The sequence below is a fragment of the Vigna radiata genome, chromosome 11 (assembly GCF_000741045.1).
Source record: "Vigna radiata var. radiata cultivar VC1973A chromosome 11, Vradiata_ver6, whole genome shotgun sequence".
NCBI lineage: Eukaryota > Viridiplantae > Streptophyta > Magnoliopsida > Fabales > Fabaceae > Vigna > Vigna radiata.
In genome coordinates, this window is record NC_028361.1 from 4,799,284 (window position 1) to 4,869,666 (window position 70,383).

At 31.2% G+C, this 70,383-nt stretch overlaps 9 protein-coding genes and 2 non-coding genes across 15 annotated transcripts in view; 2 read left to right on the forward strand and 9 right to left on the reverse strand.

Moving 5' to 3' along the window:
* Positions 1-3,428: 3,428 nt before the first annotated feature.
* TRNAK-UUU lies at positions 3,429-3,501 on the reverse strand. Its single transcript has one exon. It is a non-coding gene; the product is annotated as a tRNA-Lys (tRNA).
* Positions 3,502-5,370: 1,869 nt separating this feature from the next.
* On the reverse strand, positions 5,371-10,051 carry LOC106776369 (upstream activation factor subunit spp27). Of its 2 annotated transcripts, none has more exons than XM_014663806.2 (6): positions 9,533-10,049; positions 8,243-8,360; positions 7,905-8,079; positions 7,408-7,467; positions 6,916-7,094; positions 5,371-5,770 (listed from the first exon to the last, which is right to left on the reverse strand). In XM_014663806.2, the coding sequence occupies exons 1-6, from the start codon at positions 9,907-9,909 to the stop codon at positions 5,645-5,647; spliced, it is 1,035 nt and encodes a 344-aa protein (XP_014519292.1). In that variant the 5' UTR covers positions 9,910-10,049; the 3' UTR covers positions 5,371-5,644. The 2 variants fall into 2 exon arrangements, with proteins under 2 accessions (XP_014519292.1, XP_014519293.1); XM_014663807.2 differs by lacking the exon at positions 5,371-5,770 and adding an exon at positions 6,045-6,511 and having other exon boundaries at positions 9,533-10,051.
* A 5,888-nt stretch (positions 10,052-15,939) lies between these two features.
* Positions 15,940-25,107, forward strand: LOC106777677 (serine/threonine-protein kinase SRK2E). The gene is made up of 9 exons (XM_014665367.2): positions 15,940-16,290; positions 17,271-17,345; positions 17,435-17,536; positions 17,642-17,695; positions 20,263-20,355; positions 22,517-22,609; positions 23,747-23,851; positions 23,939-24,037; positions 24,527-25,107. The coding sequence occupies exons 1-9, from the start codon at positions 16,120-16,122 to the stop codon at positions 24,812-24,814; spliced, it is 1,080 nt and encodes a 359-aa protein (XP_014520853.1). The 5' UTR covers positions 15,940-16,119; the 3' UTR covers positions 24,815-25,107.
* A 1,323-nt stretch (positions 25,108-26,430) lies between these two features.
* Positions 26,431-30,767, reverse strand: LOC106777819 (probable disease resistance protein At5g66900). Its single transcript, XM_014665590.2, has 5 exons — positions 29,818-30,767; positions 29,093-29,496; positions 28,578-28,945; positions 27,943-28,214; positions 26,431-27,620 (listed from the first exon to the last, which is right to left on the reverse strand). The coding sequence occupies exons 1-5, from the start codon at positions 30,443-30,445 to the stop codon at positions 26,797-26,799; spliced, it is 2,496 nt and encodes an 831-aa protein (XP_014521076.1). The 5' UTR covers positions 30,446-30,767; the 3' UTR covers positions 26,431-26,796.
* A 518-nt stretch (positions 30,768-31,285) lies between these two features.
* On the reverse strand, positions 31,286-31,357 carry TRNAW-CCA. Its single transcript has one exon. It is a non-coding gene; the product is annotated as a tRNA-Trp (tRNA).
* LOC106777448 (reticulon-like protein B13) lies at positions 31,358-32,624 on the reverse strand. The gene is made up of 4 exons (XM_014665029.2): positions 32,464-32,624; positions 32,181-32,379; positions 31,771-31,982; positions 31,358-31,701 (listed from the first exon to the last, which is right to left on the reverse strand). The coding sequence occupies exons 1-4, from the start codon at positions 32,519-32,521 to the stop codon at positions 31,532-31,534; spliced, it is 639 nt and encodes a 212-aa protein (XP_014520515.1). The 5' UTR covers positions 32,522-32,624; the 3' UTR covers positions 31,358-31,531.
* Positions 32,625-37,962: 5,338 nt separating this feature from the next.
* LOC106777623 (L-ascorbate oxidase homolog) lies at positions 37,963-41,175 on the forward strand. The gene is made up of 9 exons (XM_014665279.2): positions 37,963-38,161; positions 38,308-38,459; positions 38,546-38,655; positions 39,031-39,301; positions 39,420-39,516; positions 39,627-39,978; positions 40,069-40,434; positions 40,552-40,630; positions 40,752-41,175. The coding sequence occupies exons 2-9, from the start codon at positions 38,316-38,318 to the stop codon at positions 40,953-40,955; spliced, it is 1,623 nt and encodes a 540-aa protein (XP_014520765.1). The 5' UTR covers positions 37,963-38,161; positions 38,308-38,315; the 3' UTR covers positions 40,956-41,175.
* Positions 41,176-45,612: 4,437 nt separating this feature from the next.
* On the reverse strand, positions 45,613-47,928 carry LOC106777624 (dof zinc finger protein DOF2.2). Of its 3 annotated transcripts, none has more exons than XM_014665281.2 (2): positions 46,584-47,928; positions 45,613-46,134 (listed from the first exon to the last, which is right to left on the reverse strand). In XM_014665281.2, exon 1 carries the CDS (start codon positions 47,625-47,627, stop codon positions 46,593-46,595), a length of 1,035 nt encoding a protein of 344 aa, XP_014520767.1. In that variant the 5' UTR covers positions 47,628-47,928; the 3' UTR covers positions 45,613-46,134; positions 46,584-46,592. The 3 variants fall into 3 exon arrangements, with proteins under 3 accessions (XP_014520767.1, XP_014520766.1, XP_014520768.1); XM_014665280.2 differs by having other exon boundaries at positions 45,613-46,200; XM_014665282.2 differs by having other exon boundaries at positions 45,613-46,203.
* A 14,139-nt stretch (positions 47,929-62,067) lies between these two features.
* On the reverse strand, positions 62,068-63,344 carry LOC106777159 (methylesterase 3). Its single transcript, XM_014664688.2, has 3 exons — positions 62,921-63,344; positions 62,684-62,824; positions 62,068-62,529 (listed from the first exon to the last, which is right to left on the reverse strand). Exons 1-3 carry the CDS (start codon positions 63,287-63,289, stop codon positions 62,245-62,247), a joined length of 795 nt encoding a protein of 264 aa, XP_014520174.1. The 5' UTR covers positions 63,290-63,344; the 3' UTR covers positions 62,068-62,244.
* A 2,605-nt stretch (positions 63,345-65,949) lies between these two features.
* LOC106777338 (methylesterase 3) lies at positions 65,950-67,199 on the reverse strand. Its single transcript, XM_014664914.2, has 3 exons — positions 66,790-67,199; positions 66,583-66,723; positions 65,950-66,481 (listed from the first exon to the last, which is right to left on the reverse strand). Exons 1-3 carry the CDS (start codon positions 67,156-67,158, stop codon positions 66,197-66,199), a joined length of 795 nt encoding a protein of 264 aa, XP_014520400.1. The 5' UTR covers positions 67,159-67,199; the 3' UTR covers positions 65,950-66,196.
* A 2,733-nt stretch (positions 67,200-69,932) lies between these two features.
* The window catches only part of LOC106777344 (probable esterase PIR7A), a 2,458-nt gene continuing 2,007 nt past the window's right edge, over positions 69,933-70,383 (reverse strand). For both annotated transcript variants that reach the window (XM_022775670.1, XM_014664922.2), the window contains exon 3: positions 69,933-70,383. This exon is cut by the window's right edge. In XM_022775670.1, the coding sequence (XP_022631391.1) occupies positions 70,381-70,383 (3 nt within the window). In that variant the 3' untranslated portion in view covers positions 69,933-70,380.

A 70,383-nucleotide genomic window follows, 5' to 3' on the forward strand; every position in this document is an offset into this window, starting at 1 on the left:
TAAATGAATTTTTTGATGTTATTTAAATTTTAAGATATTAAATAATGTAAATAATTCAAATATTATTTTAAAATATGTGATATATGAAAAAATTTAATACAGTTAAATTAAAATGTGTTTATATATTTTTAAAATTTAAAATAGAAATAACTTTAATTTTAAAATTTAGAAATTAAAAGAAAGATAAAATTAAAAGATTGGAAAACCGTGCGAAATGTTAGAGATAAGGATTGAAGAATGATGGAGTTTGGTTGGTGTAGTTGATGTTGTGTAAGGACAAAACACAATGAAGACAATGTGACCTTTCCTTTTTGCTCTCATATTCATTTCACCATATTCGTATTCACAGATGACAGAGGGGACGATGAAGGGGAGCCATTGCTTCTGCCTTCACTTTCTCCTATTTATATTATATTATTATCTTTTACTCGCGTGTTGATATTTGGAATTGTCTTATTAGGAAATAAAAATCTTGATAATTTGAATCGTTGGGATTGGCATCGGTGAACGGTGATAAGACAGATTCTTTGTCCTGTGAAATAGATCCGGATAGATATGATGCTAAATCTGATTTCATGTAAGACAGAGAGACTAGGGATATACATCATCATACCATGTAATCCACGATCCTTTCTATATAAGTGAAAACATTATCTTATACAACAATATTACACTAGCTGTCAAAACATAGTTCGATCCGATTCGGTCTATTACGGATTAGTCATTTAATAAGTCAATTCAAACTAGTTTATTTATTAGTAAGTTAAAAAAATATGAGTTTGACTGGACCCACCACAAATTGGTGGGTAAAAGGGTTAGTTCACTAGTCTATTTAATTACAATTTCTTTTAAATAAAAAAAATTACAAACTTTCTATATTCAAATTTAAACAAATTTCACTCTCGAAAAATGATCTTAAACTAAAGATAATTCAAAATAATAATAATAAGTACAATATAATCCAAATGTCATCTAAAAGCAAACCCAAAAAACATACAAATAAGTTTCTTATATACCATAAGTTTCATAAATAACAGAATAAAATTAGGTAGGTGGGTTGGCAGGCCAACCCGGTCCACCACAAGTTCAACCCGTATGAGCCAGATTTAAATGAGTCGGGTTAAAATCTAACCCGCATAAAAAAAATCAATTTTTTCAAATCCAATCTGACTCAAATCCGTGGTAGACCGGATTGACTCGCGGGTTATGACCCATTTTGACGACTCTATATTACACACCCTTCAAACTCAATTTTCATATTACTTTGTTTCTTTTTTCGCTCTAAATATTTAATTTAGTTTCAGTTAAAAAGTTAGAATAATAATAAGTTGTTTACCTTTTATAATCAAACACTAACATGTGACTTTTATTAACTCTTAAGGAAATATTTTACGTATATAAAATATAATTTCCACAAAAATTTAGAATTCACTTACATATTTGTAACTTATACTAAAATCTAAAAAGTTACATGCATATCTTTAATCTTCACAAACATTTGAAGATACGCATTCATATTTTTTTATCTTGCAAATGTCTAAAGAATTAAAACATTTTTTTAAATATTCATATGGAGTAAGACTCGTTACAAATTAATACTTTACTACTCTTGTGTTGGTCTATAATGATAATAATTTGATGTAGTCAAAATAGTTTAGCCCATCTATCTCATAAAACCTAACGTAAAAACTTTATTTTAACGTCATCTTCCTCTTGAATGTTTATTATTGCTCCAAAAACTATAGTTGGTAATTAAGTACAAAAATTTTCTTATTTAAAATATCTCTTTAATAATAGTTTTATTATAAAATGTACTTTTTTTATTGTTATTTGTTTTATTCGTTACATGATAAGTGTGTAACTTATAATAATATTTTCTTAGATAATTATTTCATTTGATATTTATTCTAATATCAACTTTTAGATTGAATATATTGTTTCAAATTGTAGGGTTGAGAATCATTCCACAATTTAGGTTACTTTATTTCATTATGAATATTGTTCTTTTTGTAAAACTCTGTTGTTTTTTGATTTTTCAAAGTCTGAACAGAAGAATATGTACATGTTAAATACACCTCGATGTTCGAGTCAGATTTAGTTATACCAATCGGTTATTGCAGTCAAGTCTTAAATGTTCAATTAATATAATCACTTACCTCCTTACCTTACATATGTATTTATATATTTCGAAGTAGACTTTTGGTTAATGTTAGTTTAATTAGGACCCAATGTCTTATAAGTATGTTTTGTCTTGTTAATCATGTTAAATTTGTGTTGATATCCTTAATATGTAAAGAACCGAATAGTTACCAATAGGGATAACAATTGATCGGTCCATGTTATTCTGATAATTTCTAAAAAACCGTGGTTATAGTTAACCGACTGATCACTTAAAAAAAATATTTGACCGAACAGTCTATATAGTACAAGTATTATCGAGTAAAAAAACTATAATTAATATTTAAAATGACACTATTTCTACTTAATGATAAATACATATACTTAGTTTTTTTTTTTATCACAAGCTTCTATTACCATCTTGTTATATTCATAACTTCACATAATTTGTCATAAAAAATCAAATCAAATAACATAAATGCCATGACATTGTCCGTTTAAATTTTTTTACGAGATTGTAAAGGTCTCACAAAAATTCTAGATCCCATAGTATAAAATTGTATATTTAGATTATATATCAATCACAATTTGTTAACCTTTAATAAATCTACAATTCTTTAAACTCATATAACCTTTTAGAGTCTAAATATAAAGAGTTTTATCAATCGTGTAAAGTTGATTCTCATAATGATTGAAAGCTGATATAATTACCAATTGAGAAGTAATACATTTGTAACGTTACTAATGCAACAAAAAATAATTGATTGCATCAATTTTTTTCATAATTTAAGTGGTATATAAAAACCTAATTTAGATTTTCTAATAAAAATGAGTACAAAAACATAATTTAACCTATATATATCATAACATAATAAAATATTATCCTCCATTTATCTTATTTTTTCAGTTAAGCTAATCAAACCAGATTAATATTCTGAACGGAAACTATTCTTTTAAGAATCTTTTATATTTAACCGGATTAGTATATGACATGTAAAGAGGATCTCTTAAGGAATAAATTAATATTTATTCTTTTTCTTGTTCATGTGTTTGTGCTGTACCACACAAAGTTATTCTTCATACAAGTTGAAATTACCGAATTTCATGAAAAGGAAAAGCTTTTAAATTATTCATTTGTTTTACAAAATTAGATAACACTTTTACTATGTTTTTCAACGTTATCTTGGCATCATGCTTTGGTAATTACAAATTAGCACACCTTTTATTCTCTAGATGAATATTAGCACAAGAAAAAATAAAATCTACAATAATTGTTTTTTTAAGAGATTTACGAAAAATAAATTGCTCTTCGCCGTCTGTGGGAATCGAACCCACGACCACGTGGTTAAAAGCCACGCGCTCTACCAGCTGAGCTAAGACGGCTTCTATTGTCAATAATAGTTGTATTATAAATATATTATAAAAGTACTTATAACTTTTACCATAAAGTCCTTATTATATTTTCTGTCTTATTTATCTCTTCACTTAAAACTAAATCTTGTATTAATTTTATTTCTGAAAGCATATTAGTTACTTCCTAAATCTTTTCAAAAGCAAGAATGTGTAATAAATTCTAAAGAATTTGTTGATAAAAAAAATTAATCAAGTTTAAAGATTTTGACAAATTTAGGTATTTATAACTTTCTTATAATTTATTAATCTATTAAATATATAAAACTTTTATATTTATTAATTCAGTCTTTCTTGTTAAATTTTTCTGTTGATTGAATAATATGTCTTTCATTATTTTTTTTCATATTGTTTGTTTATCTTCGTGTCATATATCTAACAAATGTGATGTTTTTTAATTAATATAAAAATAATATTTTAGTTAATGTATAAAAATAACCAATATTTATTGTTTTAATTGAAAATATATTAATAACAAGATATGCATGTATTTTTATAACTTTAAAAATATCATTATCTATGATCAAAATACTATTTTTTTACCATTAATAAAAATGAAATTATTTTTATTAACATATTTTTATTCGAAATAGTAAAAATTATTTATCATTTTATATTAACTGTAATATTATTTTATATTAATAAAAAATTTATATTAACCTTCTTAATAAGTAGAAACAAGATAATGGAGTAAAATACTAACTAAACAACAACCGTTTAAGTCAGTTAACTAAAAATAACTAAAACTTAATTGAGAATTCTATTACTGATAAAAAAATATTCTTCCACTTCATACAAAATTGCAAGCAACGCAAAGCAATTTCTTTATTATTTAATACTTATGTTGATTTTTTTTTTGAAAAAAGATTAATTAATTAAACTGAATGAGTAAAGAAAATGATGAACAATATAACTTTAATAATCTGTCATACTTAATTGCTTTCGAAAAAAAAATTATAAAATAAATCAATACGTTTTCGAAAATACCAAAACAAAGGACTTCGTTTTTAATAAAAAGAGAAGAATATACATATTTGACTTAATGGTAAAAATAGAAAACATGATGGATTGGTCGTGAATGTGAATTATTACTGAAATAATCTAGTAAGATAAATTTAAGTATTTTTTTATTAATTTAAAAAATATAAGATCATGAGATTAATATAAAATATATTACAATTAATATAGTTTCACCAATAGTGATGACTAGAGAATTCGTTATTTATCATAGGTAATCATGTGAAAGTCATTAAAAAACATAAATACCTTATTATAAAAAATGTTTTCAATGAGAGTCATAAAAAGTTATTCATTCTTTTACATGTAATAAAAATCTAATTGAAAATGTCCAAATTTATCATAAACTTAAAATTTAATTAAGTCTTATGATGATGGTTAAATATGTAATAAGAATTTAAAATAATCCCCACGTGTCGATTATGAAAATAACATTTTACATATCTTTCATCGCTTTTAAAGATAAAATAGTTTATAATTTATTTTAAAAACAAAACACAATTTTTTATATTAATTTAAAAACAAAAACATATTTAACTCTTATAATACCAATTCATCAAAAAGTAAATCATATTAAACTGTGAGTAGTTTTTTTTTTTGGAAAATTTTCCTTTTACGAAAGTAATCATAACATTAGTCATTCAGAAACAAAAACACGGGACTAAAATCATAGTTCAGTGGACTAAACCTTCCCTAGCTTGTTGAATTTGAGTGGTTGAGTAAACAAAACCAAAATCCAGATTTTAGCTCGATAGAATTGCAATTACTTTTGCTATCTTCATATAAAATTAGTATTGTTTCTTAATATTTGCCAAAATTGTCAAGTAGAATATGATGCCAACATTCTCCTTGCATCTTCAGGAACCAAATATACAAAAAATTTCAACTGCCAAAGTAGCAAAACTAGGATAATTTAAAACAAAAAGGTCACAACATGAAAATCTTCGAGAAAAAATTACTGAAAATCTGTCATTTTACAAATTTCTATCCCTTCTGCTGGCATGCCAACAGGACACAAAGGAAACCTTCTTAAGAAACTAACATGATAAACAAAATTCCCCAATCATCCCATGCTTGACTGTAACAATGTACAAGCAACTCACTGCTGTGTCTTTATAAAATGTGGTGCCAGCAGTTTTGTAACTGTGAAGCCATTGAAGGAGTCAACGTCAAAGAGTTCTTTCAGCTTCTCGTCACATATTATTTGCCTCTTGTTAGAAGGATCCTTGACAAAACAATCAGAATTCAGAAATTTAACTGGTGTTCAGCAAATGAGAACAACACATAACACAGCCACACATAAAGTTCAGAAACAAAGCTTAAGGGTAGCCAGTATTGTCCCTGCTTTAAGCTCAAACACATGGGGCTCTTGCATGAAGGGTGAACAGTAACAACGAGTTTTCACCAATTAGCAGTGTAAGCCTATTAGGAGGTTTGATGACGGATAAACTCATTAAAAAATGAACTCAATTTATAATTAAGAAAAATAATCACAAAAATTAAAAAAACGTGAACAATCTTTTCATCAATTTCAATTTTTAGCCTCTTACAATTTCTGTTCGTACATTAGATGATAATAAATGACTGTCTATGGAAGGTTGAAAATCTAATACGAGACACATCGTATTAGAGGATCAAAAATAAGTTTAGAGGAAACATGTGAAGATTCACAAAACATTTAAACATTATGCTGATTTGTGGTCCACTAAATTCCATCCGTTCCATTTTCACTCCAAGCATGCCCATCAAACAAATTATGTTCTACAACTTTCAGCATATACAATGGGAATGTATTTTAAGCCGGTAGACAAAATATACTGTGAAAAAGGATATATTGGTTAATAATGAGGAAGTTACATAAGAAGAGTAGTAATAAAGTTAGATAGCACCAATTTTCTCGGTCAAGAGGGGTTGGAAGCTAACTTCAAAAGTTGGTGCGGTCAGCAGATATGGAAAGAGAACCCATCTGTCAGTAAAGTCAAAGGTTGGTGTGGTCAAAGAACCAATGGATGTGCTTGTGGGGAGTTAGGATATTTTATGACTGCGTTTAAAGCTAACTTCAAACAGAACTGCATACATCAGAAAATACGACCACATACAAAAAAAACCCATTTATAATCTGAATGGTGCATTCCTTGAGGTGCACTATCTAAAATTGCTATAATAAGAGCTGTAACGTAGTTGATAGATATTTTTCTTATTTGAGCAAAAAGTATAGTAGGTTGAATTGAACACAACTTCTCAAGCTTTACACGTAGCTATTATCACCAATGTAGGGAAACAATTCAGAGCTTTATTCAAGCAATATACATATACACGTGCATGCATAAATATGGCACTGGCACAGGACAAATTAGAACAATGACAAACCTGAAGGTTGTTTCCTTTAATGTAATCCCACATTCTTTTTATAACATCAGTTCTTGATAACTCACTTTCTCCGGTACCAAGGAAGTTTACAAGGGCATCTGATAGCTGAAGAGGGGCAAGAAAACCTGATTTCCCTGCTCCCTTCTGCCGTTTTTCCTTTCTTTTTGGCTCATCCGAATCTGTCATGGAGGTAGGTTATACAGGGAGTATATTGTAAGTAAAAACTATTACCACATTTTGTGAATTGCCCTAAGACAAATTCATTTCAACCCGTTATCGTTGGCTCAAATGATTTCTAATATAGATACTTTAGCAAATTATTTCTCTCTCTTTTTTTCAATAAATTAAAAAGGAATATTATGAACAATGAAAATATAAATAAAAACATGTAAACAGAGATAAAATATGCAGGGGAAACAGTTTATAAATGCCAAGAGACTGTGATGGGATTGACAAATAATATAGAACATTAACAGAGTTAATTATTTATACCATCATCTCTCTCTTGCTTCTTATTCTTCTTCTCCTTTGGTGTGGACTTCACCTGGACAACTATATCAAGAGAAGCAATTTAAACAATATCTTTTCAGGTAATATACAAAATATTGACCAAACGAATGAAACAGGGAAGCAAAAGTCTGGAGTATCATCAAATACAAGTTAACAATCAGCACAGTGGATAAAGGTTTTCTTTCAGAATAAAAACATGCAAAGGGATTTGGTGCACAAAACAGTCGTTTGATTTTATATGCCTAATAACGGGTACCCAAAAATATATATATTTGACAATAAACCATATAGAAGAAAACTTGGACAATATCAAGGCGTTAGAATCCCAAGTCACAATAAGGTCACGTGGAGGAACTAAAAGAAGATTGAGTTTTTGGTCTAAAAAATACGATGAAAAACAACAATCTAAAAGAGTATTCAACATCCTATTTGGAAATAACATAATTATAATAAGAAAAGGTAAGGTTGTAGGAGCATACCATCATCGGAGTCCAACGGCCAGATATGCTTCGACAATGCTTTATTCATTTGGAACATGTTGATGGAGTTGACATTAAAAAGGGCCCGCATTCTATCATCGCAAATTATATTCCGTCTATTATTTGGGTCTTGCAAATTTCTCTCCCTAATATAGGCCCATATTTGCTTAACAACCTAAGGGCAACATAATAAATAGACGCTATAAGGCCAGAAACAGAATAACATCATAAACGCACTTTTAAAGAAATTGTAGCTAACCTTGATCTGTAGTAGTAGAGTAGTCTATCTTAACTACCAATTTTTTTCACCAAAAACTGAGAAGAAAGAGAATATATACCTCAGTCCTGGCCATTTCTGGAGCACCCATGAATTCCTGAAGTTGTGGAGACAGGCTACACAATTTGCAAAATCCACCACCTCTTTTCTTTGCTACCTCATCACCTAACTTGTTAGATCTGAAACAAAAGATGAAAAGAAGCTGTTAAATTAAGGGCATTGTCCACAGAAAATATTAAAATTTAGGTAGTATCACATATTTTATGTAGCCATACCAACGGTATTTGTATAATGTAGCATCATAATTAGAATCAAAATCTCGATACTTGTATGAAACTTTTTTTTTTAAATGGTTTGTTGTTGTGGCTTCAGTACTGCACAAATTAGTCGTTGCTTGCAGATAATACTCCAAAAAACACACAACTGCATTTTGAGTGTGCATTTTTTACTTTTGGATATAGTGACACCAGCATTCAATCACATTTGTTCAAAAAAAAATTGGTGGACAGGAAATGTGTTAATATAATAAATAAATAATAAAGCTTTTATGATTTGTTTTTAATTCATAGATTAGGGAAGGGAAAGAATTTGACTAGAGATTGTACAACTTTTAAGGCCACCTTTGGATCCATTATACTGCCAGCAATCATTCAATTGTAAGAGTATCGGCATTTCACTCCAAAGATCCAATCATAGTAACGATAAACAAAAGTGACTAACTACACATTAAGTAAGTGTGGAACATGCATTGTGTAATCACAAGTTTTCGTTGCTAAATCAACTGTCTAGATTCAACGAAACGAGTCAGATGACAGAAAACTTCTCTTAAAAAATGCAGAGAGACAAAAAAAAATTAAAATTTGATCAGTCATCAGCCACTGACATTACCGCACAAGAAAGCATGCTTAAGGAAACTAAATTGCTAGGTAAAGCAAAGAATCAGATGCATATAAGTGCATAAAAAAACTAAAACTGGACACTTTTTATTCATTTTAAACATGCAAGGCAAGTAACCTAGTCACTGACTTGAAAAACACACAAATTTTATAGAGAGCAACGTAGCATAGTCTGGGAGTGGACCCCAATTGTTCAAAATAACTGAAAGCCATGTGCCTGTGACTATGTGACATCACAAAATAATCAAATTTCATAAAGAAAAAAAAATGGGGGGGGGGGGGGGGGGGGCAAACACCCCAAAAAAATTAACATCCAGCAGTGACGCCATTGATTGCAAATAGCAGGAAATCTACGCTCCCAATCAAATTCGATGTATCGTCACACGGATAATCAGAAGAATTGAAAGAAAAACACACGCAATGTTTGTTTTTAATCGGAGGCAAAACAGACTAACCGTCCTTTATTCTTCTTGGCATTTTTGGCATGCTTAGGTTTATCTCGTTCCTCTTCGTCGTTATCGTCGTCTTCTTCCGATTCTTCCTTGGAATCGGATGATTCACTTTGCTCGGGATTATTAAGGGCATCTTCCTCTTCTTCCTCTCCCTCGTCTTTTGGTACGTCGTCGTCTTGTTGTTGTTGCTGTTGCGGTTGGTTGTGCTCAGTCTGGAGGAACAAGTCGACTTGTTCCCTGATGAATGCCTTGCGGTGGGATAAATCAATACCGAAATCAGCCTCCAACTGGCGGCGGACGGTGGCGGTGGTGGTGGTGTTGAGGTCGGAACTCCGGAGGAACTCGCGGAGGCGGCCGATGAGTTCGGATTCGGAGACCATGGATGGAAGTTTACCAAACCAAAACCAACCCTTCTTCGAATGCACGAGTTGGGTTGCAGCGGGTCACTCACCTTAAGACTCAGTCTCTGCATAAAAGAAAAGGGAAATACCTCACCCGGAGACACAAGTGGAAATAAGAAATATATGAAGAATAAAAATAAAAATAAAAATATAAAATACAAAATCTCTATTTCTCGTTACTCGTTAAGAAATACGGTGGAAGCAGTTGCGACTTGCCAGCGCCACACGTGCCCCGTCGTCCTTACTATTTATTAAATTATTAAATTAAATTTATTACAAGCACCAAATAAAAATTAAGTAACATCTAACATTTAAGAAATAAATATAAAAATATTACTAATGATAGATACTTTCTTCACACATAACCGTAAATAACAAAAGATCTAAATTCAAATGTAAATTAGTTTAACTAGTTTCACCTTAATTAATAAATGTGTTTTAAATTTAAATTTTACTCCGATTATCCTTTCTTTCTTATATTTCGTGATGTCAAAATGATCTCTAGTCAATTTGAATTGGAAAAAAAATTATATATGAATTAATTGAATCGGTTGATATTTTTATATTTACATTTTCAATTATTAAATTTATAATAGTATCTAAAAAATAAATAATTATTTTGATTATATTGTTGATGAGTGAATTGGGTTATAAAATTTTTAACATTTTTTAATTTAATGCGTGTTAGGTCCAGTTTTGACACCCAGCTTACAGAATAAAATGGAATTTAGGTTGGGCCTCTAAAATGAACCACTGGAGTCAAAGTCACCCATGTTAAAGAAACAAACAAATATTAGAAATATATGTAACGGTTAAATTGTTTAAAGAGAAAATATAATGTCTTTAATCTACTGAAAGGCGCAGTGTGACGTGAGGGAAGAAAAAGGTTTTGAAAAAAAAATGAAAAAGAAAAGTATAAGATACAGAAGCACGAGGAGGATGGTAGAAAAAGAATTTTGTTTAAATTTTTTTATTTTTCATCTCTTATATTTTTTAAATTCTAAATTAATTAAAAAGAAAAAATGGAAGTTATAAATGAGGTTCCAAATAATTTTTCAAATTTTTAAAGACTTTTTCTTTCTCATGTTAAATTTTAGGAAGCCATAAGTTCGTATAAGAATAAATAAATTCATGTTAAATATATTTGATAATCTATGCTGATATTTTAAATATTATTAATCATTTAAATTTTTATTAAATCAAATACAAATAATAATAAAAATATGAAGTTTATTATTAATGTTGTATGATTTGATTATTTCGAGGAGACAAGATCGATCACCTAAAAAAAAGGTAAGCTTAAGAAAAATAAATAGAGAGTAACAGAGATCAAAGTGAATAAGATGTGAGAGATAGGTTTCATCAAGAAAATGAAATACACTATATGGCTTGCCAATGTAGTGTTGATGAAAAAAATCAAGCGGTTAATAAAGAATATGTACAAATTTCACCAATCTAAATAAGGTATGCCTAAAAGACGTGTATCCACTTCTCAATATCGATCAGCTAGTTGACCGTGTATCCGACCATTAGATGTTTAACTTCTTGAATGCATAATCAGGATATGACCAAATATCAATGCATGATAATTTTTTGGCAAATATACCAAATCGTTATAAGTAATACAGTGGTAAAATCCAATATCGTTCTCCTAAGGGAATTTGAGTTAAGTTGTTCAATTAAAATTATTTATCAAGATCAATTTAAAATCAAGTGATTCAGTGAATTAACAGTAAGAAATTAACAGAATGTTAAAAATTTGAAAATTAAAGTTGGAAGAAAGCTTTGTTGGAATTGACTTAATGGCTACCATTACAGTAACTTATCTGAACAATATAATTTGCGTTCAAACATTAACATCACAGTATATTGGTTTAATCCCTTAAAACAAGTTCTAAAGAATTATGCTCAATTATTAATTCCTTAAGTAATTAAACATAACCTTTGCATTAAGATCTGATGTTTATAAATGACCAGAAGAATTGAAACCATTCCTAGCATCGTTCCTTCTGGTTGCTTTTCTTACGTTCATACTCAATTTTACTTCCCAGTACAATTTGAATATATCAAATATATTATACCTCCGTGTAATTACAAGTAAAACAAAAAAAGCATATGAACAGATAGGAACAATTACATCAAGTGTCAGCCATTACAATCAATTCCAATGAACAAAAATTTAGCCTATCCTAGACATCACAAACGTACTCATTTCAGCAATTCCTTGCATTATGTGCAGTCTTGATGTCTTCAGAGAGTCTTCTGATGGTCTTCTGATGGTATTCAGAGCAGTTCTCTATTTTTTTGGTATGTCAGAAGATGCCCTCTGCCTGTCTCTCACGTCTCTTTAAGAACCAGTTAATTTTCATTAACTTTCACCATTTGCTCGGCGCACAGAGGCAGATTCGCTGTGCGAATGTCATTTTCTAGTTGCTCTTCAACTGCTGTCATTCACTTAGCGCACATAGTCTGGTGTGCTCTGCGAATTTTAAATTTGTATTCGGGAGCAATTCGCTAAGCGCACATTATTTGGTGCGCTCTGCGAATATTAAATTTCTGCCATCTTTTCTGAAATAATTCGCTCAGCGCACAGTATGGGTGCGCTCTGCGAATTTTGTTTTCTTGGCTCTTCTGATTTGCTTGCGCTCTGCAAGAATTGGCTGACAGCTTCCCATTTATACATCTTTTCCTGAACAATAATTTCTGTAACAATCTACTTCCTATTACAACTTTTCACTGAGTAAAAACATAAAAATTACAAGATTGAGATAATTTATAAATGTAAAAACAACTGTTTTTCACACTTTTACAGATAATGGAAAAGAATTGAAATTGATAAACAATGAATTGAAATAACAAAACAATCAAATTCCCCGGCAACGGCGCCAAAAACTAGTTAACTTTTTGGCAAGTATACCAAATCGTTACAAGTAATACAGTGGATAAGTAAAGTATCGTTCTCCCAAGGGACTTGTGCAACACCTGACAATTTTTCCTTTTATAACTCAATTAGACATCAAAATACACAAAACAATACAAGAAACACAGTTGGTGTACCAGGAATTGGTCTTTGACTAACATTACAGTAACATCCTAGATAAAATACGTTCTCTGTTCAAGCATTCACATAAGCGTATCTTGATTTAATTCCTTAAAGCAAGTTCTAAAATTATCTATTAAATTATTAATTCCTTAATTAATTCAACAGATAATTTTGCATTAAAATCAGATGTTTAGAATGACCAAAAGTACAGAAGCTATTCCTAACATCGTTCCTTTTAGTTTCTTTTCTTACGTTTTTGGTTCTAAAAATACTTCCCAGTACAAAAGAACCTTTAAAAAGAATTATACTTCCGTATAATCTAAAGCAAGTCAAGAAAAGAACAAGAACAAAGACATATATTGCACAGGAAATTTACATTAATGTATCGTCATACAACCAATTCCAATGAACAGAAAAACTAGCCTCTCCTAGACATCTAAAACGTACTCTTTACAGCAATTCCTTGCAGAAAGTGAAGTCTTGATGTCTTGAAGGGTCTCCTGATGGTCTTCTCCAGTTCTCCAGAGTGTTCTTCTATTTTTCGTGTCAGGAGATAACGTTTCTGCCTCTCTGTCACGTCTTTAAAGANCAGTTAATTATTTTAATTCGCTCAGCGCACAAGAGTGTATTCGCTGTGCGAATTAATTTTAATTATACACTCAACTGCTATAATTCGCTAAGTGCACAGTCTCTGGTGCGCTATGCGAATTTTCAAAATACTGCCCTTTTTTTAATTTTCATTATTCGCTCAGCGCACAGATATGTGTGCGCTATGCGAATTAATTTTGTTGGCTCTGCGAATTTGCTTGCGCTTTGCGAGAATTGGGTGACAGCTTCCACTTTGTACAATTTTTTCCTGAACAATAATTTACGTAATAATCTACTTCCTATTACAACTTTTCACTGAGTAAAAACATAAATAATTACAAGATTAAGATCATTTATAAGTGTAAAAACATCTATTTTTCACACTTATCAATGTACCATCCAGACAAAGATAATACTACTTTCATCACTTAACTCTCAAGGAATAAAAGCAAATTTGATGTTGCAACGAGTTTAGGTTATTATGTATGCAGTAGTGTTGTATAAACTAACGGATATATTTTACTTTTACCAAAAAGTCTAATAGAAATTTATTAAGTTTTAAGGAAATTTGTTTAAATGGATATCATATTAAGACAAAATGAAGGAGATATGGAATATCTTTATATCATTGGAATTGAGTTGAATAAAAAATGTGCATCGGAGAGATTATTAGTTTTTTCTCATGGTTTTGTACTGCACATATATTAGTACAATTGAATAACATGTCATTGTAAGTTAGAAACTTACGATGAATTTCTTGTTTGACATGATCAGTTGGGTCATCATGGATCTGTGATGATGTGAAAAATAGTTAAAAGTTCATGTGAACATCCACTTAAGAGTCAAAAACTGCTTGAGTCCAATGATTTCTTATGTATTGCATGTTCAAAAGGAAAGTTGATAATTAAACCGTAACAAAAAAATGAAAATAGAAATAAGTTAATCTAATTTTTAGAACGAATACAGGGTAATATGTGTGGTCCAATACACTCGTCATGTGGATCATTTAGATAATTTATGATTTTAATTGATGCATCAATTAGATGATCACATATTTGTTTATTATCAACTCGCGATAAAATATTTGTAAAGTTATTAGCACAATTAAAGTTAAGAGATCACTTCCCATGTTGAGAAAATTCATCTTGATAATGTTGGTGAATTTACATCTCGTTTTTTTTAATGAATATTGTGTATCAATTGGAATTCAAGTTGAACATCCATATCACATCTTCATACTCAAAATAGACTTGCAAAATTGCTAGTAAAACATCTAAAACTAGTTGCAAGACCATTACTTATGAGAATTAATTTTTCAATGACTACTCATGAATATGCAATTTTGCATGCTACAACATTGGTTCACGTTAAACCAACAAGTTATCATAAATACTCTATTATATAGTTGGTTTTTGGTTAGTTGCCTAATATTTTTCATTTAAGAATTTTTTGTGTGTTGTATGTGTTCAAATTTTTTCACCAAAAGAAACTATGATTGGTCCTCAGAGACAATTATGATTGAGAATATATGTTGGATATGATCTCCATTAATAATAAAATATTTTGAACCATCAATAAAAGACTTATTTATAGTTAAATTTGTCAATTGTTGATGAATAAGTTTTTCAAACACTAAGTGGAGAAGGAAAACAATTGGAAGAATATATTGATTTAAATGAATTATTATCCTTGTAAAAAATATGTGATCTGAAAATTCAAAGAATGGTTCATTTATAAAATTAGTCGATCAATTATTGGATTTTTTTACTAACAATAAAAATGTAACTAAATCCCATATATTAGTTACTAAGGCTTCAAATAGAATTGATACTAATACATAACATGCCTGAAGCGTGGTTGGCCTCTTGGTTCTAAGGACACACTTGAAGCGTGATATATCCGTTGCTTCCAAAGATAAAAATCTTCCAAAAAAATTATTTTCATTTATCCACGGTTTTCCCAAACCACGGACCCATATCTTATTTTTACATGCGGTAATCTCTATTTATATTGTGTTTTCTTAAATAAAATTCATTCTTAATATATATTTTTTCTTGCACCTTTGGATCAAAAAATTCATTTCATCATTTTTAAATTGTAGATTATGAAATTACTTTCAAATTATATTATAAAAAAACTTTTAAATTATACAATTAAAAAATTAAAAATTACTTTTAAATTATATAATTTAATTTTTTCTAAAAGAAGACTTTACCATTTAATTTAAAAATTAAAGAGTATTTTTTAAACTGTGTAATCCAAAAATCAAATGACTCGTGCATTATATATTCAATAAATAGTATTTTTAGTTTTTAAATTATACAATTAAAAATTCTTTTCCATTTTTTTTATAATTCAAAAATAAACAGTAAAACGAAGGAAATCAAACATATTTTATGCGGGGGCGCAAGAAGAAACTTGTGTAAGTGCGGCATCCACAAAACGTCGTCGTCACTGTGCCACCTTCCCACTGGCACTTTTTCACTCTGTTAGTGCCCACTTGCAGAATCTTTCTGGGCATCCCTCATTGCCGACGTATCCGTCTCTGTTTTCAACCGATGGATCGGCCGGCGACCGGAATTGGATTGGACATGCCGATCATGCACGATAGCGACCGTTACGATTTCGTTCGCGATATTGGGTCTGGGAATTTCGGCGTTGCTAGACTTATGAGGGACAAGCAAACGCAAGAGCTTGTTGCCGTCAAGTATATAGAACGCGGAGAAAAGGTTTGTGTTAACTCACCATTTCTTTCTGAAGAAGGAGTCGGTTGTACGTTGACGCTGACGACTTTTTCAATTGAGCTTTTAAATTTTTTCCTGCCGTTAACTTTTGTCGAGTTGTTTAGTTAATTTTGGTAACATGGTGGCTGAATATGGAAAGTTTAGGATTGCTCAGCCACTTAAATGCTAATCAAGTAATCGTGTACTTTTTTATTGGTTGTACTATAGTAGTAGTGATTAAATTATCATTAATATGACAATTCAATTTGTCTCCATAGCTTCTTTTTAATTGAACTTTTTGCTTTTGTCACCATCTCTTGACAAAAGTAAAATGACTTAATTGTTGATAGATAAGTTTGATTAATGAATAGGGGTCGCTGCACGAAATAAGGTGACTTGATCGATGACATTTTGCCTTGATGATGAAATGATGCCATAAAGTTTAAGTTATAAGTGGGGATCTGGCGCATACGATTTGTCTGGCTTGTTTTTGGTTGTTCTGATAGTGCACTAGACAGGAATGGAGTTTACGGAATGAGATATAAAATATAAAATCATTCACGTGTGAACTTATCTGCTTTCACCTAATAGTTTGAGCTTTAGGAATACTTGGTTCAGGATTTAGCCTTGAAGCTTATACAATCACGTGGTCTGTAGTTCTGTCTTTATTACCCCATTTTTCTGGATAAATGATAAATTTCAGCACAAGGTAAAGTGGGCTTCTTCCGTGCCAGGGAGGGTTTATACATGAGGTGTGTAGTCCAATGTTGGATTGATACAAGCGGTGAATCCAGATCATGTGGTTTAATTAAATTTTAGGCTAACACATTTACAGAAGAAATAGTGAAAAAATGAATTTATTTTTGGTGGTCTAGCTTACACTTTTTGATTAAAAAATAATGTGAGATGTTTTTTGCCTCTTTCATTCCGATACTTATTGACAAGGCGCTAGACTGATATTTTTCCTATCATTTACTATGTTGCAGATTGATCAAAATGTTAAAAGAGAAATAATTAATCACAGGTCTCTAAGACATCCTAACATTATTGGGTTTAAGGAGGTTTGTTTAACTATTACATTTCTATATTTTTATGGTCAGAGAAAGGAATAATCATACCTATGGAAAATGTTCAATAAAATTTCACTCAGGTCATTTTAACACCTACCCATCTTGCCATTGTAATGGAATTTGCATCTGGAGGAGAATTATTTGCCCGAATCTGCAATGCAGGGCGTTTTACTGAGGATGAGGTTCTTTAAGAATTCTGTTTACTTTTGCTATACTTTTTCAGTCGCCACAAAGTTGTGCTAGTTTTCTATTTCCTGTGCAGCTATTAACCTATTGTTATGCCACAGGCTCGTTTCTTCTTTCAACAACTCATATCTGGTGTCAGCCACTGTCATGCAATGGTAACTGATCTCTTTTCCCCCACTATTGGATATAATTTGCAGTTAACCTACACAGAATGTAGTATAGGCAATGTATCAACCTTTTGAGTATTGTCTGCTGAAGAAATATAAGCCATACACTCTTTTGAACACATTCGTTTCTATTGGTTGAAATTACAGAAATCTGTGGTTCTCACGTATTTAATGAACGTCTCCCATTATTCTGTATTTTTCAATAAATTTAACCAATAGTTAAGAGAAGAGGGTGAACCCTGGCGCAGCAATAACAGTTGGGCCTGGTGACTGATTGGTCATGGGTTCAAATACGGAATTAGCCTCTTTGCACACGCTAGGGTAAGGCTGCATATAATTATCCTCAATACCTTGCATGATGAGGAATCTTCTAATATTGGGTAGTTTGTTAATTGTAACATCCCATTTAAATAGTATAAACACTATTAAGAAACCATCACAAAATCAATACAATAAAACCATTTAACTCAAGGAATATATAAAATATCCATACAGTTATCCAAAATAACTATAAGTCTAACTTTATGTACAACACAAAAGGAAATAAAGGAACTATTTATACAATGTCTTTCAAAATATAACTAGATAAACTAAACTACTCTACTCATAACTACATGTCAGCATCATTTCCTCCCAAAGCCTGCTCCACTGAAAGGTCATCTCGCTCCGTTCACACCAACTAGATGATCGTTGCAAAAAGAAACCAAACAAACACAAGCAACCGAACAAAGAAACACAGAAAGGGTAAGCTAATGGTCATGGACTTATAGTGGCCTCTACTGCTCTGCAGAGCCATTGTCAATAGGTTTCACCTACCACACACACAAAGCTAGTTCGTTCTGCGTTTTAGGCCAGGATGGAGCACCTAGACTAGGACCTCATGCTACTCTCACCACATGCATCACCCTCTCTAATTGAGAATAAGTAACCATTAGAGAATTAGGATAACTCTCAAGACTGAGCTTCCTAGATTTATACATACAAATACAATACTTGAAGCAACCATTAAGAATTTCCTCCTTGGAATTTCTTTTCAAACTTATTTATCCACATATATAACCTCGTGTAAACTCCACCATACAATTCCATAAATATTACTAATCATCCATTAAAGTGCTAAAAACAATTCAAGCTCAACATAAAATAAGAAAACAAAATGCTTAACTAGAACCAGCAATAGGGCGTCCAACGTCAGAAACTCAGTGCTTAACGCTAACACCACAGGAAGGGTGGCACTGAGAGCCTAAAAGATACCGCTCAACGCCCCAAAGTCAGAGAGCTCACTAACTTCGTGGCGCTTAACGCCAAAGTGGCGCTCAGCACCCAAAGTGGTGCACAACGTCTTGGAGCCCAGGGGCTCACTATTTTGGCAGCGTTGAGCGCCATACGAGGCCGCTCAGTGCTATACTAGATGACAAAAAACTTGAAACTAGCTTCGGTTGCCCCCAATACCTATCCAAATGATCAAAATGGCATCATAGACACTGAAAATGATTCAAAAACAGGTTTATAACTTACATTAGATACCAATTTGGTGATTTGGTCGGGAATCCAGGTTCAATTGATAAACCTACAACTCAACTCATGAATCAAAATTCTAATGCTTTAAACTAGATTTTTAATGCACTAACTAGTCAACTAAGTCCTAAATGACCTCAAAATAACTACCAAACAACAAATTTACTTATAAAACCATTCTTCCAAGATTTCACCAGTTAAAACCCCTAAAATGGACCAAAAGTAACCTAAAACTCAACCTATTAACTACTTACGATAACAACATCAAATTTATGGTTAATTAAGGTTCTGGACAAGTTTAAAATGATCTAAAAACATACCTCAAACATTAATTATTTCTCCAAAGCCCCTTCTCTAGAAATTCACCTACCAAAACCTCAATTTAGACTAAAACCAGTCCAACAACACTCCATTTCCTACTTTCAACTCTACGTCAGATTTGCACCTATAGAACATCAAAACAATAGCATCCAAAGTTCACACCATTATCGAATCACAAGCATACACCAAAATATCATAAATAGGCAATTATTCACTCGTCAATATACAACATCACTCAATAAGCATTTCAATTAATATTATTCAACCAAGCATAAATTTCACTACCTATCAAATGCAAATTCATGCTTCTCATACAAAAAATATTAAAGTGAATATTAGCTTCCCTTACCTGACAGAAGAACAAACTGCTCTGGAAAACCTAAAACAACTCCAATGTACAAAAATTCCTATTTGTTCCTACAAATCACAGAAACACAATTAAGATACACCATTAGGATTGCTAATCAGTAGAGAGTCTTATAGAAAACTCAGATGATACATGCAACCATAGATAATACGCATGCAAAGGAGGGTACACCATTATATTAAAACCTTTTATTATTAAAATAATTTAGTATCGTTATTTTTAAACCATTACCACTTTTAAAATATCATTTTCTAGGTCTTTACATTAACCAATAGTAGAGAGTGTTTTGTTAACTCTATTTATGTCTGATGTATTGGTTTTATGTATCATAACGTGTCTCCTTATGAAGGAAGTGTGTCACCGGGACTTGAAGTTGGAAAACACTTTGTTGGATGGAAGCCCAGCACTCCATTTGAAGATATGTGATTTTGGATATTCCAAGGTAAGCCTTTGTCATGTGCTTTTCATGTGTGAGTTACATTCTTATATATTTTACTGGGATGTAAGCTCTGGCTCAGTAAATTTACCTCTAAATGATTCTTGTCACAAGTTTAATTGAACCTTTCAATATCCACAAATTGCTTCCCTTAGTAGTCTGTTCTTTAGTTTTCTTGTGAAGCTATTTTGTTCTGCAGATATATATAGACCATTCTATTAATTGAGTAACTAATTCCCTCAGATACTAAAAGGTTCTTTTAGTAACTTTTGTTATTGGAAAGGGGAAATTCTGCATGACTATTCATTGTGAATATTTTTAATCTGAATTACTTAAAAAAGTTTGTGCTTGATCCATTGTTTATAATTTAGCCTATCCCAGGTTAAGCGATGGAATGATAGACCAGAATTTAGGCTTGAATTCAGAAAAGGCTTAGGTTTTGGGAATTTATGTTCACAAGAGGAAAGCTAGTGAGGGAGGAAATTAGGAAGGTGATCATTTTGGCTAGGGGTGTAGGGTGAACGTGGGGAAATTGAGGAACGGTGAAAGTTAGTTTTGCATGTTTGTTTTGTTTTAGAGGGAGCATAACTCTTATTCTCTTAGGAGTTGATGCTCTGCAGGTTGTAAAAGTCATAGGCTCCATTCTGGTTCTTAATAAAATTGGCTTAGTAGTTTCTTGAGAATCCTGTCAATTGGTTCAACTTGTCAAATATTGCTGTTTGGAAGTCTGGCTCATGCCCCAAATGGTGGTGGATAAAGTAGAAGTGTTTGAAGCCAAAGTTGCCACGTTTGAGGACTCAGTAAAACTTTCGATGGTTGAATTTAAGCAATCACTTTTTTAGGAGATGAGTAGGACGTAAGATGTTGGACTAGTGCCCATATCATGAATTAAGTTGTGGAAGCAACAGCGAGTGGAGCCAACATGGATCAGTATCTTATGGTTGTGTGAGATTGGGTTTCTCCTAATTTATGATATGGACACTGCTGTTGGGTCGATCACTATGGTGGAAATTATTTTGAAGTTCTAAATATTTCAGATGACGTTAAAGTTAAGCTGGTTAAGCAATGGTCCTACTATCCACTTGCTTATGAAGATCATTTGCTTGTAGGAGACTGAAGTGAGATGCTGGTAGAGTGCTATGGAGGTCACTGTTATAACGATCTATTTTGAAGAGCTTTTAAACTTTCATCAAACGAGAAAGGTTGAAGAGTATATTTTGAACTTTTGAGTTCTTCTCATCATAGGTAGGATGATTAGCTGAAGCATAGTGTAGCCTGAGTGGTCTTTGGCCAGAGTTGAGATGGTGAGCCTGAGATTTTAACCCACGCATCTGATCTAATATGGTGAAGCTTGCTTCTGATTTTGCGGCAGAGGCTATGGGTACATTGGAAAATTTGGCCAGCTCTGCTTTCTGATTGTAGGGGGAGGTTTTTCTTGTGTTTATCCACAAAATTATAAAGGTAGTTTGCTGTATAGAAAACTTGAGCTACTAAGTTCTCCAAGTTCCCATTATTTAGGGCTTGGCCAAATTTGAATTTAGTTGATAATCGCCATTCCCTTTTGTTAAGGAATTTCTTATCCTTGTGTGAATGGGTTAAAAGTCTTGCAACGAGCCCAATGTCTTGAGTTCGAACCTCGTTGAGGCTCCTACTCCTATAAAGGGGAGTCCCAAATTCACCAGGTTGTCAGGTGTTTGTTAAGAAATTTTGGATCCTTGTATGAATGGGTTAACTTTTTCGTAACACCTTTCTGTGCTGTTTTTAATCTTTGAACATTCTTCTTGTGTTTTGATGTTTCACAATTCACATACAGGGAAATATCTAAATCTATGAAAAGTTTCCTGGTGTCTTGAGGCATCTGATATTTAGCGCACAGCAAACCTTTGTGGTGGTGGTGTTAAGATAATTCATCTTGTATTTGTGTCATACATTTTTATGGTACTTGGTAATTAAAATAGAGCTTCCGTTTGCATGCAATGACACTTTGAGGTCATCCTTTTTATTTATCAATTAGCTTTCTGTCTTGTAAGATCCTACACATTAATTTTTTTTATCTAATTTTTACCTTATCAAATTTAGATCACCATTGTAGTCTATTTTATTTCAAATAATCTGCTTTGATAATTGCTATATTTTCTACATATCTAATAGATTTTGCTATTGGCAGTCTTCAATGCTTCATTCACAACCTAACTCAACCGTAGGAACCCCAGCATATATTGCTCCAGAAGTATTGCTGAAGAAAGAGTATGATGGCAAGGTAGAACTATTTTTAGTTTCAGTCGTGCTCTTTTTCTGTATTTATCTCATAATTTGATCGCAATAATTTGTGGGCCAGTGAGGTTTATTGATTTTACCCTGGAATAAGGATCTAAATGATTTTTTTAATAATCTATCTGTCATAACTTCAGTGGTAATGTTTGCTTGGTATCTAAACAGATATTTCTTCTCTTCTGGTTGTCATCTACGCTTTGTTCGTGTGTTCTTGGCACAAATTGAAGTTTTTAACTTTAAAGTAGTTATTTAAATCTCTACTTTTATTGATTATAAGAGAGCAGGAGATAATTGTCAGTCCTCTTACATTTTTTTTGTCTTTAAATGTTGCAAAGGTTCATAGCTTATTGAGATTTTTTTGTCGATAGATAATAAAAGAATAAACGTATAGATGTAATTAAATGACTAAATTAGTTGAGAATATTACAACCGCACCTAACTTTCTTCCTCCACTCGTACCCTCTGTTTGATCTTTGTTTATGTCTATATTTTCTGAACTTATGCACGCAATCTAGTACTCACTCAGTAATCGAGATCAGGAATGAATCATAGTATTCAAAATAGTGTGTTACAACAAAATGTCCTCGGGTCACTGCGGAGTTCAAAAAACATAGCAGTTGTCAAATCAATAGTGGGCAAAATAGTATATTATTGCGTGCCATCATGATTTAGGCTTCAAAAACCCATTTTTATCCCTAAAACACCGTTTGGGATTTTGAATGATATTGTGATTTCTCTCCCATTTCTTTGGCTTTAGGAACATAAGATGATTTGAAGCCTCTTCATTGACAAAAGCTATTTTTAGGAGTCATGATTTCATTTTATTCTGATGAAGTTAATAGTTTTTCTGTAGACACGACTCACAATGCAACATTGTGTTTTTTTATTAATTTATCCAACCTCACCTAACGGGAAATGGCTTGGCTGCTATTGTTGTATGCATAGTCTTACTTTTAATGTGCAATGTTGCTAATTAAGCACCTACAGATAAGCATGTATCTTGAGTCTCTCCGTGTCATGAAATAGGAATGCACTATGATAAAACATTTCAATTTTTAATTTTACTAATGTGTATATGTAGGTATTTTAATGGATTTTTTGAAATTCCCATGCCCTATTTTAGATTGCGGATGTATGGTCATGTGGAGTAACCTTATATGTGATGCTAGTGGGATCATATCCTTTTGAAGATCCTACAGATCCAAGGAATTCCTGGAAGACAATTCAGGTTGAACATATATTTAAGATATTTGCATGTTTTCTTTACAAGCCTCTGGTTGCACGAGCACAACCTTTTTTGGTTGGTTCCTTGCAGAGGGTTCTTGGTGTCCAGTATTCTATTCCAGATGATACACAAATATCTCCAGAATGTGGCCACCTTATCTCAAGGATATTTGTTTTTGACCCTGCAGAGGTAATTTATATTTTCTAATAAGTCACCCACTGCGAATAAACAATTTGAGGTACACTTCAATTCCTAAGGAATTTTGTGCTATGGATGCATTTTTGTATACCACCATTATAGCCTCCCACTTGAAAGTGTTAGAATTTTTTTCCCTCTTTCCAGCTGAAGCACTATATAAGATGGATTTTTGAAGGAGAACCTTCATGTATGGCATCTGGCTTGACAAACACACACATACTTTTAATAATAGCCTTTTACATTTTCTAGGTCCTGATCCACTTAGGTTGTATCCTAGCATCAACTCGGAATGTCTACTATTTTGACATATCTTAATATTGTGGGTCCTACGCGGTGATTGTAAATCTAGCATTGATAAGAAGATTGTAGGCATATTATAAATCAAACCTCTTTATTGTACAAGGTAGTGTTATTAACTTCCACTCTTGCTTGTTTACTGATTTATTTGAACCTTATGTCTTTGTACATTGATTTTTACAGAGAATCACTATTCCTGAAATATTGAAAAATGAATGGTTTCTGAAAAATCTCCCTCCTTACTTGACGGATGTAAATATCATGGGTAAGCAATTTGTAGAGTCAGATCAGCCTATGCAGAGCATTGATACAATTATGCAGATAATTTCAGAAGCTACCGTACCAGCCGCAGGGACCTATTCTTTAGACCAGTTTTTGACTGATGATATAATAGATGATGACACGGACGAATCAGACTCTGACTTCGAGCAATATGTAGATAGCAGTGGGGAGATAGTGTTTGCCATGTAATTTAATCATCGTCTTCATTTTAGAGAGCGTAATTAAAGGACAGCATCTCAATATTCAACTTTACGGCCTTCTCGGCATCGGGGGAATAGGGAAATAGAAATGCGTGTAGGCCTTATTTCCTGTAGATTGGATGACACACGAAGTCCATCATGTTCACTTATATGTTGTATGCTTCTTACATTCTAGACGGGTTGGTGGCTGAGAAATGATAATTACCTTCCTTCCCTCTTTTCTAGTACTTGGTTTGTATCATATGTATTCATCATCCTTTTAAAAAAATCATGTAGTTACTACGTTGGTGTCAGGATTCTTGTTTGCATAGACATGCTACGCACGCATACCCTAGGATTTACTTGTGTTTATCTTGTTATCTAAGCACTTGTCATTCCTATTCACCATTTCAGTTTATTACACTTGAGTGGACTTGGGAAAGAATAATGGAGAGAATTTGATGATAATTTTTTTTATTATTTATTTAAATAAATTTGAAGGTAAGTGAGTATGAATTTGGAAGTAAATTTTTTTAATCTGTCATGTAAATTAAATTCTACATTAATTCTTACAAATTTTATTTCCAAATTTATTCTCAGTTACTTCCAAATCTATTCAAATAAACAAAAAAAAAATTAGTTTTAAATTTTCTCAAATTCTTTCAATTATTACTCTCTCTCGAATACATTCATTGTTGTACCTCTGGTCCTTTTCTGTGCAATATTGCAATGCAACTTGGAAGGACGTCACAAATACAACTCCCCGACGATTGTACAATAGTTTACTTGAATGGGGTGCACTGCTTTAAAATTTTATTTATTAATGCGCTTCGTCTCGTGGTATGTGCAGTATATATTTCGATCCATTTATTCCCTGAATTGCCTTATTCAGAATATTTTTTTTATGTGCACGATAAAGTGTCTTTATTCTAGCTCTTGCTTCTGGCGTGGAATAATTTGCAGTATGGTTAAATAACCAATTTAATTAAGCATATATTCAATAAGTCTTTTTATAGTTGCAAAGAGTCATTATTTTAATAAATTTACAAAAGCAACTTAAATGTTTCCTAAGTCTATTTTCATCATTAATTTTCTGTAATGTTTAATTTTCGAAGATCTGTTTGAAACTGTTTCCAATGAATATGGAAAGTATATTCAGAAACAGTAATACATCTCCTTTCAAATACGGTGCATGTATTAATTACCTTTACAACATATAAATGAGAACGTCTTGCCCCATGTTAGTCGAACACTTACATAGGCAATAGCAAATTCAATTCATCTACCCATTATGCAATTAAGGAGTAGCGAAGCGAAGCTGCAATGGAACAATTGATCTCGATTATTCCTGCAGAGGCAACACAAGAAACCTTGATAACCCCATTTAAGCAATCTTTTACACGGTGTAACATGCTGAATCATGTCATTTTTGTTTATACATAAAATGAAGATTTCAAGTGTTCACATACTTGATGCAAAAGATGTCTCCATATACTTGGCCTTTAGTGTTCGATATTTCTTAGACAGAAAGCTTTAAGATAAAATATTTAGTTCCTGAAATATATCAAAATTAAATATAGAATAAGACACCGCAGGGGAACCTCTTTCTTTTGTTTTTACCAAATATATGAGAAGATAATATTTGCTATTAATCACAAAAATATAAATGACCATTATTACTTTGACCATACTTCATATGAAGTGTTATTACAAGTCAAAACTTGTGTTATATTTCCAGAATCACCCAACTCAAACTCCTACTTTTTTCACTGCAGTAACATGGTTTTGAATTTCCACATGATGCCGAGTCTATCGAGTTCAGAAAACATGTCTCGTGAATGACCATGCTAAATTACATGAGGTATTCTTTCAAGTCACATTGATGTGTTATATTAACAGAATCAACCAATTCAAACTCCTACTTTTCCACTGCAGTGACATGGTTCCAAATTCAAACATGATTCCTAGTCTATCAATTTCAGAAAACATGTCTCAGGAATGAGCTCCAGGAAGCCAATTTAAGTTAACCTCCACTGTAGATATCTCTATCTTCAAATTGCGAATGGTAGAACTTTCCCATAGGGAAGCCATTTCTTCATCACAGATCACGTGTATTTTGTGGTCTAAATTTTCAAACTTAACGACCGAGTGCGGCAGTTCTCTCAGTTTTGAGCAACCCTTCAAGTAGAGCTTCTGAAGCTTCAACTCACCAATGTCATCTGGTAATTTGGTAAGATTTAAACAGTCTGAGATATCGAGACAGCTAAGTTTGTTAAGCCCTTTAACAGAATCTGGCATCTCTGCCAAATCAGAGCAGGAACATAGCCTTAGAACTTCCAAATTCTCCAGCTTTGCAAGATCTCGTGGCAGTGCAGAAAGCCTGTGACAGTTAGTGATACTAAGCTTTTTCAATGGGGTGATGTTACACAGCCCATCAGGCAATTTAACCAGATCTTTGCAATAATCAATGCTCATCTCCACAAGATTTGGCATTGCATCCGAGATAGAATATCTTTCAAAAGTCTGCCGTGTATTACACATGTGAATGGACAATTTTCGTAGATTCTTCAATATGCACAGGGGAGGGATTGAAACCTTTTCCAATCTGATTCTTTTCAAATTATTTAAAGAACCAAGTCGCTCAAACATGTTTAGTTCAGAAGGATGGAAACCATAATTTGTGACAATCAGAACTTTCAGTTTATGCATCTTCTCTGTGAACTCTGGCAACGAGTACTGGCTAGAAAGAAGATTTAAAACCAGAACCTCAGCTTCGTCTGGTTGCATGTCACACCAATCCGAATTAAACGTTTCATCTGCAAAAGCATCATGTTTGACATTAACAGTGGAAGATTAAGTTTGACACGGCACAAGAGTGCTTCTTTCTTATAAGTTCATATATTTTCAAAACAATTACCAGTTTTTTGGAAAATGTTTGTCAATTTATAACAATGAATCAGTTACTCCTCTGCTACCTTTAATGATAGCAATTTAATGGAGGAAAAGGATGCTATGGTCAAATGCACTTCAGTTCCTTCGGAAGTCAAGATGATCAATTATTATGAAACTTGGAGTGGCATGTAGCATTTATCATTTATGCATGTGCATTCCCTATAGTGTGGACAGAGAGAAACATACCAGTTGAAATAGACAATATGCGAGCAGCAACCTTTGGTTGTTTCTGTCTATACAACATTCCCATGATGTATGAGAACAAACGGCCTATGATTCCTAGCGGATTCAGTCCTACCCACCATTCAGGACGATTATCTCCCTTTAACTCAATCATCACTCTTTCTCTCTGTTCAAATGTTTCCCCTTTACTCAGATGTATTGCTAGCTCTCTAAGAAGATCATGCACCAAAACAAAATGGTTATTGTAGTACATGTCTGTATCCTTTGCAACTTTCCTGCACAAGGGAAGAACAAAAAACCCAACAAGATTAACAATTTTATTTCTTTGCTTCATAAGTATAATAAAAGAAGTTACATATATACATGCTTTCCATCTTCTTTTACTTCAAGATATAGATTAATCTCAAAATATCTTATGCATGTAATAAGATTATCAAGTATGCTGAAATTATAACATTTTCAACTTATATAACTGTTATTCTTATGTGATAGTGATGGCAATCATATCTATTCGTCCACTAGTGAAACCTACATTATTAGCTTGATTGATTCATATAATCCATTTTTCAAGCCTTTCGTAAGATGTTTTGAGCTCATATAATTAAGCATTAGATGACCAACGGGGAGATGCCATGTACCTTGTAACTATAACATTAATCAAATTCCTGGTGGTTAAATCATGGATAATGGACATTGCATTGGTACCATCTTCATTAAGGTTATACAGTTCTACCCACATATCAATGAGGGCGGCTACAGGGATTCTTTGATCTTCAGGAAATAGCCCCAGATCCATGAAACATTCCTTTTCATTGACGGAGAACTTAGTCTCCAATATATCTAAACTTTGTTGAAGACGAAAAAGCAAATCAGTACTATCAGACTCCAGAATGGATTGCTTTTGTAAACGCTCCTTCATATTTTTCCACACCTCAAAAGGCTGGTTACAGAGCGATCCAGCAATCACCTTAAGGGCCAATGGTGAACCCTTGCAACCTTTCACTATCTGCGTTTCAGGGCAACATAATAAAATCAGTAAATAGATTGAAAGGCTAGGAAACTACGTTGTTCATATCCTAATATAGAAAGGTGAATATGACAAACGGACAAATTATGTGTAGTGTGAGCGATTTTGTAAAAATAAAAGCACCACCTCGTCGACAATATTTCTTTCAGGTATGTATGAGCTTTTGTCTTTCAGCTGTGCAAAGTGACGGAAAAGGGATTCTGCATGGACATGATCAAGTTTATCCAACTGGTATGAGGTGCCAAATCTTGGAAATGAAACCCTTGAAGTAACCAAAATCTTGTAATCAGGTATCTGAATTTTAAACTTCTCAACAAGGTCTTCTGAGCCAGGCCAAACATCATCCAAGACCAACAATATTGGATGTTTCCCAAAAACCCTCAGCAGAACTTCCAGTCGATTTACTACATCTTCATCGGTTTGAAACTTCGGCACCCGACAACGGCAGTGTTCAAACAGTGTCTCTACAATGGTCTTCAAGTTGGGAGTTTTTGATACAGTGACAAAGAAGATGTTTGCCCCGAACTTGTCTAGTCAAAACAAAATAGCTTTCTAAATTATCTATGATACTATTCCACAAAGCATGTCATGCATATACGAGCTAGTGATTTCAGAATAAATAACTTAGATCAATAATATATCATACGATCGTATGGTTTTCTTGAGATCATCGCATCACCTGCAATTTTTACAACATCAAATATTGCCAGGAAACGTAACCACAACCACAATTTGAAGCCTTATATTAAAGGTAATGTTCTATATTAGTCTTGTTTCAATATTTTTTATAGCAATTCAAACACAATCCTATGATGGAGAACGAGAAGAAGAGAGGGAAGAGAGTTAGTTACCTTTGATTTGAGGGTCCCAACATATCTTCTTAGCCAGTGTGCTTTTCCCCGACCCTCCCAAACCAGTCAAGACAAGAACGGACACACCATCCTTGAGCAACTCAATCCTCAGCTTTCTTAAAGGCACATCCATTCCCAAACACTCAGGTTCTTGAGGAGCCCCACACAAATCAATCAACCGGTACTCAGGATAACGCCCGAATTCCTCTTTTAGCAGAATCTCCAGAACCTTCCTCATGTCGTCCACCAACTTCATCAAGTTCACCGTGTTCTGCGCCGTCATGTTCATCGATAAATGCGTCTGGAGAGCCACCTCCTTGCTCCGAAGCTTGCTCTGGAAATAAGGGAACGACCACATTTTCCACCGACCCAATTTCGAGCACTTCCGAACCAGCTCTTGACTATTTCGCATGAGACTCTCCAACTTCTCTATCTCCTTGCTGGGCCGATCCAACATCATGTTGCACATCTTCATCTCCTCCACCAGAGGAGCCAAAGAGTTTAAGGTTTCTATGTTGCTATCTAGTGTGGATTTGAAGGCTAGTCCTTTTTTTATGATTGAAATAGCCCCTTTCAATGCCTCTCCCATCAGTGCTCCCACAGCACCTCCACTGAACAGATCTCCCATAACTAACAACACCCAGATGACAAAAATCCAAACTTGCTACCTGAATTCGAAGTCAAACACCAACCGATGCCACTGTCGTTATGTGGGATGAAAACACCAACGATCACGAGGTGTCTCGGAAAACAAACCAAGTTTTAATGAAGTGTAAAGAAGGTGATATCGATCATCAAACACGAATTTTTGTTAGGAAGATGAGTGGTTGCTGTGGTATTTATATGTACACTTTAGCTGAGCTTCGCGGTCTTTGCCGAGCAATTTACAGGAAAGGAAACGGCTTTCGTATAACTGACGTTAAGGAATAAATTCTAAACATGAAACTTCACATAAATAAATAACCGCTCATTTTAGTTGTTCACTAAAAAAACACAGTAGATATAAATTGAGTGTGTAAAAATAATTAAAGATTTAATAATTTCTAATACAATATTTTCTTTAATTTTTGGAATAATTAAAATTAATTCCTATCAATGAGACTGATAAATAAATAAAATCTCACTTCAAATTCAATGGAAGTAACTAAATGCACCTTTTTCCAGTTAAAAAAGACAGAGTATTGAGACTTGCCTCATACATGACATAACTGCTAACTATACTTTAAATAACTTAACCATAACAACTAAATTTGTATGACGCATTCTTTTATAAGATTATATTTTGTGATGTGTTTCGGTGTACAATCGTATCATAAATTTAGCAAATTAAAATTTCTTTCCCAGAAATGGAATCTACTGTCAACAACGAATTACCAAAACAAAAAAAGTAGCAAGTGAAAGAGTTCTATTGACAACTGATGCATATTAAAACCGTTAAACCTAATCATTGAAGGAAAAAAACAGGGTTTGAACCCGACGTGAATCGAACACGCAACCTTCTGATCTGGAGTCAGACGCGCTACCATTGCGCCACGGATCCACAGTTGAGAACATTTCAGCATAGTAAATATTACATATTTTAAAGCCTATAAAATGGACAATCCATACCATTAGCAAAGTCCAACAAAACCAACTATTATTATTTTACATTCATTCATCAATACAGCATAACCGTGCAGATTATTCATATACTAAGTTCCCAACTACAAAGCTATCACTCTGGCTTCTTCTCCTGGGCTATTCTGCTTTTAATCTTATGAATGGTCTTCTCATCAATAATCTCATAACATCTCTTGTATTTCTCCCTTAACCACTCCCCAAATCTCTTGATCTTGTCCTCGTTCTTCACATAAGTTAATGGAATTGCCATTCCCACTAATACACCTGCACATCAAATCAAAATTATAAACAAATAGTGTGAAAAAAACAATGCAAACCAACTTTACCACGTACCTATATAAACTACTGTAAGCAGGTCCATGCATCTTCCTATATAAGACAGTGACCACAATCCAGCCACAACCCCCACAAATACTGGCCACTCTTTCCTTACACTCACAAGGACCAACCACCTTATTATTTTTTCAAACCATGCTCGAACTTCCGTTGCTATTCTTCTAGTTGTCTCTTCACTCAACTCCAACCTCAACAAGTTTGGTCGTTCCCTAAATTTCACAGAAAAAACTGTTACATGTACTAGGTATATAGGTATTCATGTATTCAACTTGTGTAACAGTTAGTTGATGATTGTGCAGTGATTTTGCACCCCCATCAAAATAATCTAGTTGCTATGTGTAAGTTAATGAAGAAGAACGTGACAAGACAATTTTGTATAAGAAAGAAAGCAAGAGAAGTGTTCTTACTTGCCCAAAAGTCTAAGCATATTGGCATAGAGGAATGTTGAAGCAACAACGAGCATGGCAACCCATGAGATGACAGTGAGGAAGTTGAACTCGAATACTTCCATCAACACCCATGATGCTGTTGCCACTACAATAACGATTGCATTTAGTTTCTTTCTTCTCCACAGAACTACATCCTTCACTACACCATCGTCAACATCTACACCACAAAATTAAAGCACAGAGTTGAGTCTAAAGGGTTGATCTTTAATGTAACGATTATGAAGCATATGATCAAATATACCTGAGGAGTAAGAGGGGTTTGTCAAAGGTTTTGTTTCTTGTTTTGCTTCTGCAGACATGATGAGGAAGATTGTGATGAAATGAAGATGATGTTCAGGGTAGGTTCAAAGCCACAAGATTGCTTCAAATAGTGGTGTTTCAATGGAGGTGAAGGTGTTTGGCTAAAAGGGTACTTCTGTGTGACTTACACGTGTAAGATTCTGAGGAGACGTGGAACCATTGAAGCATTCGTGGCACCTTCATATTACCTTTTTGTATTTTGTAGCTAACGGTGCCGTTTTGGTTAAACTGGTGGAGATAAGCACAAGGAGAAAGTTAACAAATAAAGCCGGCTAAAATATTTACACCAAGGGTGAGATGAACGATAAACCATGTTAAAAGAAGAACACTGTTAAATTTGAGTAACCGATTATACTGTAATTCATACCAAAAAAAAATGAAAGAGAAAGTCTCAGAATAATTAGTCACACACACGTCTTTAATGTTGGTTTATACACAATAAAAATCATATACTTTCCATAACAATATTTACAAAAATTAAGAATCTAACATATTTCAATATTATGAATTTAATTACAATATTAATGTTCTCAAAGCATGTCAGAATGCGTGAATAACTTGAATCGTGACGAGATTGGATTGAGTTGGGTTAAAAAAAAATTAAAATTTAGACACAAATCAAATTTGAATTTAGATTATTAAGAATTTGGTTCATTCGACTTAAATTTGTGATAAGTTAAGTTGGTTCATCAATCCACTAATTATTATTTTCTGTTTCAATATTATTAAATAATATTGTTTTTTTTATTGTATTGTAGATAGAGATTAAAAAAAGAAGATGTTTCAATATTATTTGTTTTGTTTTTCATACTTGATTTTATATTATATTTAAAGTTAAAAATGATTTTGGATTTATTGTATTTTTTTATTTTGAATTTTATATAGAATTTAACATAATTTTATAATGAAATTTATTTAAATTTAAATTAGAAAAAAATGTTATTCTTTTTAAATTGAAAAAAGATGTGATTAAGTAAACTTGTTTAACCAGTAACTCATGATTAGGGATTACAACGGGTCGGGTCGAGCACGGGTAGTGCCTACTCACAATCTGACCCAAAAAAAAAATCAACCCATTACTAAACTCGCACGGATACACACTTAAAATATACCCGCATGTATTTTAAAATCCGTAGATATTCGTGGATACCCGCAGATATCTGCAAATATTTAAAAATATATTTTTATAAATTATTAAAATAAAGTTTAAATAAAATTATAATAAATATATAAAATATAGTAACATCCCATTTCTAATAATAAAATACTACTAAAAATGATATTACAATGATGACAATAATTATTATAAGAAAACAAACCTATGAAAGATAATATCTACACCTGTAGATTCATTCGACTTCTCAATTCTTCCCCTTGCTCACCTATCGCTGAAATAACTGAAAAGAATGTTTTCCTAAGCTCACACCAATAAGGTGATCATCGCAAAAGAGAAAACATACCCAAACACAAACAATATACAAAAGCAAGGGTAAGATAGAGTATTAAAAGATTACACATAACATATGAAACCATGATCATTTACATGCATGTTATGAATCAAACACCATAGACATTTGTCCCTTCCACTTGAAACCCTTTACTATCTGGATAGATGTATTAATATCGAACTCATGGGGAACTTGCACCTGTGTATGGTGGAGCAACTTAGCTCATAAATAATAACAATAACCACATCCTTAACCACCACCAATAATACCATACACCAAGGTTAATTCGTTAAACATCTATGTCCCTAACTAGTGACCATAGATCAGGATCTCCTGCTACTCTCCATGACATAATCACCCATCACTACATGAAATGGGGTTATCAAGAGTGTCAGGATCATTCCTCAATCCAGGAGCCCCTACATCAATACATAACACCCCACAATCAACTTAGGATATTCCTTTCTCACATTGTATTTTGAACATCATCATCACATCACATCCATAATCACATTCATACTTTACTTCCATACCACTTTGCATACTATCATTGCTCATATAATCTCATGAATACTTATAAATCATCCACAATGAATAAACATGTAACTTCACTCCACAAGAACCCAAGAATAGAAAAAATAAAACACCCCCTGAACTACTTTCTCAACGACCAAACTTGCTAGGCAACCACAGAGTCCTCTCGCTCAGCGACCCCACTCGCTAAGCAAATACAAAGGCAGTGGTCCCATACCCCAACCCACTCGCTCAACAACCTAACTCGCTGAGCGAAAACCCTGAGACAGTGATCCAAACCCTTGACCTCTCTCTAAACGACTCTTCTCGCTAAGCGAGTCTGCATAATTCTGCAGTACAAAAACTGCAAAATTATCACCCCAAACCATTCTTGACCAATTGAATATATTTTTCCAACTTTTGACCCTCCTAGATTGTTTTATGTACCTAATTATACTTAACTAAGTGTGTTTAACCTTTCTAACATCAATCTAAACAAGTAGCTTCAAGATCTTACCCAAAAACTTACAAAAACTCAACTTATAGACCAAAATTGAATTCTACCATTTGTGGCACAATTCCAAGTAACTTAGGGACTATAATAAGTCCCAATTGACTTACCAAAACTCTCCAAATTGACCATTTGAGCACATAACCTCTAACTCAAGTTTTCATTAGTTCACTTTCTCAAATTGAGTTTTAAACCAAGTAGAACTTTACCTTATCTATCACCAAACCTTTCCCCCACAAATTTCGTCCATTTTAAACATCTTAACCACTCATAACATACTCAAAACAGATTTCACGTACTTTAAACCAGTTCTCAAGACTTCTCTCACAATTTTCACTTCTTAAAACCTTATTTTAGACAAAAATAACCTATAACCAAGGGTAACCCTTGCTTCTAAATAATTTTGTCATCACAATTCACTTTATCAATACCCAATCCAACATCAAAACACATACAAACAAATTCAACATAGTATACATCAGTCATCATCACACAAAACATCCACCACAAAATTGATTACTATATGTCCAATCATAAAACACAATTTTACTCAAATAGTTCAATATTCAAACCTTCTCTAACATGCACAATTAACATAAATTAAAGAAAAATTTAGCTTTCCTTGCCTCAACTCAACAACCCCAAAACCCCTAAATGTTTCGTACATTTCTTGCGGCATAAGAAACTTCTAGAAAACCTACAAACCACCGATTGATGATTGGAGATCAACCTTAGAACCACAAACAAACCAATAATCAAGGAATAAGATTACTTGATATATGCAAAACAACTCTTTTTTGTATGATCAAGGATCAAGAAAAGGAACAAGAAAAGGGATGAAAACTTACTTGCTCTAAACACCAAATTGATCGGATAGAATGATAGACCTTGACGCCGTGATCGTCTAGGCACTTCCTGATCGTCAAATAGATGACTTGAGATCACTTAGAGAAAAGGTAGAGAACTCTAGAAAAGTGATTTATAAAGAGATGATACGTTTTAAAACAATGAAACTCGTTTATAACAAAACTATTTATAATAAAACCGTTTAATATTGAAATAATTCAGTCTTACTATTTTAGACTACCACCACTTCTAAAACACCATTTTATGGGGTTTTACAAATATAATATAAATTAAATTAAATTTTATATTTTAATTAAATTTAACCTTATAAAATATAAATTAATTTTAATTTTAATTAAATTTAACTTAAAGAAAATATAAATTAAATTTTTATTTTTATTTTTTACAGATAAAGGATATTTGTAGATACATATAATATAATATTTACACCCGACCTTTTTATAAACCGATATTAAAATATATATTATCTGTTACCCACCACATGTAAATGATAAATATCCATATATATATATATATATATATATATATATATATATATATCAATTATCAATCGCAATTATCAGTAGCAAGTTTTATTCACGAATATTATAGACAATTTTTTTTTTCATCGAAGAAATAACATTAACTTAGTGGCTACCTGAAAACATATTTATTTATTCTATAAAACTTGTCAAATCAAATAATACGGTATAACTTAATTTGGCCATCTGTGTTTAATGTTGTTTAGTGAAAATATTTCTTTACTTTCATTCATTTAAATAATATATTTTCTATTTTCTCTTTAATCCAGACACAAAATAAACGTTCTTAATATATTTTCAACTCTATAAAAATAGTAGAAACAATCATATGAGAGATCTTGAATACGTATAAAATGAAAAAATATCTCTCCTAACATGAGTTACCTGCCTTATATTTCAATCTGAATATTGCGAATTACTTTTTGTTTTAAGTAGTGTATAAATTTTTATTTCTTAAATTTAATTTAAAATATATTAAATACTCTATATTATCTTTAGAAAATAACTTGTAAAAAACCTCTTTTAAGAAACAAAGTTTTTAAAAGCTTTAATATATTTCAGAACTATTATTTTTTGTAAAAAAATTGTTCTTAAAGAAATGTAAAAGTGATAAAAAAAGGTGGAAAATCTTTCGCCCTGGGAGTGGTAGGTGGATCTGCAGACAGGGAGAAGGTGAAAGGAGGTTTTGAGGAGATGGTTGGGACAATAGTTCATTAGTTTGATTGAAGTGTTATCAGCCTCTTGTTTCCTTCTTCAACTTACAATGCTATGTCTTTCTTCAGTTATTTATTTATTTTTTTTCTAAGCCAGCAGAATAAAATATGTAATATTATCACTTTCCTCGTTTTTCTACATTTTTCTTACTCTTGTTTTCGTTTCGGACTACCTTTTTTTTTTTTAATTTTTTTCTATTTTAAATTCAAGTGGCTAAACATATCATTATGTCGCATTAAAGATATTTGTACCCTTTACCAACTCCACATGGACGCGTAGTTTGATATATTTATTAAATATAAATATAAATTTATCTTCGCCAACCCACACCCAACAAAATTCAAAATAATGGTACCTTGTCGGTGCTACTTTTACATCAACAGTATATAGGGAAATTAGATCAACAATGCATTATACGAATACTATAATCATGAAAAGGTAAATTTTTATATTTGTAAAAAAAGTGAAAAATAAAAAGTAATATTAAATGAACGTAAAAAAAAAAGTAAGATTATAGATTTTTTTGTTTGAAACCCGCGTAGATTACCTTAAATTGCGCTCTTTGCGGGAGGACAAATTAAATTTTCCACTTTATAATATAATTTGTTCGACGTTACCACCTTAAAGAAATGTCGCATTGTGTAAAGAAATGTCCGAATTTTGATGACGGTTCAAAGTTCAAACGGAACAATGAAGAAAATGCAACCCCAAACGTTTGCGAGTGAAAAAGCACAACAGGGAATAAGAAAGGAAGAAGGAAAGTTCCACTTTTTAATATACACAGAAGATAATTTCTAGGAGGCATGGTATTTTCATTTTCTTTGGCCGTAAGGAAGTAGTAACTAACGCGAAAACGCGTTAACCGCGCCGAAAATGAATGATGAATTTGCAACCTTATTAAACAAACAAAATTATGACTTTATTATTAAAATAACACTGGATTAGCTACTTCAATCATGTTTTGGTACTGTTTAGTTTATTTTTAGTATATATCAAGGCGGCACAGAGCATAGTGGGTGTAAGTTAGTTTTGGGAGTGTCACTCTTCCTGCAGAATCCAGATCTGGTACTTTTCACATTGCTTCCTTTCGTAGAAACTCAAGGATCGTGTATCATTTTGAGTTTCTAGTTCCAAGCTTTCTTTTTTATTTTCTCTTCAGTAATACTCAACTGTTAAGTAGTGTCGTGTGTTTCTTTTCTTGTCATTTTCAGAACACAACATGGGAAGCGCCACTTTGCTACATTTGCTATGCCTTGTCATTGCTTTAGTAAATGTGTCCCTTGTGCAAGCAGAAGATGCATATAAGTTTTATACATGGACGGTGACATATGGAAATCTTTCTCCACTGGGTAGTCCGCAGCAGGTGGATAACCTATCTGTTTTTCTTGGATCTGAGATATCTTTGGAACTTTGGTTCTGACCTTTTCGCGGTGCTTACATTTTTTTAAGGTTATTCTCATCAATGGCCAGTTTCCTGGGCCTAGACTTGACTTGATAACTAATGACAATGTTATTCTCAACCTTATCAACAAGCTGGACGAGCCATTTTTACTCACTTGGTATGCTTCTATGCTCCATTAGCTTGACTCATATTTGAAGCTTTTTGGTCCTTTCTTTTCTTTCTGTGGTTTTTTTACTTGTTCTCTCGAACCTGAGGTAATCTGTGGTCTCTCGCTGCTTAATTATGATGGATCTTGTTAATATATATTTCAATATTTTGGATGAACGGACTTGGACATGAATGGTGTCCTTTGTGTTATGTTATGCAGAGCATTTACTGTTTAGGTTCCACAAATATGGCTGTAAAGCTTCAACTTTTTTGCAGCAATAGCTTTCTAAACTGTGAAAGTCACATTCTCCTAATTTTGATGATATTCTGTGTGTTGACAGTATAACTATAACTAACATGGTTTAACATTGTTGTCATACAACAGGAATGGTATAAAACAAAGGAAAAATTCATGGCAAGATGGAGTTTTGGGAACCAACTGCCCCATTCCTCCGAACTCAAATTACACATACAAGTTTCAGACCAAGGATCAGATTGGCACATACACATACTTTCCATCAACTCAACTGCATAAAGCAGCTGGAGGGTTTGGAGGACTTAATGTTTATCACAGATCTGTTATCCCAATCCCTTATTCAAACCCCGATGGAGATTTTACTTTACTCATTGGTGATTGGTACAAGAACAACCACAAGGTAAATAACATCTTTCTTACTCTTTCTCATAAGTCTTAATCATTCTGTTTCCAAATATTCTTCATACTCAACAGTTCCTGTCAAGTTATCTTCATCTATTTTGTCTTCTTATTTGCAGACACTAAGGCAAACTTTGGATTCTGGAAAATCAATTGGACTTCCCGATGGCCTCCTCATTAATGGCCAGCCTCATTCTACCTTCACTGGCAACCAGGGTAAGCTCGTGGTCTTTAAGGGATATAGTTCAAATGTGCGCCAAGTTTAAGCCACACACGCAGCTCTGTCAAAAATTCTTTTGCCAACAGTAGTTGTTCTTTTCTTACAGGAAAAACCTACATGTTTAGGATCTCAAATGTAGGCTTGTCAACATCAATTAACTTCAGAATCCAGGGTCATTCACTAAAACTTGTTGAAGTTGAAGGATCACACACTGTTCAGAACACATACGATTCACTTGATGTGCATGTTGGTCAATCAGTTTCTCTGTTAGTAACCTTGAATCAGCCTCCAAAGGACTACTACATTGTTGCCTCAACAAGATTTACCGAGACACCTCTCACCACAACTGCAGTACTACACTACTCAAATTCTTATTCCTCTGCATTAGGACCTGTGCCTCCTTCCCCCGTTGATAAATATGATTTTGACTGGTCCATGAAACAAGCTAGAACCTACAGGTCTGGTCTCTAAAAAATAACAAAAAAAGTCCTGTTTTTCTTTGATTTATTTATAAATTTTAATCAGTTTTCAATTAATTATTCCTGCAGGTGGAATCTGACAGCAAATGCTGCTAGGCCTAACCCCCAAGGGTCATTCCATTATGGGTTGATTACTCCTACAAAAGTGATTAAATTGGCAAATTCAGCACCTTTGATCAATGGAAAGCTCCGTTATGCCGTTAACAGTGTCTCTTATCTTAACCCTGACACCCCTCTCAAGCTTGCTGATTACTTCAACATTCCCGGAATCTTCAGTGTGAATTTACTCCAAAACACTCCCTCTAGTGGTCCAGGTTACATAGGCACCTCGGTGTTGCCAACTTCTCTTCATGATTTTATTGAGATTATATTCCAGAACAACGAAAACACCATCCAATCATGGCATCTTGATGGTTATGACTTTTGGGTCATTGGGTATGCCAGCTTCCTTGAAATATAAGTTTTCTGTCTAACTATCAATATTTTCACTGGTAGAAGCAATTTAGAATTAGCTTAAGAAAGTTTTAATGACGTTTATTGCCAAAATTGCAGTTATGGTCTCGGCCAGTGGACAGATGCCAGTAGAAAAACCTATAATCTAGTGGATGCCCTGACCAGGCACACTGCACAGGTACTAAACAAGAAAGTGCCATATCCTTATGTTGAGATATCTTCAGAAGAAAACACTTAAACCCTTATATTATATCTTTGTTTCTGACATGCATAGCTTTTTGTGGTTCAAATGAATGTAGGTGTATCCAAAATCCTGGACTGCCATATTGGTGTCTTTGGACAACCAAGGTATGTGGAATTTGAGGTCTGCAATATGGGAAAGGCAATATCTTGGGCAGCAGTTCTACCTAAGGGTGTGGAATGCACAGCGCAGCCTTGCTAATGAATATGACATTCCCAATAATGTTCTACTTTGTGGCAAAGCTGTTGGACATCATCCTTAGTATATATATATATATAGACATACACACATACACCAACTATCTTCGTCCTATTTATTGTATTTTCTAGTCATGAGGGTTTGACTACGTACCATTACAATTCTTTTTCCAGGCACAATTCAATTTCTCCAAGATTTGAACAGTCTTGCTTACATATTGAGGAAAAGTATTGTATGGATTTTTAATTGCTATTAATGTGTTAACAATGGATGGAATCTTCACATGTTTTTGGGTGTTCAGTGTTGCAGTAATTCTTCCAGAACATATATATATATATAGCAGCAACCTTAATACTGGCTTCAGTTTAAAGTTTTAAACATTTTGTAAACCAATTCTTGTTTTCTGCTCAGTTTTTATACAGTTTTTTTATTTGGTTTTTTAAAATTGTTACGAATTGAACCTGAATCAAGTGAGTAAATTACTACATTCCCCTCAGCTCAATCAAAAACTATTATAATATAAAAGAGGAAATTGTACTTAATTTTTCCTATAAAAATTCATATAAATGAAACTAAGAAAATGTATAAATGTTTACAAGGAAATAAATACATATCGTAAAAGCTATAAAAATAAAAATAAGTCTTACTTGTGTTTGTAACAAAAATAATAAATATAATGCTACCATTTCTAAAAAAATATCTCAATTGAATAAATACTAAAAAGTATGAAAAATATCACCTTATTTCATTAATCCAATAAAGAACATGAGTCTATGCACTTTAAGCATTAAAAAATGTTATAATAGCCGAATTTTATCTCAATTATCATCTTTACTACTTTTAAGATGCTAACAGAGTCATTAATTGTAATATTATTATCAGTTGTTAAGATTATCATCATTATTAACTCCATATAAGTATGCCTTTAAATTAACTTTGGCATGATATAAAATTTTTAGAAGAATTTATTTTAAACTAAATATTACAAGAAGAAACTAATTTCCAATTCCATTTTACCTTCTGGATTCTGGGCCACTGTATGAAGCTGGTTGAATAGTGGTGCTACTTCTTGCATTTCTTTTTTTCTTCCTGCACCTCCATAAGCAACAATATCTTCTGAATTGAGTAGTTTGAAAAGCACTTCTAAATTCATAAAATGATCTTGGGAACATCTATTAGAAAATGATTTTATTAATGTATATTCTAAAACTATTTTATAGTCCTGAACGACGATTCCGAAAGATATTTCTAGATTCAGAGATATCTTCCAAAACAATCATTTTGAAATATATAAAAAAAAGGTTAAATATATTTTTAGTCCCTACATCTTGGGGTGATTTTGGTTTTATTCTTCGCGTTTCTTAGTTAACATTGAAACAAAAATGTGTCAAACAGTATAAACAATCCAAATGCTATAATGAAACGTGCTTGAAACAACAGATAAAGTTAAAAAAATTTGTTAAAAAGGACTAAAACCAGAGTTTTCTAGAGTTGAAGGACTAAATTGTACCTTAGCTTGAAAGAGGGACTAAAACCAAAATCGCCCCAAAGTATAGGGACTAAAAACATATTTAACTAAAAAAAATCTTAAACAAATCTTAAAAAAAAAACATTTTTTGTATGTAGAAATATCTTTTTAAATATTCATTCTAAATTTTTTATTAATATTTTGAAATATTCTCTAATTTCAGAATATAGAAAAGAAATATTTCGAAATACATGTTTCTAAAAATAATTTTTACCATTGTCCACTATCAAAACCACAAAATCTCATAGCATAATGAGGGAATCACTTGCAACACAAGTGAGTAGAACGAAAAATATATAAAAAAGAAAAAAAAGGGTGAATTAAAAATGTCAGATGAATAAAAAAGTAAAGAGATAAAGACAAAAAAAAAAAAAAGATAAAGAGAAGACGAAAAGGAAAAGTAATTAGAAGTATTTTTCAACCATTCATTCTCTTTAATTTAGTTATATCTTATCATAAAGTTAGATAAAAAGTTTTGAAAACTTCTCACTCCAATAATAAAATTACTTAAAAACTTAAAAATGAGTCTATATTCACTCTCTGTACGTCAAATATTGTGAATATTTTTTTAACATTTTACGCTAGTTCTTATATATTAAATTTGTTCTTATATTGCATGAATTCTGATTAAAACTCACTTTTGGGGTAAAAAGCACTTATTGAAAACGCTCTTAGTTTACGAATACTCATCCTAAATAATTGCACATATACTTAGGTTACACGTTTTTTACACTCTTCACATCTATATAGTCTTTCATAATAAAAACAATATGTTGACTCAACAATTTTAACCAAGGTGAAAGGCATACGTAAAAAGAATATTTCTCTTCTTTCCAAAACGATCTCGCATGTGTATCACGAGACAGTTGCTTATATCACACGTCTTCATATTCTAAATATAAAAATAGGATTGCTATTTAGCCAAAACAGTTCTTCTATGAACTAAATATGTTTATATATATATATATATATATATATATATATATATATATATATATATATATATATATATATATATATATATGAAAAACCCTTGAACGAGTTTATCAACGCAGAGAAATAATAATAGGCATAATAGAAAATATGATAAGAAAAGAAATAGAAAAAAAAATTGAAAAATATAAAGTGTTATCGTCCTTTACAAGATATGTACTCTCTGCATATATTTTTTTCCAGTCAATTTCTCAAAGAATTTTGTACTAGAGTTCCTTAACAAAGAAGGAGAAAGATGTTTGATTATGAAGTTAAAAGCTCTAAAGTTTACAACCATTTAATTTCTTGTTTGGACAAAGGAAGTATGAAATCCTCGAATTTATATATGAAGTAACTACCCGGAATCTGTCGAATTTAAGACTTAATTATTTTTACAAATTTTGGATATTTTTAATTAATTTTTAAATATTTTTTTAATTATTTTATAAATTTTGGATATTTTTAAATAATTTTTATTTTTTTATCGAGTATTTAAAATTTTAATATTTTTTCACGAGTCTAGTTACTTTTATTGCTGTTATTTATATATTATTATTTTTGTGTGTTGATGATTTATTTTATAGTTTTAAATTGAATAATTTTTCTTTTAAATAATGTTATAAATAATATAAAATGAAGTCTAATTTTCATTATTATTCTCATTTAAAATATATTGAATAATAAAATTGTAATACTTTTCTATAGGTTTTATCATTATTGTAAAAATTGATGACTTTTAAGTGGTTATAATTTATATTGTATAATAAGTGACACGGTGACATAATTGTAATTATAATAAGATTTTTTATGTTAAGTAGGCATAAAAAGTAGACACGGTGACATTTTTGTAATAAATTAGAAGACTCTTTATAGTGATTGTGCCTAGACACATCATAAAAAGTTTAAGCAATGACATTTTTGTAAGAAATTAGAAGATTTTTTATGTTTTTGTTTTTATAATCGACATATATAGTATATCCCTAATCCTTCTCATGTCGGTATTCTCCTTGTTGTTGTGTTCTCTAAACTCTATTTTTTAAAGTTTTCTCCAAACTCTCTAAAAAAACTACAGCACACACACAACCCAAATCATCAAAGGATAGTGGACACCTCTAGTAGTGACTTGTCGTGACAAAGGACATGCAAAATTGGAGATTTGATGGAGGTGTGGTGTGTTTGGGTTCTCTATATGTCATAGGTTGAGAAAATTTGAGCAAGGGAGATTTGTGTCAGTCGTGATGACCTTGGCCAGAGGCATGTGTTCAACGATGCTCTGACGGTAGGACCAACGGTCGATGGCAGTGGTGAGTGAAGGTCACTGACGATTGGGGTGTTTAGAGAAGAAGAAGGAAACCCTTGTGTAAGGAGGGAGAAACTCAATGTTGGTTATGTCGATGAGTCGCTAGTTTTAGTGAGATTGAGTAGCAACAACTCATAACTGGAAAGAGAAAGAACTCTCGTGTGAGTGAGGGTGAGCTGACACCTCTCCCGATTGCACTACATCGGTGGAGGTAAGCTTGACGATAGTGAGGAGGAGTGACCACACAAGTGAATAAGAAGAAACAAATTAACATCGTCAACTCCTCCTCCTAATACAACGATCGACTGCAAACATTTGGGTGAAAAGAATAAGAGAAGAGTATGTAACAAAGAAAAAGAAACCTTAAGTGATGGAAATTATACCAAATTTAGAAAAATCAATACCTTTTATACTATATATATATATATCGATTATGGAACCAACTTTTTTAGTTAACATAAAAAGACTTCATTTCCTTTAAAAAAAATAGTGTTTTCTTATTATTTTTATATAATTTGCTTTATAAAGTCCACCATATAGTAGTGATATATAGTAAAACAATGTTACAAACAAACATTTTGAATAAATAAATTTACGTATGTTAACTACATGTCAAAAGTTACCTTTAATTCTAGATAAGATATAAATTTACATATAACATGTAGTTAATAAAGATATATTTGACCTATAATAATTAGATGTGAAGATTCACTTTTATGTATAACGTTTATAAGTTAAAAGTAAATTTTGATCACTTAATTACAAAAATATTATTACACATTTTTAAATATGTTTTCTACGAATTAGACGGAAATTCAATGACTCGGTAAACTATTTTTGTATTATTCTATTTATTTTTTAAAACATTTGCATTTTAACATTTTAACATTAAAGAACATTTTCCTATTCAATTGAATCATGGAAAGAAAAGCACTAGCCGTTCTTATTAAACGTCGGTGAGTGTCAATCATAGACTCAAACTTAGCAACAAAAGTGCATGTATAGGTTAGAAGAACAGTGTGTGTTAGATTGCGATAGTAGAGGCTTTCTATTTTTCAAATTAAAAATGAATAAATAAATAAAATAGTGGACTAGCAGAGAAGCAGAAGTGAGGCATGGTTGCTCAGTGAAGTCTGTGTCGAACCAATTGCTGGTGGATTGCTCACAAACAACATCCAGAATCTAGTTCTGTTTGAGGAAACTTTTTCCAAAGGCTGCTTTTGCATTAGATTCACCGATTTCTCGTAACAAAACAAAATCTAGCACTCCCATATACTACACCATGCCTCCACCACCACCTTCACTTCTTAACAACTAAACCCTAAAGTTTTTGAGTTTATCAACATCAGATATTCTTGTTCCCCAGCTTTACTCTATTTTTTAAGTCTCTTAAAATATAGCTTCACTGGTACCTTTGGCATAACGTCAACACACCCTGAATCTCTGCATTCACACCATGTTGTAAATATTTAACTACTTATGTAGAGGCCCACACCAGTTAGCCACTTACTGCTTAGAAGCCACAAAAAATTATATTAGGAATTTAGAGGTAAAGTAAAGAACCGGGAGAAAAAGTTGAAAAGGAAATTCAATGTAAATTAAAGATGCAGAAACACTGTATTTTCCATTCCTTGAATTTAAGAGAGCTGAGACACCATCAACCAGAAACACATGCAGACGGAAGCAAATGATAGAAAGAAACGAGAGTGGGGAAAAAAAAATTCTAATGCTAGCTACACGTACATATTCTTTAATTATCCACCCCAAAACGACCGAACAAGAAAAAAAAGAAAAGACTCTGGAATACAGATTAACATCTATAAACTATAAATTAAGGAGTTCTATATTTAACGCTGAAAGAAAACGGTAAATAAAAAAGAGGAAATAGTTACTGCGGTTGATTAAGGATATGCTCCACTTGTTGTGGGAAGATCACCCCAGGAAAGGGTTGGATTCCAGCACCCGAATTCGCTGCCAGAAACTGAAGATGATTCCAAAATGTTGGACAAAGAAGAGGATGAAGGCATGTTGCCGAGAAACACCGGTGAATTATCACTACCACAATAATGAACTGACGATGATGACCTGAACTTGTGGTAAAGTTCTTGAACTCCAATACTTTGCTGTTCTCCAAGTACAAAACCGTTGCTTTGCTGCTGATTCTGATTTTGATTATTCCTCCAAAAGGAGCTGCATAGACCCAGTGAAGGAAGTTCTCCCACACCATCGTATCCTAGACCAGTTCTAGTACTATTCAGCAACCCATTTGGGAGAAATGACTCAGTGACCATGTGGGAGTGAGATTCCGATAAGTTCCCTTCTCTCTTGACAGCAATTGACACAAGACTAGGGTTAGGGTTAGGGTTTGAGTTTTGGTTTTGGTTTTGGCTTTGGGTAGCTCTTAGTAAAGCCATGAGTTGAGTATTTTGCGGTGAGCCCCAAAGGATTGGGGTTTGTGGAAGCTCTTGGTCAAAGAGTGTCTGTGGCCTTCCAAGCTCCGATGCCACTGCTTTCATCTTTGTGGCGGCCTGCTTTCCCACCGAGTTGGACATGGCGGAGGTCTTGCTTTTCCGGCAGCCACCTCCGATGGGAACATTCCTGAGAGCACCACCTTTGGTCCAGTAGCGGCGACATGTCTTGCAGAAGTGGCGAGGCTGAGTGAGGTTGTAGTTGTTGTAGTAACAAAACTTAGTGTTTGATGAATCACAACGAGGGCACCTCAAATTTTGGTTGTCGGAGTTGGAAGAAGTGGCGGTGTTAGTGGAAGTGGTGATAGTTGTTGTGCAAGAAGGAGACGGAGAAGGAGAAGACGGTGCCGGTGGTGTTAGTAGAAGTCGTCCTCCTCCTGCTCCTCCTCCTCCATTATTATTAATGGAGATTTTTGTTTCTCCTGCTATAAGGCTAGCAGTAGCAGCACCCAAGAGTTCTTGGATCATCTTTATCTTTTAGATCTAGAACAATCCAAAAACACGCAAAAGCAAAAGGGTGGTGTGGTGATGAGTGGTGAGTCTTTTTGCGTTAGTGGTGGAGAAAAGCAAAAGAAAGTAGGTTTGGTATATATTTGTGTATGCGGGAAATGGGGAGAGAGAGAATATTGTAGGATGAAGCATACGATGGAATTGAATGAGCTTTGCGAATTGAACTCAATTGGCTTGCTTGGTTGTTTTATGCTGATAGCTAGGACTGCTATTCCTTGTCGGTTAGGTCCTTCTTGCTTCTTGCCAACCAATGTTTAGAATATGGGACTTCCATCATATTATTTATAAATTTTTTTATAGACTTCATCTGGACAAAGACAACCATCACTCATCACCTCCCATTTTTACCCCATTCATCTCACAAACGACAATCTTTTTTCATGTTGGAATTTGTATTTCGAGACAACCTATATTATTACACGGAAAATTGTTCTGTTGCCAAGTCTATACTTTTCATTCAAATTAACTATGATTGTTAACTTTTTTTTTTCTATTAATCCATTACATTAATTCTTCTATGTTTTTATTACTAAAGAGAGACATAAAATTTATTATTAGGACCTCTTATGACATGTTTCGGACGAATTTAAAGTATTTTCTAAGAAAGCGACAGAGAGAGAGAGAGAAATTTGGAATCACAGTATCTAAAAACCTATATAAAATTTTAAAGTACAATAATTTCTTTTCTTGTTTCTTAAACTTCATGATTACTCTTATCTTAGGATTTGAATCAGATTCAGAAAACATATATTAAAAGCCTTGATCATTACACTTATTATGTCATACGTGTGCTCTTGCACAACCAATTATGTAAGAAGAAGATATCATTTTGCCTGTCCCACTTAGGACTAATGAATGTCGATAAAGGCTTATCATTATTATTTTCCCTTTCTATATGCATGAACACAATACAACATTTAACAGATTTTAATTCGTCTTTCTTTCTCTTAAGGATTTTAACTCATCATTTTCTTAATTTGGTCTTAATTTATATATGCTCTACATAATACTGTAAATTTCTTGTCCTCGTTAGGAATACATGTATAAGTTCTTTTAGCGTCTGGTGTATCAGAATGTTTATATGTTTAATCAACAGCGAAACGTAATATAAAGCAGCAATTAAAGCAGAAGTAATGAATGTTTTCTTAAATAATAATCCTAATGTGAGGGATAACGAATTCCGTAAGTAAAGATGCTCCATGTTCTAAAAAACATCATTGCAAGTTCAAAGGAGACTAGAATAGGGGCAACCACGTGGAAATACGTGTAAAGCTGATTGTCCCTACTGCTCCCAACTTAAAAATATACTGTGTCACTGCACATCCCAAATCAATTTAGCCTTCTCTTTATAACAAAATAGAAAACAAAAAAAAAATACTTTATTGCAATATATTTATGGATGGTTAAATAACATTAAGATAGGCTTAATAAATTTTATTAGGATAAATTTTGATATCATATTAAAAATAAAATTTTAAATTTAATTCATAATCACAAATATGAATTTATAAGGTCATATTGTTCTTAATTAACTATATTTTGTCCTGTAAATAGACACCATTTCTAATTTCAATAATAAAATGTGTTATCAATTTTGTCACAATTATACGAAAAAGAAAAAATTGATATGCAATCATGGGTCATGGTGTGGTACGCGGCATGTAAATTTAGATGGGAACACGTGTTCTTTTCTTTCATCGAATAGAAGAGATGAATAATGAGTCTCATAATATATGTTATCTAGATTTGATTAGGAAAAAAAATACGGATTTAAAATCTTCAATATAATAATGTCAATGGAAATAGCATATATATGACTTATAAGCTAAGAGTAATTAATTGTATGGTTTTCTTTCTTAAAAATTTTCGTATGTTAAGTTTTTGGATTAAATGTACTTTAACCAAAAATAATAATGTACACGAAGACACGTCTTTTATATTACTTTATATGTCTAGTTATTAATTAATTTTATCAATTCATATACCAAAACTACCACACTCGTGATTCAATAAAACCAAAACATCAATTTTATCTCCCAATAATTTTCAGTTTCTAATTAGGTTTTGGCTAATTATGTCGAATAAAACATTAGCCCAAAAACTGACATAAAGGGGATAAAAAAACATATTTATATCATGTACTTAATTTGTAGGGAAGGAAAAAATAAATAAAATAATGATATTTAGACAATATTTTTTTTGACAATATTTATATCATAAACATTATTGTGGAGTAATTTTTGACTAATCACAGATTGACATGTAATCAAAGTTCAAATGTTATAAAAAAAATGTTGCCTAAATATTATTATCCAAAAAATAAAGCTATTAGAAGTTGAAATGAAAAAAAAATGTAGAAACATTTAAACAAATATTGATTTAAAATAGTAAAGTACTATATTTATATATAACTATGATGGTAGGTAGGGAATTAGCAATAATGATTATATGTTTCGTTGTTAATTCCTGTGCTAATTCTCTGGTCCACTTTACCTAACTTCACTCTTAATAGTATCTTTAGTTTTTAAGTTTTCCCGTAGATATTTCATATTCACATTTTTTTTTAATGCAAATGTTTTTCTCACTTGAATGTTGATGGTATGACCGTAACGCCGTGTTTGATTAAACTGTATATATACACCGAAATAAAAAATGTAGTTTGCATTATTTTAATTGTATGTCACAATCAGTAAATACTTTGTATTTATTGATAATACTTTTCTATAATGTTTGATTAATCAGCATTATAATCCGTTTGTTTGTGAAAAATGATAAAGTATAATAATATTTTAATAACATTTTTTATAATATTTTACTACTCTTTACATATTATTTCGTGATTGATGTAAAATTATTTCATAATTAATAATTAATAATAATAATAATCATAAATACTATTATTTAGTAATCAAATGTGTTAAAATATTGTTAGAAACATAAAAGCTATTTGATTACATAGGTTTATGTCAGAAACAGAAAAAACGTGAAAAATGATTGGGTCAAACCGCACTTAAATGCATCATGCAAAAGTTTGAATTTGATGTGTTATTGACAAAGTTCCGCCCCCCTCTTGTGTTCACATAATAAACAAATATTTAGATTTTCGTTTAAAGTCAAGAAACTAACAAAGAAACTATATTTTATTTTTCTCAATATTATATATATATATATATATATATATATAATTTTTATAACGATTTTTTTTTTCAAATTTTAAAGTTTCTTAACTTTATGTATTCACTTTAGTTCTATTTCAGAATAAGATAGTTAAGACTTCAATAAATTAAAGTTTCGTTTGATTTAAAATTTTTATATTTAGGTTTTCATTTTTTAACATATTTATAGTCTATTATGTCTGTGACATCATCAGTCACTTTAGAGATGATAAAAGAAATATAAAATAAAATAACTAAATTAAATGTTGAACTTGCTCCAAATGTTAAAATTAAGGAGAAAAATATTGGAGAACATATAGAAACATGATCAATAAATGTAACATAACTATTCCACCAAATTGACTCTTTAATGTCAATCCCTTTTCCACCAAAATTCTACTGCAAATTATTTTGATTAAAGTGTTAATGAGTATTTGGTAAAATGGCTAACAATGAATAAAAAATAAAATAAATATCATGTAAAAAAAATTATAAATTTGTTATATTAAAAGTTTAGATTAAATAAATGTCATATCTATTTTTATTGATAAGGTGACAAAAACATCTTAATTAATGTTAATGGAGGCTTATTTCACTTTTAATTTGTCAAATATTTATTTTGTATTTAATGTAATTATAACTTGTGACTTTTGTTGGATTGTGTGAGTTTTAACTTTTATTTATATTTTTAGAAATTAAAATGTTTATTGGCAATAACATCTCAAATTATCCAATAACATTACTAACAAAAGATTGTCACCAAAATTTACATATTTTTTCCATTGCAACATAATTAATTTGTAAACATTTTAAAGTAATTTTATTATTTTAAAAAAAATTGTAACTGAAATTGTAATCCCCAAAAGCCTACACTTGTCAACTAGACGACGAATATTACATAAACCAATTTATACTAAAAAAATGTATAGTTTTAAGTCAGCAATTAAGTTTTAAATGATGAGTATATTTGATCGCAAATTTAGTTAGTAAAATAAAAACAATATTAAAATAGATTATATAGTTAAAAGTTTTAAAAATTATTAATATATATAGAAATTAAATATACTTTTAATCTCTAAATTATAATAAATTAAAATTTGTCTATATTCAAAACTTTAACATGAACTCACCAATTTTAGAAATCAATAATATAATTACTTTTAATTCAATTATGTTAATTTTTTTACATGTTAAATATGTTTCGTATTAAATTTATATTATTTATATAATTTATCTTGTCATACCTCAATATATTAGCAAATGCATTTGAAACACATGAAAATTTTTAATAAATTATATTAATTTATTTTTAAAAATTAGAAATCAAAATATATTAAAGTTTTAAAAATAAATAAATTTCAATTTTACACTAAAAATACATTTAATTATATATATAATTATTTTTCATATATATATATATTTTTTAAAACAACTTTTTGTTTGTTTGCAAAAGATAAAACATGCAGATATCATATCCTATATTCTAACATAATACGTATTTTTATTAATATAAAATATATAATAAAGTATATTAATAATTATAAGAAATGATAAAAGTCAGATAGAACACGTTCGATGAAGAGTATATTATATAGCGATAATATTATCTTTCGCATGTAACATTTACGCAATAAATTATGTTTTTAAGAGATTTTTAATAATTGTTTTTACAGATTTTCTTAATTTTTAATCTATTATCAATTGCATCTTAAAATTAATTTTTAATATTTTAAAACCAACTTTATATGACAATATGACGGCATATATTACATAATAAATTAAAATAAAATTTATACATAATAAATATCTATACTTGTATATAAAGAAAATTGTATTCATTTTATTTTCTAATTTTTTATTTTAAATTAAAAATAAATATTTTATAAACATTATCTTTTAATGATTATTTATTTAAATTTAACTATATTCTTTTAATGAAAAAAGTATCTGCAAAATAAATAAAAACTACTTACAATAAAATTATAAAAATTATTTATAGTTAATGTTATAATTATAATAATAATAATTTTATTATTTGTATTATCATTAAAAAAATGAGCAGATGTGTTTTTATTATTTTATTTCTTATAACTTTTAGTTATACAAAATAGAAGATTTATTAATATATTATTGTGGCAGTTGAATTAATAGCTAATAATATAAATAAAATATATAAAATTACTAAAAAAATGGTTGTTAAAGATAGAAAATAAATATCACGTGGAGCACAGATAAACATTTCCAAATTAAAATTGGATGAACGTTGGTTGAATTGGAAGAGATGACACGTCTTCATCTGATACGACATGAAGTGTCGAAAAAGCATGCAGTGATGAGAAATTGTAGAGGTTAGAAAACAAAGACTCGGGTCTTCTTGACCAGAACTTGTGTTCACCAATTTAGTGTTCATTACTTTTATACTTTACCTAATGAAAACAAGACAAATTGAGCATCTTCTTATGAATCTGTCAACTTCTCACGCATGGTCATATGAACTGTAATCATCTATAATATAGCGATTATACACACGGAGCTGACAGATTCAATCAGGCAGTAGTAATAATTTGTAAATTGCTGTTTTAACCCTAAAGCATTTTACAAAGGTCATGGAAAAAAGAGGGTCTCTATGTTTCCTATTTGCAGAACCGTTTGTCAATTAAGGTGTTGATTGATTGAGTGAGGGTGTTGATCATAATAAATGATAGTATCACTTAAGTTGCGATTAAATGGTGAAATCTCAACAAAATCTTGGTTGTTTAAAATATTTATATCCCTCACTCTTGCTATAAAATCTAATGGAATTGACCGAGCACTGACAATTATTAATATATAATATAAAAGCATTTATCCCCCAACATTATAAAAAACCACAAACAAATGAAACTAATGCGATCTCTTCCACACTCGGTCCAACTTGGCAAAAGGAAATTGAAGTTTACGACATGTTCATTACACAGAGAAATGTGGACCAAAACGTTGATTGCGACTAACAAATGAAAATTAAAAAAAAAAACGAGAATCATGCTTATACGAAGAATCAAGGAAATTAGTAGAAGGAAAAGGGAAAGTGAAACATATGGACAAGATTTTTATGGATTTGTTATTGGTATCCATCTCTTACTTTATCTGGGATTTTGTTTGTATCCAATAAAACTGAGAATATGAATGATTGGGATAGTAATTTATTATGTGATGTGATGGAAGTAGAAAGAAAAACTGGTGTTAGTGAGAGGAATGAACCTGCGTGGGTTCCGGAGAGTTGTATGAGGATTGAGAAGATGAGAAGGAGTTGGCTTTTGGCTTTTTCCTGTTTTTGTGTTTTTGGTACATTCATGCATGCACTGCACATTATATTACATACTATGCTACAGGAATTGACATTAGAGATAGAGACAGTGAAGGAGTGAGTGTTTTTGCTGCTATGCACAGTTCGAAATGCAAAATTAACTTTATTCCTTTCCTTTCATAAACAACGGAAAGTTCGCATGCACTTGAGCGGGCAGAGCGGAAACGATACCAGCTTTGGCTAAAGACGACAGACTGGGCAACGCGGGCAGTGCGCGCGGGCAGCCAAATTCATACTCTTTATATTGTCGCCGTCAAGGGCCATACCATTGCCTTCCTCATGTCTCTTTCATTTTCTTCTCCATCCATCTAAATATCAAACCGATTTACATTTTTTTTCCCTCATCTGAAATATTACTATCAAAAAAATAACTTGTGGAAGTCGTATAGATGATTATATGTTAAAAGTAATTCAATATTCAAGTCAATAATACGACAGTTCAGTTAGTTTAGCACAATAAAATCTTAAATTCGTAATAAATACAATCATCCACTTTATTACATTAAATATTCATATATTTTACGGTGAACTTACCATTAACATAGATCTAATTACGGTCTAATAATCTATAAACATATTTTTACCTTTAAAGTCAATTATTAATAAGGTTTAAAGATTTAGATGACCAGTTGATCAAACTCTTAACTGTTGCTGAGATAGTAGGACTAAGAGATATTTTGATGAGAATAAATTGAAAAATAATACATCTTTTACATTCATTTGACATTATTTTTACTTACATTTTATTCTCCTTTTTTTTTTGAAAAAAATATAAAAATTTACATTTTTTATAATTATTTTATTCTTATAATATATGTTAAATGAATATAAAAATGTGTTATAATACTAGACAAATAAATTATAACACATGGTTTGACCGTGTGAATAAGTGTTGTCGTGACGAGGGTGGAGTATAAGAAAGATAGAAGGAGGGATGGTCTGGGGTAAAAATTAAATAAACCCATGTTCCTATATACATGGGGTCACGGGCCCTACTCATGTCTAATGTTTCTTCTTATGCAGCCCACAGCTTTGTGATGCCTCCTCTTATTTCGACTTTTTCTTCTTCTTTCTTTGCCTTTCTAATCGTCATAGCATGATAGATACAATTTTAATCCCTAAGTATTGGTGTGGAGTGATAATCAGTCAGTGTTCAGTCTAACATTGCATGTGATTAACTTTTAATTACCTATAGAATTTCCGATATTTCATCATATGGAAGCGTTTGTGTTTGGATGAATATAGATCCTGTATGTTCCATATGCATATAAATCTACACCAAAGCCTCGAATATCGCGTTATAACACTATCGGATACCTATCGATCTATGTGTGTATAGCACATGCAATAGAGAAGCGATTTTAGCTTAAACATTACATGTCTTGTTCAATAGAGAAGGTAGCTAGAGCATGATCCTGAAAGGCAAAGCAAAAATGTGTACAAAATGTTAAGAGTTATGCATCTTGGAAAAGAGACGAAGAGGGTTTTGTTAGCGTTGTAGATTTTGTTAGCCATGTTGGACGGTCCCTACCTTAAAAGCAGCAAAATACGCTTACATGCATAGGTATAGGTCATCATCCCAGCACAATGAAATTGATCGAGGAATGAGGTTTGAAAGCTGACAAAAGTTATTGTTGGCAAGATTCCCTGGGTCGGAGACCTATACCACCAATTTCTCACATATCAAATTGGAACTAACAAACCTAAATAAAATGCTGTGAAAACATTAGAAAACAATGAGCGCATAGAAACCAATAAAGTAGTGAAGCCAATGATATAGAATTGTTTACTAGCAAACTGTATATGAAAAATCACTATCTGAAAGGGCCCCTCTCACCCAACAACTCCTATTAGAGCAATTATGCCTGTAATAAATAGGTGGCTATAGTGTTAGTGATTGATGTATACTAGATAATGACTATGATCTTGATGATAAACTATTGTCCTTTGTAATTTCTCCTCTGCTTATTATGGGAGTTAATGGATAATGGGGTCTAAGTTATATCATTTCAAACCCTACACATCTACCTCTTTTTAATCCGGATGATGATGATTATCCATAGGTGGCTATAGGTTTATTAAGGTTTATCTTTGTTGAAAAAGAAGTATATATATGTTGCAGTAATATCTGAAAGCATGGTTAAAGTAGTGAAGGTAAGAGTTTTGAGTGAAGTGGAGAAAGCAACCTTTTGTTGAGATATAGAATAGAGGAAAGGGCGGGGAGAATTTGAAGGGAATAAGTTTGTTGAGGCATAATAATGTTGTAAGAAGATTGAAACATGAGCTGTACATATACTCTGATAAAGGAGGAACAAAGAGATAAAGGAAAAGGAAACGATAACACAGCAGCCTTAATTAGAAGGTTGGTTGTAAGCATGTGCATGTCAGATTCCTCTGCCTCATCGCACATTCGCCTAGAAATTTAAATCTCCCAATTTATATACTTTCCTTCATGCACCTTTAAACAACTTCTCAACAGTATCTACAAATTGGAAAGGGAATACTGGGAACATTTTCCACATGCTTCTCCAAATGTTTTCCAATTTTCACTCATCAACACGTAAATGTATAAATCTTTCAATGCCCAAAACTTTCCACCGTAAGTTGGACTTTTATGTTATAAAAGGTTGGGTGTGTGTTTTTTAGATTCTGGAACACTCAATCCAGAAGGTATTTTTCGATCTAGAAGAATACTCAATATGGAAAATATAAAAGATAAAATTTCAGAATGTGTGTTTCACAAGTCTTTTAATATTTTTTATTCAAAAAATATATTTTTTTTTTTTGGAAAAAAGTGTTTTAAATGATATTTTTGGATTAGGAATTATTTTTCAAAACATTCATTCTCAAATTTATTTTTTATATCTTCTTTGATTATTCCAAAATATATTTCCAATTCAGAAATAACTTTCCGAATATTTAATCAGAAAAATATTAAAAAAATGTAGGGATTTTTATTATAATTTTATTGAGGGGGGGTTTGGGAATTCTATATTTTATAGGGTGTAAGAAGAGAAAAGTGAGGTGCAGGAAGATATATCCCATTTACCGTGCTCAACTAGAAATCCAAGATATTCCGGAAATAGCCCATTCAGAGAAAGCATCGGAGGACAGTTTCTTCCCACACCTCTGTAATTTTTTTTGCACACCTTCATAAAATCCTTTTTTTTTTCAAATTATACATTTTAAAAGTTACTTTTTAATTTTTGAATTATATGATCTGGATAACTTTCAAATTATGTAAACTAAATGCCACCCAATTATATAATCTAGAAATCACTTGTTTGTTGATAATGAAATAACTTTTGGATGGCATAATCCGAAAATCCGTTTTAGAGTTTGAATTGTATAATTTGATTATATTCAACTTTTGAGCGGTATAATCCGGAAGTTGAAAAATAAATTTCAAATTGTTAAGACAAAAATAAAAAATTATGAAAACACAGAAAATTACGAAGGTGGAAAAAATAACTGTCTCATTGGAGACTGGGCTAACGTGAGTTCACCGATCTAACTCTCTTTCTTAAGTCACCAAGAGAAATAACCAGCTTATTAATTAATAGTAAAAAAACTAAAAATAAGTAATTGTGCAACTAATTAAAAAACCAGAGTAGAAATAATGTATGGCTAGAACAAGGACACCAGAGTGAAGCTTTGTTTATGAAATTCTATGATATGTTAATTACCATAACTGAACCATTAATTTATAGCAACTAAGTTATAGACTTTGTCTTCTTCGTATTACACTTAGGTCAGTTATATAGTGTTTTTTAACCCGCAATAATATATATTTATATTGATATAAAGAGTATAAATCCATATAATAAAAATACAAAGTTAGAACTATAGAAAAATATAATTACAAGTTATTTTCTACAAGAAAATAAGTTTAACAACATGGATCATCACCTAAACATTACCGATATATAACCTTCTAGCATAAAAAGCAGCTTGTACATCTTTTATAAACCTTGTTGCTTTTGAAGACATGTTTTAGGGTTTCTATGCAAAGAGAAAAGAAGTACTCCTTGATTTCATGTCCAATAATAAAACTTAATTTCTCATCATCAAAGATTTATTTTGAAATCCACACATTCCCTACATTTTAAATACTTGCAAATCAAAGTATTTTCCATTCCAAAAATTTAACCCACCCATTTGCAGCTTTATGCTGATTTAAATTTTGTATGAAATTTCAAGTGTAGAACTTTACTCATTCTCACCCATTTATTACAAAGAGACAAAATATTTCAGGATTTTTTTACAAGTTAAAATATGTTTTCTAGAGATTCTTCACCAATACGGCAAGGAGGCATAACATCTTATTGTAATCACGATATATTATCTTTCTAAGTTTTTTGAGTATAGGATTGAAGTTTCTTATTCAAAGTACTCCAAGTTGTCTTGAAGATCGGACAAACTCCTTCGTAATCTTTTATCCTCCAAGCTATATTGTTCGTTTTCCCTCTTTCTTGTTCAAACTGTGTGAGTGGGTACCTATCAAAGATACTCTCACATTCAAGTTAATAATGTAACTGAACGGTTGGCATAACATAGTCATCCTAAAGTCATATCTAGGACCTTTATTTATACTAGTCATGATAGACCTTTACCTTTTACTGGCCTAATGACTAGGGATAGCAAAAAAATTCGCGGACACGGGTATCCGCGTGTAAAATCTGCGGCGGGTAGTTACTATCCACGGATATTTTCTACCCGCGAATAACAAGTAGCGGGTATTTTAATACCTGCTTCTAAACGGGTCAGGTACGGATAGTTACTACGTGACCTACGGATAACCGTTATCTGCAAAAAAAAAAATTATATATTTTTTAATTAAAAATAAAATAAAATTATATTTTATTAGGTTAAATTTAATTAAAATTAAATTTTAATTTATATTTAATTTAATTTATATTATATATATTGTAATTTTATTTAAATTTTATTTTAAAAATGTATAAAATATTTTTTATTTTATTTTTTGCAAGTATTCGCGAATTTTAAAATACCCACGGGTATTTTTTAAACGGGTACCCACGCGAGTAACGGGTCGGACAATGGATATAGTTTTATCTGATGGGTCGGGTTGCGGATAGGCACTATCCATGCTCAATCCAACCCATTGTCATCTCTTCTAATGACGGTCCAATCACATCTTAATTTGTATTAAGGATTTAATAAATCATTACCACTTGACACGACCTGAAAGAACAGCTATAGGAGAGCGGCTATGGGAGAACGGTCATGGGAGGACGACCATGGAAAAACAGCCATGGGAGAACAACTATGGAAGGACAGCCATGGAGGACAGTACGGTACACTAAGTAACCATTTTGTTGGAATTTCATTTGTGAAGAGCTTCTAAATGAAGCACGAAACCTTTGGTGCGACTTTATAGCTCCTCCACAGTTTCTTAAAAACATATTAGAGTGGTCGTTGCCTTCCACCACTGTTTTCTTCCATTCAAAGAGCACACTTCTATATCTTTATCTCCACTCGTGTTCCCACTTATCTAAAGTAGTGTTTTTATTTCTTACCTATTCATCTTTTCTTAATCTTCTATACAATCCATTTTCAAACCATATTTTATAGTTTTCTCCACGACAAACCTTTCTTAAGTCTCTCCATTATATTAAGTTGTTCCGTTGTACGTGAGCTTCATCCATACACACACATCCATGTTTTGATTTGAGTGAGCTTCCACGAGTTGTTACCTTCATTCAAGAATTGTCAATTCCATTTACCAAACCTTTTGACCTCATTGAAGGAGTTAATATCGTCAATCTCTCATCCTGTTATTGTTTTGACATAGAATATTTCCAGTTATGGAATACATCTTTTACAATCTTCCTTTCCTCCCAACAGTTCTACAGTTCATAGAAATTGCAGTTCATTCTCTTAAACGAAGTCTAAATAAAACCAACATGTGTGATGAAAAAAATAAGAAGAATAATTTGGAAAAGGATATTGACAATCACACAAAAATAAAATATGAAAAAAATGAATAATAATTCATGGAATTGATTACCATAATTTACTTTTATAATATATTTTTTTGTAATTTAGAAAATTCCCATTAAACTTAATTTTTATTGACCGAAGTATGTAAGACCATCTAAATGACCTGTTTCATCGTTACTAAGTAAACCTTTACTGTCCGTTAACTTCCTCACCAATGTTGATTTTAATTTTTACTATATGCATAATTATTTTTCATCATGAGAAGAGTGATTCACTTTTTTTTATCTTCCATATGAACATTCAATTATTTAATTAAAAAGTAATTAAACTACAAAGAAAAATCAAAATTATATTATTCCCGTAAGGATAAATTATTTCCTCCTTCTTCAAATATATTCATCTATCATGAGTATATATTTCTTATAAGGTAAATGTAATACTCAAATAAAATATTATTGATTTTCCATTATAGAAATAAAATCCCGGCAAATATTGACCAATTCATACCAAGTAATATATTATAAAGACGTTTCGTACAAAAACTATTAGAAGAACAATAATATATGTAAAGTCATGAAAAAAATTATTATTTTTTTCACTTTATGAGGGGAATTGAGTTATAAGAGTTAATATTTTTTTTCCCACAAAGAATAGAATATGAAATCTATCCCTTTGTTTTCTCGTCAATACTTGTTTGTGTATGTTCCAAAATCACATTGTTTTGAAAAAAAAAAGACTTTGAAACTTTGATTTTGTCGTGGGGTTTTCTCGAATCTGAAAGAGATAAATTTTTTAAATAATGACCAGTTTTAGTGGTTAAAAATAATTATTCACTATAATAATCAATTTGTTTTGGATTCTTCTAGTCATGAGTTTGGTTATAGGTCCCTTAACCTTAACTAGAAGCATGTCATCATTTAGAAATTTTCTTGCAATAAGTCTTTTTGTTGTATTTTCATTTAAATTCTTGATTCATAACTTCTGGATAAGAAAACAAATTTAAATTGGAAATGAGTTGTATAAATCAATTACATGTTCCAACACTACGCTAGATAAGACGTGTTCCACAAAGTATGTTGAATAACTGGCCACTTCTCTTTTATATAATATTTCCTAAAAGAACATATAAGTTATCGCAAATTATATTTTAACAATACTTTTTGACAACTTTTTTTACAACGGGACACGTGTCATTATTTTATTGGTCTATTTAAATTTATGTTTAAAAAATATTTAAAATGAACCAATCACAAACTGCCATGTATGGATTGTCAAAAAGTTGTTAAGAAAGTGTTGTTAAAAAAAGTTTTTCCTAAGTTATCATTGTACATATGTATTTGACTAGTATTCTTTTATGGACAATGATATTTTGACAACAATTTTTGACAATTTTTTTGACAACGGACATGTGTCATTATTTTATTGGTCTATTTGAATTTATGTTTAAAAAATATTTAAAACGGACCAAACACAAACTGTCACGTATGCGTTGTAAAAAAGTTGTTAAAAAAGTGTTGTTAAAAAAAATTTTTCCTTCTTTTATTGTAGCGAGTCAGTGGCCAAAAATCTTGGTTCGCAAAACTTGAATAAATGTCATTGTAGTATAAGTTTGACCATTTAAATTTAGTTAGAGAATGATCATATTACACAAATTAAAATTTAGATAAATGATATTTAGACAACATTTTCTTGACAACATTTAAATATTGATTACGTGTCAATCTGTGATTAGTCAAAAATTACTCCACAATAATGTTTATGATTATTATTATTAATTGTGAAGTAATTTTTGACCAATCACATATTGACACGTAATCGATCAATATTTAAATGTTGATAAAGAAATCTTCTCTAAATATCATTATCCTTAGAAGTATAAATATATCATTAGTCTACTTACAATTATAATATAGTACTCCGATAAAAATTAGTATGTGGAATTCGAAAACTAATAGAACGGTTTTATAAAGTAGAGAAGCACATTGATCATAGGACCATCTACAAATATCTGGGAAGGTACAAATGTCTCACCGATAACCTTCATAAAATGTATTTGCTGATCTTTATGGTCATCACAAACAATTGCAGAAATAAAATAAACGGTGGAATGCTAGTAATAGATGTTGGCAATCTCTTGAAGGTAAGAGAAAAGCTGTTGTGGTTTAGAGAACATGGGCATGTGATCAGCTCCAGGAATCACTTTGACCTCATCAGGAGGGTTTCTTTCAATGATTGACAGTTGAAAATCCTGCTCTATTAATTTGTCTTGTTCACACACTATATAGACTCTGCCCACAGTTCCATGGTTCTCTTCTGTGAGTTGAATATTTTCTTGCAAATCTTCATCACTGAAGATGGGAAAGGGTCTCACTAGTGACAACGCCAGGGTGAAGTCCTGCATCATTTACACATGCCAATCGTCTGTAAAATCACTGCTTCATAAACTAGTTTTGTATCACAACGATAAATAAATTTGTAGACTGATTACTCAATACTTAATTTCTATACTTCCTGATAATAATTTGAAAAGAGCTTGAAAAGACATATACCTCTGGTGGAGATAGCTGGTAAAGGTTGGATGCTAAGCTTTGAGGATCGGGTGTTACATATCGCTTCTCATGACTGTTGGAATTTTCATCAGACACAGTCTTGGAGTCCAAATTGGATTTCAAGCTTAACCTGTGCTTGAACTATAGAAAATTAAATTAAATTGAGTTATAACAATGAATTTTAACTCTAAATTAATTTTATAAAATAAGAAATTTTGTTAAGAATATGGGTGTTACCTCTTGTAACAGTGTGAGATAGCTAAAGTTGGGACCAGGCATCCAGGCGGTAACGAAAACCGCAACCGCAATTTTGTGGGGGAAGAACTCCATGGCTAGAGAAATGCACAAGCCTCCAAAACTATGACCGACGAGGATGACTCGTTCCTCTGGTGGTAAAGATCGTAGAAATTGGAGCAAAGGTTCAACATATTCTGAAACTGAAGTGATGTCGAGCACCTGCTTTGGATGGATGCCGGATGAAGCCATGTCGAGACACGTGACTTCCAGTCCGGCGGAATTAAGAAGAGCAGAGAGCTTATACCAACACCAGGCTCCATGCTGGGCTCCGTGAACCAACACCAGACGCCTCTTCTTCTTCCCTTCCATCTTCCTTCAGCTCACAACTTCAATCCTTTACGTCTCTGTTACATAAATATATCTGTACATTTATTCATATTTATAATATAGCTAGTCTTTAGTTTAGACCCGTAACCCGAGTTTTGTCTTTTCTTATTGCTTAACACAATGTTAAATAAAAATAATAATTGATATTTGGTAATATTATAATAGTTAATTTATTAAAACATATTTATTTTTTTTATTGATAATGATGAATTAGAAAGTTTTTCCTTTTTTATTTATTAGGGTATTAAGTTTAATGACATACAAAATAATCATGTTTTATATATAAGTTTTATAAGAGAAAATATATTCAAGATATTTTCTTTTTAGAAGAGTTAAATTAACTATTATGTTGAGTTGCCTAACAATCCTGCACGGATAGTGAAGTTCGATTACGTTACGATTCATAAATTTTACTTTTCAATGGATAGAATTTTAATTGGATACGATGTTATATGTTCCTCCCTAATACGTCTTTTTCCATATATCTATTTAATTGTGATAGAGTTATAATTTGAAATTTGGTTGCAATTAATTGTATTGCTTTATTTATTTTCATTTAATTTGTGCATAACACTCTTACACGTTAGTTTATTTTATTTATTTTTATATTTCTAATTCTTAAATTTAAATTTTATAAATATTGATTTTATTTTAAATCAATTTCTTGATAAATGATAATTTGAGTTAGTTTTACTATAATTATTATTTTTAACTACTAATAAAACAAAAATTATATTGAAAAAATATAATTAATTTGATAGATTGCATTATCATTAATTTAATTTATAAATCATACATCACTTTTTAAAATAATTTGACGATGACAACTATATTTCATCCATATAAAATTATTTTTAATTTTTTGTTAGATGTAACATTCCAAAAATATAGTAGTATACTATATTAAAGAGTCATCACAATTCTAATATGAACAAGAACAGTCAACAAAAATAGAAAAATAAGTAAGGTTTACATCATCCGAAATAACTATAAAAGCCCACTCTATTTACGATATGATGACAACAAAATTATACACGTGATAACTATTTAAGGATGTTATGCGTTAGCTGCTCCTCCATTTAATGTCTACTCAATAGAGACCTCATCACTCATACCCACCGGATGATCATTGTCAAGAAGAGAAACAAAGAATATACAACAAAATCACAAACAAAAGGGTAAGCTAAATATTAAAACCATTCATACAATATTTAAAACCATCCCTCACCTCTCGCCAGCGACTACTCTCGTTGTGCGACAACAGAAACAGTGGTCCAAGCTCTATCACCTCTCGCTCAGTGAACACTCTCGTTGAGCGAGAATGCATAATTCTGTAACACCAAAACTACAAAATTTGTACCCCCTGCACCACTCTTAACCTATTCTATACCTCTTTCTCAACTTCTAATACTACTATATTCTATTATACACTCAAATAGGCTTAAACAATTGTATCTAAACTAACCTAAACTCAATTTAAAGTGATTGTCCTCAAGATTCCACTCCAAAATTAACCAAACCTCATTTTATAGACCCACATTGAATTCTACCAGTTATAGTTTGTTTTTAAACAACTTAGAGATTTCAACAAGTCCCAAATGACTTATCAACACCAACAAAAATGACCATTTAAACACAGAACCTAAAATTCAACTTTTCACTAGTTCAAACCTCCCTTAAACTAGTTCTAAACCCAGCTAAATTCTACTTATCAACTATCAAACATTCTTAGATCAAATTTTCTTCATTTCAATGCTTAAACAAGTTATAAAACATCCCATAACATACCCCCAAATACCACAAACCAGTTTTTCATTCCTTTCTCACAACTTCACTACCTAAAACCTCATTTTTCCTTCAAAACACCACCAAAACTCCTAAGTTTTCAACTCTTTACTATAGTATTTACCAATAGATTTATAATTATTAATAAATTTTGCAATCCATTTATAAAAGTTACTAACTTTTATTTTATATACAAATTTTTTGTTATCAATAATGTAATTAATATTAAATTCAAATTATTGACGAATTGTTATTATTATTAACCAATTATTTTTGCCTGTAATACACAATTTTCTTATAATAATTATTTGGAAACAATTACAGATTTAGAAAAAAAAAAACATAATATAGAGTTAAAAAATTATAAATACGATCTCCAGCAACTAAATAAATGTCACCTCGCACGAATTAAAAAAAAGTGTTAATTTTTTTTTAAAGTTGGTTAAGAATGTTCATAATTATGAAATCATATAAAAAATTCATAAAATTATGAGACTAAATAAAGAATTAAATCTTAAATCTTGTAGATTTAAATATAAGGTTAAAGAATTAAATATATTTTCATCCTTAAATTATTTTAAAAAATTATATTCGATGTCTAAATTAAAGTATGTTTGTAAAGTACCCACCAATATGTTATAAATAAGTTTAATTATTTAATTTATATACTTTGGTTTTACGTAGGTGGTTTATAGCTTTAGTCCTTAACATATACACATGAATCTGTTTTAACTTTTATAACAAAGTTTATCATAAAATATTAGAACGATATTTAAAAATGAGAGAAAAATTAAAATGAGTAGAATATAAAAGAAAGGAATGGATTTAAAGCCATAGAGAATGATCATATTCCATCAATTTAAACCTAGTCAGTCCCATTAGTCTACTTACAATTATAATAGTACTGCGATAGAAATTATTATGTAGAATTCAAAAACTAATAGAACGGTTTTATAAAGTAGAGAAGCAAATTGATCATATAGGACCATCTACAAATATCTGGGAAGGTACAAATGTCTCAGCCGGTAACCATCATAAAATGTATTTGCTGATACTTATGGTCATCACACACGCAATTGCAGAAATAAAATAAACGGTGAAATGCTAGTAATAGATGTTGGCAATCTCTTGAAGGTAAGAGAAAAGCTGTTGTGGTTTAGAGAACATGGGCATGTGATCAGCTCCAGGAATCACTTTGACCTCGTTAGGAGGGTTTCTTTCAACCATTGACAGTTGAAAATCCTGTTGCATTATTTTGTCTTGTTCACACACTATATACACTCTAGCCACAGTTCCATGGTTCTCTTCCGTGAGTTTTGTATTCTCTCGCAAATCTTCATCATCGAAGATGGGAAAGGGTCTCAAAAGTGAAGACGCCAGGGTCAAGTCCTGGTGATCATTTACACATACTATGGTTTATTAAGAGACTTTTACGATCGTCTGTAAATTTGAATGCTAATAATTTGAAAACAACTTGAAAAGACATATACCTCTGGTGGAGATTGTTGGTAGACGTTGGATGCTAAGTTTTGAAGATCACATGTCATATATCGCTTCGGATGATCGTTGGTATTTTCATCTGTGACAGTCTTTGAGCCGAAATTGGATTTCAAGCTTAACCTGTGCTTGAACTATAGAAAATTAAATTAAATTGAGTAGCAGAGAGATGAAAGAACGGTTTAGGTTGGTTGGTGTACCTCTAGGAACAGTGAGAGATAGCTGAGGTGGGGACCAGGCATCCAACCGGTAAGGAAAACAGCAGCTGCAATTTTGTGGGGGAAGAACTCCATGGCTAGAGAAATACATAAGCCTCCAAAACTATGACCGACAAGGATGACTCGTTCCTCTGGTGGTAAAGATCGTAGAAATTGGAGCAAAGGTTCAACATATTCTGAAACTGAAGTGATATCAAGCACTTGGTTTGGATGGATGCCGGATGCAGCCATGTCGAGACACGTGACTTGAAGGCCGGCGGAATTGAGGAGAGTAGAGAGCTTGTACCAACACCAGGCTCCATGGTAGGCTCCGTGAACCAACACCAGACGCCTCTTCTTCTTCCCCTCCATCTTCCTTCAGCTCAAAACTTCAATGCTTCACGTCTCTACTAAATAAATATACATGTCCATTTTCTTTCATTAAAATGTATTTTAAATGATAATGATATTTTAAGAACTTTTTCAGGATAGGGTACGTGTTGTTATTTTATTGATCTGTTTAAATTTATTTAAATTTCTTTTAAAATAGATTAATTACAAATTGTCACTGTAAAAAAGTTGTCAAAGACTTTTTCTATTTTAAATTGTATATTGAATGATAAAAGATTTATTCATGATAAATATAAATTAGTGATTTCTTTAGATGATTTCATTTAAGATATTAATTTATTTCTCAGATGAATTTAATTTTTCTTTAAAGTAAAATACATTATTTCAATAAAGAAATTAAAGTTTAAAGAACTTTGTACAATATTTCAAATAATTAAAATATTGATTTTTAAAATTTACTTAAAATAAAAAAATCACACCATCTGTATGTATGTATTAAATGAATATTAAATATCATTTGAATATTTAAATTTACTAAATATTTTTTAATTATTTGAATGAAAATTAATATTTTTTAAATTTTAATTATTTTGTAAAATAAAAATAAATTAATAAAAAATCATTTATAAAATGAGTAAAATTTATTTTTTATTTTAAAATTTATTTTGTATTAAATTTTACAATTATAATTGTATTAATTTTATTATTTAAAAAAATAACATCCATATGTTTTCACTAATTATTTATAGTTTTTTTACTTATTTTTCTATACTATTTTATGATGAAAATATTTTCAAGATCTCATACGTGTTTTAGAAAAATTCCAGACTTCTCCTTCGTCAAATGACCTATTTTCTGTGAAATGTAAGATGATAACTGTTAGTTACTTCAAAATTAAATCGAGGATAAACACAAATTTTTAAAAATTAAACCCAAACTTAATCTAAAAGACAATTTTTTAAAATTCAATTTTATTGGCCAATATCAAAGATAACAGGTGACGTGTGAAGAATGTCCTATACCTAGTCCGCGTTAGAAAAGTCAATAAAAAAATTTGGTAGAAAAATGGACTTTGACCCAAACATCACCATCTTGATGACAGTCAATCAACACTTCATCAATTCCACAACTAATCTTTTTCTTTTATCAAGACCAGTTCTTCATCCTAATCTCTATTATAATTAATATAATCTTTTAAATTTTTAATACAATAACTAAAAGGCATTCAGTTATTTAGTTCAATTTAATATTAATTTATTGACTTTTTAGATTTCTTTTTAATAAAAGTGAGTTTTTTATTAACTACTTTTAATTGGATATAATATTGTTATTAAAAATCAAGCTTAATGATAATTAAGTATTATTAAAAATAATATTATTTGAAAATGGGGAATGGAAATAATTTTTCTTAAAATCTAGGTATTGATCTTGTCGTTTTCATTCAAAATAATGTCATTATAGACATTATTATAAACTTTGATATCTTAGTTAGGTTAACATCTTAAAATTCAATAATTATTTCCATTACATAAAAAGTTATTATAAATATAAAAAATATAAAGCAAATCACATTAAATTCATGATCAAACTATATTTAAATAAATATACGAAAGTAAAACATTAAACTACTTATTTGTTCTATGAATTAAAACTAAATTAGTTAACTTATTAATAAAATGAATTTTTTCACAAAAAAACATGAAAAACTTTAAATTGTTTATGCTTACAAAAATACAAACATTGGCGTCATCTTCTTCTAAGACTCTAAGAACTAGTTGTTGATCTAAAAAACTGTAACAATCAAGACATGCATGATCCACATAAACTCAATATAAATACAAGTTTGTACTTTTAAAAAGGTTGAAAACTATCCATATATATTCATCTCGACTTCCTTTATAAATACTAGTACAAGAAGTCAAACCCTCTAACTATACCATGAGTCACCTTGAACCAATTAGCATATGAAACTTGTCATTCCATAAATGAAATCATCCTATCCTCCATAGTTTGAATATTGAAAGATTACATCCCCAAAACTCAAAGACTCTTGCTCTTATGATTCATAAGTTTATTTCAGTTCATATGCATTAACTCCTTAATTTAAAAAATAGTATAAAAAAAGTTAATCGAATTCTAAAATCTACTTCTCATATTCAAATCATCAAGATAACCACAATAATGATAACTACTTTAAGCAAAGGACTATAAGGGACTTTATAACTTTGTTTAACTAATTCCATAACCACATAGTAATGAAACAATGAAAATACAAACGAATATTATTTTCACCTAAATAGTACATAAAGCATACACTAGTCAAAAAATGATTTTTTACATAAATTATAAAAACGTATTACATTGATTCTCCTTTCACGTCACTAGGGAGCCTTTTCTCTTATTATATTTGTTCATCTAACTTATCTCCTTTTAACATAAAACTCCTGCAAATTGGATGGATAATTTGCTTCCAAAAGTGTCAACAAGTACTATTAGTAACTATGATGATAATTTACCAACAGAATAAAATTATAATAATTATGGTGATAAGGTACCGATAGAACTTTACGATAAATTTTATAGACTTATTTCTTTCCAACACAAGTATATGTTGATATATTTGAATGTGAAATCTGTCAATATCACTAATATATAAAAGAGCTTTGACCATGTCTAATAATAACAATTAAGAAATCCACATCATAAAAAAAGAACATGACATACTTGTAAATATAATGTGATGATCACCAAACTCTTGAAGAGAAGGAAACATCAAATTGAATATATATCATCTCATAATAGCCCACATGACGCACAAGCCTTGACCGAACGTGAACATTCAAAATACTTAGTAAGTTTACAAACAAATCATACCTTCAATAAACTACTAATTACAGCATTGAAGAATACAAACTGCATTAATGACCCATAATGACTTTATATAACTAAGAGGGAAGCTGCTCAAGTGATTGAGGAGACCTCTTCTTATGGGACACTCCAAAGAAATTATCACCTCTGAAATAACTAAAAGGAAAGCTACTCAAATGATCGAGGAGACCCTACAAACATATAGTAATTATACACTCTGATGTTCCATTATGATACACAAATGAAGCCCTAGGAACAAAATTCCAATCCCATAAAATGCAGGCTCTTTGACTTATTAAGGAAGATCTATTTTGTTTTCCAGTGTTTACTCTTCACACATAGTTCGCAATTAAAAGCAACAAAAATATTCAATTTCTA

What these genes read in the sequence shown, in the direction of transcription:
- LOC106777819 (XM_014665590.2), bottom strand. Translation starts at nt 30,445, where the DNA reads ATGGGAGATCTGTTCAGTGGAGGTGCTGTGGGAGCACTGATGGGAGAG. An exon ending in TTGGGACCCTCAAATCAAAG is followed by an intron (nt 29,497 to 29,817) that starts GTAACTAACTCT and finishes TGTTTTGACTAG; the next exon opens with ACAAGTTCGGGGCAAACATC. An exon ending in AAAGAAATATTGTCGACGAG is followed by an intron (nt 28,946 to 29,092) that starts GTGGTGCTTTTA and finishes CCTGAAACGCAG; the next exon opens with ATAGTGAAAGGTTGCAAGGG.
- LOC106777677 (XM_014665367.2), top strand. Translation starts at nt 16,120, where the DNA reads ATGGATCGGCCGGCGACCGGAATTGGATTGGACATGCCGATCATGCAC. An exon ending in TCAGCCACTGTCATGCAATG is followed by an intron (nt 17,696 to 20,262) that starts GTAACTGATCTC and finishes CTCCTTATGAAG; the next exon opens with GAAGTGTGTCACCGGGACTT. An exon ending in TTGTTTTTGACCCTGCAGAG is followed by an intron (nt 24,038 to 24,526) that starts GTAATTTATATT and finishes TGATTTTTACAG; the next exon opens with AGAATCACTATTCCTGAAAT.
- LOC106777338 (XM_014664914.2), bottom strand. Translation starts at nt 67,158, where the DNA reads ATGGAGGGGAAGAAGAAGAGGCGTCTGGTGTTGGTTCACGGAGCCTAC. An exon ending in ATCTCTCACTGTTCCTAGAG is followed by an intron (nt 66,724 to 66,789) that starts GTACACCAACCA and finishes AATTTTCTATAG; the next exon opens with TTCAAGCACAGGTTAAGCTT. An exon ending in ACCAACAATCTCCACCAGAG is followed by an intron (nt 66,482 to 66,582) that starts GTATATGTCTTT and finishes AATGATCACCAG; the next exon opens with GACTTGACCCTGGCGTCTTC.
- LOC106777159 (XM_014664688.2), bottom strand. Translation starts at nt 63,289, where the DNA reads ATGGAAGGGAAGAAGAAGAGGCGTCTGGTGTTGGTTCACGGAGCCCAG. An exon ending in ATCTCACACTGTTACAAGAG is followed by an intron (nt 62,825 to 62,920) that starts GTAACACCCATA and finishes AATTTTCTATAG; the next exon opens with TTCAAGCACAGGTTAAGCTT. An exon ending in ACCAGCTATCTCCACCAGAG is followed by an intron (nt 62,530 to 62,683) that starts GTATATGTCTTT and finishes TAAATGATGCAG; the next exon opens with GACTTCACCCTGGCGTTGTC.
- LOC106776369 (XM_014663806.2), bottom strand. Translation starts at nt 9,909, where the DNA reads ATGGTCTCCGAATCCGAACTCATCGGCCGCCTCCGCGAGTTCCTCCGG. An exon ending in GCCAAGAAGAATAAAGGACG is followed by an intron (nt 8,361 to 9,532) that starts GTTAGTCTGTTT and finishes CTTTTGTTTCAG; the next exon opens with ATCTAACAAGTTAGGTGATG. An exon ending in GCCGTTGGACTCCGATGATG is followed by an intron (nt 7,468 to 7,904) that starts GTATGCTCCTAC and finishes CTCTTGATATAG; the next exon opens with TTGTCCAGGTGAAGTCCACA.
- LOC106777624 (XM_014665281.2), bottom strand. Translation starts at nt 47,627, where the DNA reads ATGATCCAAGAACTCTTGGGTGCTGCTACTGCTAGCCTTATAGCAGGA.
- LOC106777623 (XM_014665279.2), top strand. Translation starts at nt 38,316, where the DNA reads ATGGGAAGCGCCACTTTGCTACATTTGCTATGCCTTGTCATTGCTTTA. An exon ending in GAGCCATTTTTACTCACTTG is followed by an intron (nt 38,656 to 39,030) that starts GTATGCTTCTAT and finishes GTCATACAACAG; the next exon opens with GAATGGTATAAAACAAAGGA. An exon ending in AAACAAGCTAGAACCTACAG is followed by an intron (nt 39,979 to 40,068) that starts GTCTGGTCTCTA and finishes TTATTCCTGCAG; the next exon opens with GTGGAATCTGACAGCAAATG.
- LOC106777448 (XM_014665029.2), bottom strand. Translation starts at nt 32,521, where the DNA reads ATGTCTGCAGAAGCAAAACAAGAAACAAAACCTTTGACAAACCCCTCT. An exon ending in AAACCCCTCTTACTCCTCAG is followed by an intron (nt 32,380 to 32,463) that starts GTATATTTGATC and finishes TTTGTGGTGTAG; the next exon opens with ATGTTGACGATGGTGTAGTG. An exon ending in ATGCTTAGACTTTTGGGCAA is followed by an intron (nt 31,983 to 32,180) that starts GTAAGAACACTT and finishes TGTGAAATTTAG; the next exon opens with GGAACGACCAAACTTGTTGA.